The sequence below is a fragment of the Lethenteron reissneri genome, chromosome 23, assembly GCF_015708825.2.
Source record: "Lethenteron reissneri isolate LAM-NWPU_2019-01 chromosome 23, ASM1570882v1, whole genome shotgun sequence".
NCBI lineage: Eukaryota > Metazoa > Chordata > Hyperoartia > Petromyzontiformes > Petromyzontidae > Lethenteron > Lethenteron reissneri.
In genome coordinates, this window is record NC_083801.1 from 18015446 (window position 1) to 18087534 (window position 72089).

A 72089-nucleotide genomic window follows, 5' to 3' on the forward strand; every position below is an offset into this window, starting at 1 on the left:
GGGGAGTTGTGTTTCGGCTGCTGGGACTGTATTTGTGTTGCGAAGACCATACGGTTCACCTTGTTCGCGAGGCGTGTGGGGTCGGTGAGCTAGACTTTGTTGAGTGTCGCTTCAGTGAAGCTGAATGAGCATTCCATTCTCTCGTGGCGCTGCCCTGTTCAACAACGCAACTCGAGCACATCCGTGGCATGGGAAAATTACACCGGAATGGACTATATTGGGGATTTGGTGTCGACCACTGTTTAACTGTATTGCCTCTTCCAACGTCTCCCCAAAAACATCGTACATACTCATTTAAATATCCATGGACTCCCTTCTGCCCACCTCTCCATTCTAGCCCCTTCCACACGCCCTGCTCCATAGACCAATATTTCTATCGAAGGCCCCCCGGTCAGCCTTCACTCTATTTGAACTATGGCCCACTAAGCCATTTCGCTCTTTCAGACGCGACCTAACCACAAATGATAGCTCAACAAAGTGGCGTATTGTTTCTAAATGCATAGCAGCCAAATGCTCTAAACGCATGCTTCTAAATGTGGAGGGAAGACCCGGAGAAAAATCCCCTCGACCACAGGGAGAGAGACACGCACAACTCCAAATCAAAATGCGGTCAGGGTCGGGATCGAATCCACAACTTCCTGCATACCAGGTGAGGTCGTGAACATCTCGGCAGACCGTGACGCCTCGGTTGGAGGTTGCTGCTGCTTCTTTGCTGCACCATTGTCTGGAAACCCCTTTTCCCACCTTTACAAGCTGTTGACGACCTGCCCCTGTTCAAGTCCAGGCTTAAGAGCTTCTTTTATTTTCCTTTGCCCATGATCGACACTTTATATAAATACATATATATCCACTGTTTCTGTGGTATATTTTATTATGAAATAATAAAGTAATTGCTGATGAGTTGGACTCTTGTCAATGGGAAAAACGAGTTTTAGGATTCGCAAATGATGTTATTGAACGTTATTTTTTATATTCGACTTGAGCAAGAGGTAGCATGCACATTTGAGTATGGTAGATCAAATAAAGGCATGTATCTTTCAGAAATCCAGTTCGTGTGTCTATGCGCGAGCATTGTGCCTCGTCATTTTATCCTGTGCCAGTGAAAACTCCACATTTCTATGACAGGGTCCAGTCTTTCTGTAAAATAACCATTTGTGGAAATTACACATTGTATAGGGTGGTGGTGGCGGGGAGACCGGCACTGCCCATAGGATAACCACTGGTGGCTTCGCATGTGGATAATCTCAAAGCAAGTGTTCAGCCTGTGTTTATTCGTGTATATCCAGCGGTAGTTAAGTCTCGCCTCAGTGGATGTTAGTTTGATGAGACACTGGCGCCCAAGCTCGTCTCAGCAAAGCCGGCAACAACCGGCTACCGTCGCCACGTGTGACGCCGAAGGTGGTGACTGCAGACCCGTCGTGCCACGTGATGCCACGTGGTTACGCACGCAGACACGTGCAAAAACATTGGTTTGTGACTCTCGCACCCGGCTGGTTTTGGTTGTTCACGAGCAATTGCCGAGGTGAAGTCACGGGCCAAACGTCTAACCTTGAGTCGCATTATCTAACGGTCATCTGACCAGAAAAATCCGAGTTCAATATCTATTCGGCATCGTCCAACATCCGGTCGGTGGTGTCAGGATGGGTGATGTGGCCTCATTGTGTGCACTGATAAAACGAGCGCTGGGAAAGAAAAGAAAAACCGCGTGTCCGTTTCACGAAGTGTGTGTGTGTGTTGACACGGAATTGCGTGTACACACAGGTTTGTGGATGTGTTCAAATTGGCAATAATTTACATTTTGAACTGACATTTACTCAGCTAATTATTTATTTTTTGCTGAATATTAACCGAGCCGCTGGTTGACGGGAGCGGGCATGTGCCTCGTAGCCACAGCTAAAATCGATGTACTGAGGTACCGACCGACACTCGTGTTCGTGGTTATTTTAATTCTCGGCAGCACAAAAAAAGCAAACTAATTGGCATATTTGTCCAAGTGACAACGTGATTCAGATGCCTGAGGGTATAATTGAAAATTGGCACACCTACACGATCTAACCAAAAATAAACTAAACACAGTATGAATCTTTTCGATTTAAAGCTTTCGTGACTGCAGGGATTCATCTTCTTGGTTCTTTCGGTAAAGTCACGTAGAAGGGAAATAGTAAAATAATAAAAAATAAAACATAATAAAATATGATTTCCCTTCTACGTAACTTTACCGAAAGAACCAAGAAGACGGTATGAATCCGCACAAATTAAATACAGACAAAAATGTCGAATCATGTTGGGCTAGCACGTATTAAGGTAACACCCTACCTATCCATCCCATATATGTAACACCCATGACTAACGAGTGATGAAATACAGTAACTCAATATACCTGGCGAGGCAGCGCAAACATAACCTTTGTGGCACACCTCTGATTAGCAACGGTTGGCTACGTACGGTGAAGAAAGGAGTTCAACATACAAACACACACATCAAATCTCAAGATTCGTACACTGGAATGGTCCCGATGGTGAAGCGTTCATTTCAGCAACGTCATAAAAAAGACGACCTCCATCGTAAAGTTACCACGGCCATGATCAGACGGCAACTTGCTGTGGGAGTGTACATTGAAACCTCCGCTGTATTTATTTTATGAAGTCTGATTTATTGCACGTGGAAATACATTGGCAACCACGCAGTTCACACTCGGGTATTTGCATATTTACAATGCTGCAGCTAACACAAATAAGTGAGAACGTCAATGTTAGGGAGTATTTGATATTGGGCAGGCTACAAGTATGCATTATATCATTATTGTCATTATGCAGGAGGCCATGGGTTAGATCCCGATACCTGTATATTTTTAGTTTGTATGTTCTCCCCGTGGTCGCGTGGATTTTTCTCCGGGTCCTCCGGTTTTTCCCTCCACATTTAGAAACGTGCGTTTAGAGTAATTGGCTACTATACATTCCTATATGATAAGTCACTTCGTTGAACTATCATTTGTGGCAAGGTAGCTTCTGAAAAAAGAGCTATGAAGCTCAGTGGGCCTTACCTGGTAAGATATAAAAAAAAGTGTAGTTTTAATTCAAAGTTCACACGAGGTAACGTGTAAATCTGTTGCGTGTCCTCTGAGCCATCGGTCACGCCACGGCTCCTGCCTGGTATGCAGGGCTTTGTTAGCGAGGGCTCATGGGCACATATACAGCCTGTTCTTCCGTAACGCGGTAGTTGCGTTCTTGAAAAACACCACGTTATGGGAAAAAGTCGCGTTATAATGAAATTATATATATATATGGGACAAGTATGTGTGGTTAATGCAAACTTTTGATGCATTTTCAAGAGGTGTATCCATTTGGTGTTTTTTGTTTGTTTGTTGCCAGAAAGGCTAAACGCCTTTTTTTCTGTTTGGTTTTGTCCTGGGCTCGTTGTTCCTGGGGTTCGTCGGGTGCTGTTAGTGCCATGCCCCAGATGCCCAGTCCCAGGGTGTGTCGCTCCTCTCTCTCCCCCCCGTGAGTTCCTGCTCTGACCACCACAAAACCCTCCTTCGACTCTCACGTCGTTTATTTTTCATATTCGTAAAGTGTCTTTGAGATGCGATCTCTTGTCACAATGCTCTGTACATTGAAATTGTTTCGATTTAAAGCTTTCGTGACTGCAGGGATTCATCTTCTTGTTTTTTCGGTAATGTCACGTAGAATGGAAATAATAAAATAATAAAAATAAAACATAATAAAATAATTCTCACGACGTTTCGGCCACAACGCAAGCAGCCGTCCTCAGGTAGAGAACGTCTGTCGAGAAGGCCGAAACGTCGTGAGAATTATTTTATAATGTTGAATTTTTATTATTTTATTATTTCCATTCTACGTGACTTTACCGAAAGAACCAAGAAGATTGAAATTGTTGTTGTTGTGGCATATATATGCGCTGCAGGGATTGTGTATTTTTCAGACTTGTTTTTGCAAGTATCAAAAAAATTAAAAATAATAATAGGCTTAACCATTTCTGGCAATAAAACGTATGTTAAACTGTTCAAACACCAAATCGATAGCTATTGCAAGGCATCAATTCTGCATTTACCACACGTACTTGTGGCAAAACATGAACACAAACACGCTTTAATATGTCGTCTTTGAAACTGATTGACCTACACCGGATAACAGCCTTCTTTATGGCCCTTGCCTCGCCAGTGATAAACCAGAGAACACCAAAAGGCAAACACAGTATAAAGGCAATGCTTGTATAAAAAAAACATTTTAATAGCTCGGGTTGAGCAGTGAAATCTAGTGGGACCTTCTCTGGGCACATTAACACCATCTTAACGCCCGTTGTATTGCCAGAGAGGCTAAATAAAGCCCACCCTTATTGTTTTCATTGCACAAGTTACAGAGGCAATGTTAAGCAGCATCAGCAGCCATGGGATCTGTGTGCTATTTCCCGAAGAACGCCGCATTCGCTCCAGAAACACGAGCGCGTGTGTGGTGCGTGTGTGGTGCGTTCGACGCGAATGGGGCTCGTGCTCGATTAAATGGCATCTGCACCGGTTCAAACCTGTACGTTTCTTTTGCAAACATTGACGTATTCAGCAGGTGCCTGTAAAAGGTACGTTCAAGTGTCGCCTTTTGTGATTCTCATTCCGGTTTAGCTGGTTTCTGTGCCGTTAAAACCAAGTCGAGAAATTCCGAACTCATAAAATGAAAATGGCCATTTTGCTTGACGCGACCCACGATGCACACACACACTGCAATCGTCGATGCCCTGCTACTCTGAAAATATCAGCGGCGACCTTACTCCGTGCCTCTCGCAGGGCTGCAAGTGACGAGGTTAATGCTGCTTATCCACGATAAACTAGCGTATCGACTTGTCCAAGTATTTGTGCTGCTGTTCTACACTTTTGAGAACGCAACACGCAAACCGCCTCGTGCAATGGCTATTATTTGCACGCGGGCTCGCTTGTGCACCTGGTGCGGTGTGTAAACATCGCCACTGGGGAGACAAAGGCGGTCGGGCGTGGTGCTGGCCACCCACCCGTACCGTGCCGGCCTTCAGGTGCTCGCAAACAGCACTTGCCCCTACAGTCTTAAGGCTATACGGGGAATCTTTGGGGTTGTTATGCAGAGGTGCCCGGTTGTTTTTGCACAGCAAGTTGTTTGTCGCTAGGAAATACAATTATTATCTGTCTGCACCAGGTTAGTCCTGCCGAGACTGCCATGTTGCTGGCCCGTCCCTGCCGCTAGTTTCCAAAATATCGGCGTTATATTGTGCAGTGTGCAGCCCAAAACCAGACGCAAGACAATACGTCGAGAGATAGACAGATTTAATAAAGAAATACATACCACACCAGGGAATAATGTACTCCTTAAACCTGGGTAAATGCTTTGACTGTATGCAATTTTGTGTAAAAAATAAAGCAAATTAATCCGCCACTTTAGTACAAAATATATGAGCAACAAAACCTGTTAAAAAAACTATCGAAATCGAATGTTGGTAACACACGTTTTATAACTGTAAGTGTGACTTTATTGTAATGCATGGAATGACCGTACAAGAAGAAGCCTTAACCAAACATTAACATGTCTACGGCAAACTTAACACCACCGCAATAGAAAAAAAAGATTAACAATGAGAATTAAACGCAACACAAAAACGAATTAAGAGCTTTCTACATGTAGGAGGGCACAGCCAGCCAGCAAAAACCCATGTGCATTTGACCACACTGTGTTCTGTGAGCCTCTGGAGGTTGCTGCAAGGAGCATAAACCATCATCACGCGAACTCCGATCATCCTTGCAGCAGCGGCTTTTGGCTAGCCATCGAACATCGCGCGCTTTCAGACACCCTTCTGCGGCCGTCTGGAACGCTCTTCTTCTGACATAAGGAAGCCACCGGAGCAAACCACTTTTAAATCTAAATTGAAAACTCATTTAATGATAGAAGTGCATTTTTTGTGTTTAGTATGTGGTCCTTCCCCCGCAGCTCAGATTATCACGGTTGGCTACGTACGTTGAAAAAGAAGTTGAACAGACATTATGTGCACATCTTGGCATTTTGCACCAAAAGCCTCGAGTGTGTAGATTGACACTTCCCTTTCTTGCTCATCCTTGACAGACCCTCCTGGCCATGCCCCCAATAAAAGAAAAGCATGCTGTAGACTCCAGAGGAATAAAACTACTGGCACTTAAGTAGAGTTTAAAAAAATCACAGACCCAGTTGGTCCTTCACAGATGCTGATTTGTGATCAATTATAACATAAATAAAACAAAAAACGTTAAAACTTAATTGTGAACACAAATCTGTTAATCTTAGACCTTAAGTTCCAAACCATGATCCGATTGAAAGGATGAGCAAGCCAAACAAGTTTAATTTCGTTTACACTAAAGGCACAGACATTTCTTATAGAAGGCAGTTAAAATTTTAAGGACGTATACTTTGATGCTATTTATATCCAGAGTGCTCTTCAGCAGAAGTCCACACGTTGCCATTTTAGCAAATAAGCAGTGGACAAACGCTTGTGTTGACTCTCGTAACTGTGAGTGGGGCACGTTTAGCCAGAAGAACTTGATTACGAACCCTTTGCAGCCTCGACTACAAGTTGCGCAAGGATGGCAACCTGGGAGTCGCCAGCATGAACTCTTGCAACTATTGCCATCATAACACGATCAGCTGTGCAACGTGGTGTTTGTATATTGGCTTCATCCTCCTTATGGAAGATTAGTACACGCTAACCCTGTTGACCCAATCTGTACAGTGACTCGTGCGGTTGCACAGAACACCACAGGACAGGGGGGTCAAACTTGTTTTTGGTGATGTCTGAACTTGGACCTTTTTTATGTTCACACGTGATGTGATGTGATATTCTAAAGTTGACCTACACAATCTCTTCACCCGGACTGGGTTCTTATCGACACATCAGCTCGTACAAAACACACTTAACAATCACTTATCATTAAGCACTGCAGTAAAAGGAAAAACTGAACATTGTCGGTATATAGACGACGTCGGTTTGTGTGACGACAAGCAGCTACGCTTTAAGCACTCTCTTCAGCAGTATAGTTTTTGTTTTATATATATAACGGCGAGCGAGCAACTAAGAACTCTACTTCTGCACTCTGAGCGCTTCCACGGGCCGGACGACGTGGCTCGGGTGCCTAGGCACGAGGAAGATGGTGCCGTTGCTGGCGTACTCGAGGAAGTACTTGGACGGCGAGTACGGTTGCCCGGCATCGTCGCGCAGCGACTCGAACACCTGCCGCTGCATCTGCTCCAGGCCCTGGCGCACCGAGGCGAGGCCCGAGCTCAGCTGGTCCCGCTCGCGCTTGAGCCGCTCGCGCTCGCCCAGCAGGCCGTCCAGCTCGCCCTCGAGCGACGAGAGGCCCTCCATCTTGCGCTTGCGGCAGTTCTGCGCCGCCACCTTGTTCTTGCCCCGCCGGCGGATGTCGCGCACCAGGGCCAGCTGCGAGTCGTTGAGCTGGTGCCGCGACAGCAGGCCGACGAAGTCGTCCACGGGGAGGTTGACTATGTCGGCCACCGAGAAGGGGATCTTCAGGGAATGGGCCTTGCGCTCGTCGCGCGACATGCGGCCGCCGCCCTTCGAGGTTGGGTAGCAGCCGCTTTTGTCCCGTGCCACCGGGCGCTTCACGGAGCCGTCGCTGGCTGCGGGGTCGGAGCGGCTCAGCTTTGACCTCTTGCCGCTCGGATTACGCCGCTGCTTCTCGTCGTTCCCTGGCGACGAGGAGCTGTAATGTGCCTCGTCTAGAAAAGCCGACCCGTCTCCCTCCTGGCTGTACGTGTGCCTCTCTCCGTTGAGACTTTCCATTTCATCGAGATCATCTTCATCACTGAACTCGTCATCCTCGTCCCTGAATAGGGCTTGGTAGTGTGAGCCGTGAGAGCCGTGAGGGCTCGAGCCCGTGGACATCCCAGAGTCTGAGTCGTGCTCATCGAGAGCGGCCGTCGACTCAAACGCTAGGAAGCTGCTGCTGGGTCTGAAAATCTCTATTTTACCCACGTCGCTACATCCAGGGATGCTTTCCCGTGGAGGGATATTCAGCGGAAGTCTGCTGTTCCCTGCCGTTACCTTCACGATTCCATATTTACTTTCTGGCAGATCCATACCGCAATAATTAGCTTCTGAATCGATAGGGACTTCCACTGAACCAAGGCTGGTAAGGACTGTGGACCCTAGTAATTCATTTAACTCACTGTCTGCTAAATTGTTGCTGGCTTGGGTTGCGGCATTGCTGACGGGGGCATAAGTTGACGGAATGGATGGTAGGAGCATGCCAGAGTCAAACGGTGGGTAAATATGTGATGTGCTAACCTGCTCGATACTGTAAAATGCAGGGCAGGAATTTTCTGCGTTGGGCAAGTTACTGCCCATTGCGTCGTATGTGGAGTTAAAGTCCTGTGCAGGAACTGCAGTGGCAGTGCTATCACAGCAGAGTGCCGGGCAGCTCTCCAGAACATCCAAGGCTGGCTGGCTTTCTATGCCAGCGTAGAGCGAAGGTTCGAGATCAACCACGTGCATGTCCAGAACCTTAAATGAACAACACAAATACAGAAATTAAGACAGCCCTGCAAGTAATGCTATTTTCTGGTTTGCGGTATTTCTTTTAGCCATTTGCAAATGCTTTAGGTCAAACGCACGTTTGGAAAAGGGTGCAATGTGAGGGTGATCATTTCCCTAACCACAAAAATAGGCAAACACACACCTGTGAAAACGTCCTCGCTGTGGGCGGATAGAGTAAGCACGCATCACCAAACTCACCTGGAAGTCTGGGAGCGAGAGGATCTCCTGCCACCGCTGCTCCAGGTCGAGCGGTTGGCATTGGGCAGGCGGAGCGGCCACCTTGTCCGGGGCCAGCACTGGCACGCATGGCACAGGTTCGCCCATCGCGATGGGGCCCGTGACATCAGGGAGGGCAGGAACCTGTGTGTGTGTGGACATGGGGGGGGGGGGGGGGGGAGGTCACCCAGGACCGGTCAGTTACAGCGTCAACTGTAGAGACCTGACTTTAAAATCGGCACGGTTGGCTACGTACTAATGCTGAACTTCTTTCGCAACCATAGGTAGCTAACCGTGTCACTCGGAGGTGCGGGGGAAGGACAACAAACTAAGCACAAAAATCAGTTCTAAAGAAGTGTGAGTTTACGTGTGTAAAATGAGTTAGTGTATATAAACACACACATGCAAAAGACAGTCCACGATCACCATCAGCTATGCTGGACCTCCCCAAGCTATCATCGTCTCTCACGGTCTTGTAATCTAAGAATCCACCGAGCACTTTCCCACGAGGTGATTCCGCTGTTCCATCTCCTTAATGGATGGCCCGTCTCTGGGCGCTTGTCATTCTCGACAATTGTGACGTTTGGATGGTCAACGTCTCATTAGTTGTTGGAATGCGTGAGCGCCTGCGTAAATTGCGCGCTGGGTGTTGTGGAGGAGGACTTACATCTGTACAGTGTGTGACACATTCGTGGTTTCAGACATGTCCATGTCAAGTAACGGTGCACTGGAGGACACTGGCTTGATTACTCGTGGGAGGTTCTTTGTCCAAGTAAATTAGCATGTCAGGAAGGAAATTACAGTCCTGCTATTGCTGACAAACCCCTATTTGTCTTTCTGCAGGACTCAGCTTCTGTGTAAATATTGGCACAAGAGCTGTGCTCATTGCTTCATATGGCAGGGTTATTAGCATTGTTCAGTGCCGATGGCGGCGAGGTCGGCGAGCCTGTTTGAGGGATACGGGCAGAGGATGTTGTGAATGTGTGAGCTGATGCTACACTGGTGGAAGATGAACAGCAGACTCCACAGGGCGACTGTGACTATCAAAAGCCAAACCATGGAACACACACCATCCAACAATTGCCCACTTCGCTCCCTCACCTCAGGAGTGGTGTCAAAGTTGAAGTTTTCTTCCAGAATCTTCAAGCACTCGTCAAAGCTGAGTGGTGCCTGTTCTCCTCCTGGAATTGCAGAATCCTGCACAGAGGAACACAGGGGCAGAACGTATTAACTTAGATAATGTTCACTGTTAAAACAACCATCCTCAACTATTTCCTAATCTCTTTATGCGCCCTATATGAAGAAGGGCCATTACCATGAACGTCAGCCTATTATATATGGTGGTCACATTTTAAAAAGATGCATTTAGAGTATTTGACTGTTGCTACACATGTCCACGTGATAACAGTTTAGTTTTTCTTTTTAAGACAGTCCCATGGAAACATGTGCGGGAGTCTTTTATAATCACGCAAAGAGTTTACAAAATTGGTATGCTGACAGCTGTTTACTCATGGTTTTGTGCAAATATCTTCAATGTGGAAACTTTGGTCCCACCTCAGTGCATTTGAGTGCTTTGGTTTGCACTTCTGACTCACAAAGTAAATCATTCTACACTGGGTTAGCATAATGATGTTACTGCTGCTGCTGGGAGATAATTAAGATGGACCAAAACTTTTTTTTTGGTGCAGAGATAGAGCCACAGCAGACACAGAGACGTAATGTGCAGGGAGTATTGTTATTCAAAGGACGAAAATGCAAATGCACACGTTTGCGTCTTCGTCGAAACATGTTTTTTCAAAGCACCTTGACAGGTGTATGTTTATATATCATTGTAAAACTCAAGCTAAGAAAATAAGGTATTCTCTAAAGAGTCAAACTCTTTTTGTTATTATTGCACCAACGTGTAAATCTTTAAAAGCATTTTAGTTACACAATTTTCCTCCCACTGCGTAGTAAAATATAAAAAAGGGGCTTACTAAAATGGGACATGTGGATACAATTCATTTCCATACAAGGACGTCCTGCATGTGTGTATGCCCCTGACATGGTAGAATGCAGAGTCAAAGCCCATGGGATGTGGCATGAAGCACATGTGCTTACCTCCAATTAAGCATTAATTGAATCGTGCCATCAGGCTCATAAATCACACACCACGCTTATCTTAAGTGAGAGGTGTGGGGGGTAACTTATGGCCTTGAGGACCAGATACAGCCCAGCTAGCAACTTCACTTCACACAGTCTGTAGTAGTCACATGAGGCCTACCACTTTGAAACGGCCTGCAAACAATATTTATCCCTGACAGAAAGCATTTGGTTTGTTTGGAACGGCTACTAGAACGGGAATATCGTTGACCTGGCAACAGTGCGTTTATAATGTTAGAGTGCTCACTCACTTCTGTCAATGCCAGGGTGTCTTGCAGTGATATGAAGTGGCCAAGGATAATGTTAATGTGTGGCGCCGCCAAAATTATGTATTTGAAAGCCCTATTCGGCCCACGCTTGTTCCAAGTGGCAGAGTCGAAAACACACCCTGTCCCGCACCTCCCATTAGCACGGTTGGCTTTGTACGGTGGGAAAGAAGCTCAAAATGCATTTATTTATTATTTTACCAGGTAAGGCCCACTGAGCTATGTCGCTCATTTTAAAAAGCGACCTGGCCACAAATGATAGCTCGACGAAGTGGCTTATTACGCGGAAATTTATAGCAGCCAAATACTCTAAACGCAAACGCATGATTCTCAACCTGGAGGGAAAAGCTGGAGGACCCGGAGAAAAAATCCACATGACCATGGGGGAGAGTGAACACGCAGTCTCCCAAATATACAGCAGGGGTCGGGATCGAACCCACGACCTCCTGCATACCGGGCGAGCTATTTAACATCTCGCCACCGTGGGCGCCCCATACATCAAGCATACGTAGGGACGAGGGGGCCAACACATTGAGTGAGCGTCTGCAGCGTGCAGCACGCACGCACACACACACACAAGCGGGCCTCACCTTGACCCCTCGCGTCAAGGCAGACTCCTCCTCGAGCTTGGGCGGCGGGTTCCCCCCGCGCTGCACGGGCACGTACTCGCCCGTCTCCCCGTCCACCTCGAAGCAGGCGAGCCGCGCCTTCTCCTCCTCGAAGGCCACCTGCTCGAGGCGCTCGTTCTCGCGCTTCTTGAACAGCTCGTGCTCCAGCTCCTTCCGGCGGAGCGCCACGTCGAAGACCTCCCGCCCAGCGCCCAGGTCCACATCCTGCTTCCACAAGATTTCTATTTGGTCCATCTAGAGCGGGGGTGGGGAGGGGGGGACGACGACACGGAAAGCGAAAATGAACAAGGAGAGCAGTTTGTTTTAATTAAAAAAATCTCAATATTTCAAGAGCCGCATGGCATGCTACATACGAGACGGTGGCCCTTGATAAATGACGTCACAAAGCAGTCCTTAAAGAGCCGCAGGTTGCTGACCCCCTGGTCTCGAACCGGGGACACGGGCAGGTTAGCTCAGCACAGCAGGGTCTATGCTCAGAATGAGTTTGTTTTTGTATTCCGACAAAACGCGAAACCGGTACAATCGGCCGATCGACATTATAGGGAAACAGAAACTCCGTGAAAGTTCGAATTCAAACGCTCTTCCTTATGTAGTGCTCTTCCTTAGAATTATAGGAAGCCACTAGACGATGCACTTTTCAATCTAAATTGAAGACGCATTTCTTTATAAATGCTATGTTTAGTTATTATGTTTCGTTTGTCGTCCTTCCCCCGCACCTCCACTTAGCAAAGTTGGATATGTGCTGTGCGAAAGAAGTAAAAGATACATACATAGGTACTATTATATATGGCCATTACAGGATACAGAGCAGCAGTTACATCAGTTATGATGCAGAGCTATGAATATCCTTAACGCTTTCCAATGTGAGTTTAATGCTGACCAATTTGGTTGTCACTAACCGTTGAAATAGGCTTTGGCTCTGGCCAGAGTTATGTAGATACTAATATTCCCAATTAAATTCTAAGCATGCACCTCTCCATGCTTCGTTGTGCACCCTTTCAACGATTGAATTATGCACGTTGAACTTCTTTCGCACCGAACGTGGCCAACCGTGCTAATCGGAGGTGTGTGGAAGGACAGGAAATTAAACACGAAACAACGTGCCATTGTCCATCGATTAGAGAACACACACCAAGCTAGAGACGTATTGACGGTTAAGAAAGGTAAATTTGGGCTTGGACATGGCATACCACTGGAAGAGATGATGGCCAGTGGCCAAGATGAATGATGGGAGTGGCAGCCAAACGAAAAAGAACACGCCTTGAAGGGCTTCCTACGCAGAGAGAGCCATAGCGTGATGAAATCAGCGCACCTTCAAGGTGCGCGATGGAATGTTGCATTGCAAGCCTGTGAGAGTTAGCAATGGCTGACGGAGACTCTACTCTAGCAGTCGAATGAACACGGCTGATGGTAGATTTATTATTTAAATGCACATTTGCTGAACCACAGCACACAAACACAATCAACGTTCGGCTGGGTTGAAAGATTCCGATTTGAAAGCACGACCAAGCTATGGCATGATTAAGTAACCATCTTAAAGAAATAACTTCTCATACAATTGATGTAGTAACAGAATCGTCTTAAACCTATGTTTCTCGGGTTTTTTTTTCATCCAAGTACGGCACGTGCAATGTAACGACCGTAATGCCGTTTGTATCACGATGTAGTTTTATCTCAAGGATGACACGTTTCTGCTTAAAAACAGACACGTTTGTATTATACTCTTGGTTATTTCGGTAAAGTCACGTAGGTAAAAAATGAAATTAATGAAATTAAAAATAATTGTTATTCTTGACGTAGAGCTTTTGTGACTGCAGGAACTCATATTCTTTGGCTGAAAGAAAATAACAAAAAATACTGTTGTTATTTTCTTTCAACCTATTTACGTGACTTTACCGAAAGACCCAAAGAATACGTTCATTATTCTGTTCAATGTACAAATAAAGACGACGACGCCCATAGAAGAAAAAAAAGAGTGCGTTGCGTGTCGATTGCCGGCGGGGGGAACTCACGTTGACACGAGGAGGCAAGGCGAGCGTCAATCGCAGGGAAGTCACGAAACGAGCGGCCGCAAAACAGAAAAAATACCCCACGCAGCTCAAAAGGCACGGGCAGAGTTTAAAGCGCTCCCAGCCTCTTCTTGGTTCTTTCGGTAAAGTCATGTAGGAGGGAAATAATAAATAATAATACATTTTACATAATAAAATATATATTATATTATTTTATGAGGATGTATTTTTTTATTCTTTTATTATAAAAAATATATTACATTATTTTATGATGCTTTATTTTTATTATTTTATTATTTCCCTCCTACGTGACTTTACCGAAAGAACCAAGAAGATGAATCCCTGCAGTCACGAAAGCTTTAAATCGCTCCCAGCCTCTCGCTCACGAGAGCGGGCGGTCTCCCAATAACGCGTGGACGTTCACTGCGACCGGCAAACACCACCACCACCACCACTCCACCTACCCTCACTATCCAGAACTCTGCCTCCTCCGTGCCGATTAGTGCAAATAGACGACGGGCGCTTTACAGCTTTGCCGCAGAGCCATTTCGTAAATGTTGACACAAACGGGGAGTGGTCGTTGCCCACTTGTGTGTGTGTGTCCAAGCGAACGTAGCATGAACCCACACCCCCCCCCCATCCTGCTGCTACTGATGCCCGTGAACCCGCATGCAGACCGCCTGCGCTTTGCAGGGTGAAACCCGAGTCGGGCAAAAAAAACCAGCGACGTTTGTAGACTTGGGGGGGTGGAGGTGGCGACAGACAGATTTTGTTTTAGGCTCATATTTTATCACCGATGACAAACACAAAATCGGTTACAATGAATGATTGATGCTTCCGTGTAAGCAACAACGTGCACAGTCCACCGGACCAATCGCTAAGTGCTGCTCCCTGCCTGTGCACGTTGCACAACGAACACCGGCACCTTCTCGATCGCACGCTTTATTCTCGCCACGCCTGCGTTATCAACATTGCCGCAAAATCAGACTTTCGCCCCGTCAATGTAACTCAGCTCTGTACCAACAAATCCGTGTTTAACCCAAGCCATGTTTAGTAGGTTTCTACCCACCACGAAGTTTGTCCTCGCAATGCCTAGAGGCGATTTCGTAAAGACATCGCTAACAACACGGGGGGGCTGTTTTTAACCAGTATCAAAGTATGACAAAATACGATTAGGTTTTACCCATTCTGGCAATAAAACTGGCGTTAAGATTGGAGGCGAATCAGTTTCAAAGACAACGCAAAAACGACCTGAGCATATTTGTTTGGTTGTTCACCCCAAGTACGGTGTGGTTTAATGCGAACTTGATTCCTTGAAAAAGGTTTCTATTTTGGTGCTTGAACAGCTTAACACCTGCTGCTTTATTGCCAGAAAGGGTAAAACAAAAACAAAAACTATTCTTATTTTTGTCTTCGTACGCCGCTAACAATATTAATAAATGCACAATACATCGGTGACTATTTGTGCGCCAGATGCTTCCTGGGTGTGTTGCGAGGCGCGATGTGGGGGGGGACAAATATTATCCTTCGGTTAAAATTGCAATGTCTGATTTGCGAAAGAGGGCTTCTTAACAACAAAGCCTAACTCGGCCTCAATGTCCTAACCCTGGCGATGGTTGCCATGAGATGAATTGGTACAAAATAGGGCATGGTGGGTGGGTGTCAGGAGAGAGTCAAATGATTTGGTACGAAATAGGGCATGGTGGGTGGGTGGCAGGGGAGAGTCAAATGATTCCAGCACCTGCCGGCTCGGCTCGTGACCACACAGGGAGGGAAACCACAACCCCAAGAAGGTGCTGCTCGTTCAAGCAATCCATAAAAAAATATATCTTAACTATTGCCCCTTAAACACACCGAGGCACGATGGCAGTCCCTTCTGAATAGGTCTGAAGGCTGCTGTTAATAACTCTCCCGGAGAGATTCTGTTTGTTAAATATTAGTTTTTCCTAATTCTTCTCAACAATTCGACAATAGCATTATTCTACCCGGGTGCTGGAGCAGAGGACTCCATTTACAATGAGAAGATGACACGTTTGTTTTAAAGTACCGTGTTTGTCAATCCTCTACTTATGAAGGTCTCCCCCCACCATGTCGGCAAAGGGGGTTGTTTGACCATACTTCACCATAAAAGTTTATGTTAAGGTTGGCACACCAATCAGCAGACTGTGTGAGTTCAATTCACGAGTGTGAGTTAACTCAGCCCATTATCTGTCGGAGAGCAATATAATTATTACTGTACTTATTCCAAATTGTGGGATGTCAATCGTGATTGTTCTGTGAATAAACTGGCCCCCATCATAGGGATGTATAGTTTCCGGCACTGGCTCTGGCCTGTTAACAGATATGAGCTCGATAAAGCAGTGCAACATCTGGACACTGACTTACCATATGCATGCACCCTTACTACTCTTCATCGAATATAATCCGTATTAATTTTCGATTTAAAGCTTTCGTGACTGCAGGGATTCATCTTCTTGGTTCTTTCGGTAAAGTCACGTAGAAGGGAAGTAATAAAATAAAAAAATAAAAAAATAAAAAATTCTCACGACGTTTCGGCCACAACACAAGCAGCCGTCCTCAGGTGAAGACCAGGTCTGTCGAGGCGACAGCTTCTAAATGAAACACCACCACGCTTGGAGCGTCTATTTAAGCTGGGTTGGAAGGGGGGGGAATGCGCCTTGACAAAAGAATCTGCATATCAAGAGGAATTTAGCATATTTATGGGAAATGCAGGAATGCGACTAGTGCTACTTGTGAAATGCGTATGAGGTGGGCGGGGGGTTTTCAAAGTCATATTATGCCCATGCATTATGCAGGATTAGCAGCATCAAAGGGAAGGGGTAGGGGTAGCATTAATAAAGGGAAGGAAGATAACCCGTATTGTACGTATGGATGTTGAACTTCTTTGGCACCGTAGGTAGCCAACCGTGCTAATCGGAGGTATTAACAAGAGACGCAAGGTCTGCCAGAGCACGGCAATTGTAGGTAGGTGCACACGAGTAGAGATTAATATGTAGGTGTGTCTGTGTGCGATTGAACACTGTCGTTCATAACACCACCAACACATTAACAAAGTTCAATCCCGACCAGAGCTTTCTGAACTTTAACAAAAATATTGAATAGTTAACCCAAAGCATTTAACCCGCCGCATGGCCTTTGTGAATTACCTTGCCACTGGGAGGCCAGGGCGTCATGAAGCTGCCTGTAGAAATGGCCTCCCAACCGCACTGACCCATTTGTATTCCTGTGTGCACATTTTTACACGTACCCTGATTTTTCATGGTTCATATTCTTAGGTTTTTTCGGTTAAGTCATGTAGGTAAAAACATTAAAAAGTAAAATAAAATAAAAATCACGACGTTTCGGAGGCAACACAAGCTTGTTCACTTAGGAATTACTTGATACAGCTGTCGTGGCTGTGACGGTACCACCTGAAGACGGAAGCTTGTGTTGCCTCCAAAACGTCGTGATTTTTATTTTATTTTACTTTTTAATGTTTTTACCTACGTGACTTTACCGAAAAAACCTAAGAATATGAATCATTGCAGTCACGAAAGTTTCAAATCTAGAATTTTCATAGTTCATTTAGTGAAACACTGCGTGGAATATTTAACACAATTAATGTGAATTCACAATACGCAAAGTTTACCACAGACCTGCCATTATTTGTTAGAGGGTAGAATAATAAGACCATAATAATACTGAAATAATAATACTGTCATTTCAGTATCGTATATATATATTTAACAAAAGCAGTTTTTGACAAAGAATGTTCAAAATGACAATCACTTTGAATAAGCTAAACGCTGTGGAGAACATTTTTGCAATTGCGTACACTATGTTCCTGTTAAGTATGGAAAATATTCAGCGTTCCATAAATACCCCTCGCCATGAAATGGTCCCATTGCGGCTAATTAGTGTGGTTTAAGAGGTCATGTGAAGGGTTTGTGTGCATTCATCGCACTCTACAGCATATACGTTACACACTATACTGTACTGTATGCACACAGCTCGATCACCATCTCAAATAAGTGGCGTTGTCTCTCAACCTATGACCTGCTTTCTGTTGTATATTTTATATGTAAAAGAGGATATGGAACCACATCGGATTACATTTATCGAAATAACCAAGTTGATTTGTTCACTTAGGAATTAAATTACCTACCTCCATCAACATTGCTGAACTCTGATAATTGGGAGATGATTACGGGGCAATCACATAAACTACAAGAGCCAAAAGAGTAATCCGCCCTGGAAAAGACTGAACATTGTCATACTGGGTGGTTCTACCAGTGAGATGAATCCATGCAAACCTGCCAGGTTCCTGAGTGCAGGTTTTACATGAGCCAGCAGATAGGTTGATGAAGGAGTTCATTATGACTGGCAGTATGATTCACACCGTTCTAAACTGTGTAGTATCATATCTCATCAATTTTCTCGTTAATGCACACTTCATATTCTACAGCAATACAAAATGAAGTTAACGCATCTGAGTATTTCTCCTACGCCAGTGGCTCTCAGAGTGTGGTCCGCAGACGCTCATCCAGGTGGCCTGCGGGGCTGTGATGCAAATTACCTTGTTTTACTCGTGATATTAAATAAAAAAATTCAGTTAGGTAAACTACCCAGATTAAAATACCCTAAGATCTAAATGCCCCCCCCCCCCTCCTCCTAAAAAACATAGCTGCGTTACAATGTTTTATGTTCCCATAATAGTCATCGTTTTGTATTAGTGGTATTGAGAGAGGGAAGTAAATGCGTTTTGTCATTAGGGATGGGGGGCTGGGTGTTCTGCAGAAAATGTTTGCATCGGCTGAGCAGTCCACGCGGCCAAAAACGTTTTAGAAACACTGCCCTACGCATTCGGTTTGGAGAAATGAGAAATACTGCTCGTTAGAATATCCCAATTCCACCCCCCTAGCGTGCTTTCGGCAGGATCTGGCAGGTATAAACATGATGGCAGATTTAGCGCAGAACAAATAACAGCTCACGATGGCCACCTTTTCCTGCTGGTATGTCGCCTATCTGATCTTGTTGTCTAGAGGTCTCCACTGCAGCTTGTGTGGTACGGTACTATAAACATGGCGACACATATCAACAGTGTGTGTGTGTGACCCAGTCAAAATAACAAATATTACATCTTGGCATTATCTTGTTGAGTAGTATTTGCATACAATGTCCTCTTGCAAGACAAAGCATTGTTTTTTACTTGGTACGTTTTTTGTTTTATCACAGAAGCACAATCAACGTCATGAGCACCACTGTTTAGATGAATACAGTATTTTACATTATGTTTAAAAAGCCTTTGTCAAAGTCTCCTATAGTCATGGCTCATGTTTTCTATCAATTATATCTTTGAATAAAAATGTCACAATTCAATTCCCTCCCCATCGCCTCAGAAATTCAATGACTTTTCATGATTCTGGGTCACCATTCGATTCAAGAGTCAATTGTTAGTTCCATTTTCATCATCTCATTCGCTTTTCTTTTTTCTCTCTCTCGCTTCTTTGTCCAATCCGTGTTTCATTTGCGTATAATTTACACAACTCATAAGGAACATATTCTCTCACGCACAATGCAAAGCACGCGAGGCTGAGAAACGATTACGCTCTGATGAGCACCAGCCACAGAGGCCCAACAGGTCTGCCCTTGTTGTCGATGGTGGTCCAGATGTATAGTGACCCCCCCCCCCCCCCCATTAATTTATCCCTGACATTTTTTTATTTTACATATTTATTTATATTTTAAATAAACCTTACTTTTAACAAATATTTGTACGTTTTAGAGATTTAAATGGGGGGGGGGGGGAGGGCGGGGTCACAAGACATCTGGGCCACCCTGGGTACAGGCTGTACAAGTCATTGGCATCGTTTTAAGTAACTCATAAAATTCAAAGCCAAATTTGCTATCAAGTCAAACCAAAAATTGACCGATACAACAATACATGAGGGCCGGCGCATTGGTCGGCGCACCGTGCTACAAACCCGGCCATCTGAGTTCATTTCCCGGCTCCGGCTCACATCAGTGACGAGGGATATCCACCAAACATTTGTCCGGGCCAACACAGTGAAGCATGGTCAAATAACCACTGTTGCTGACACGGTGCGACGAAGCCTTCACACCTAGCAGTGGATCGGCAAACGTTTGCAAGCACACTCATACATGTCTACAAACTTGAAGCAGCACCAATAATATACGAACCAAGTCGCAACTAAAGGAAACGTGACTCATAGCGTGCGCTCTTCATTTAAGCGTACACACTTGCCGCTGCAGTTGTTTCTCACATTGACACATCTGTGATGAGATGAGAAAGGGGAGTAGGGGAAGGTGTTGGTAATATCAGGTAGCAGGCTAGCTGCATAAAACATGACACCACCCACAACACACACAGCTGTAAATCAACAGTTTTAGAGTCCGTTAAGAGTTTATAACATATATTTTTCCGAGGCAGTTTTAACAGCTAAAACTGTATCCCTTATCCTCCCCCTCTGCCCTCATTCGCTTGAGCATTCCGTGAAAAAAACATTGACGAAAAGTTGAATCGTTTACCTCATGGGGAGGGGAAACTACTAGAAAATGGAGGCTTGGCAACAGGAAAAGTGTGTTTACGATCAAGGGCGGGCGCTCAATTACACACAGAGCTCCAGAGCCGTGACCTGAAACAACCCGACCACAAGTCACTCGTGTGAACTGCGTAGGGGAACTACAGGAGGGTTTTTTTTGTTGTTTCTGCCTGTAAAACGGATATGAACTTCGTTCGCACCGTACGTAGCCAACCGTGCTAATTGGTGGTGCGGGAATTGCCAAAAAAACATTTGCCAGCGTCAAATACTGCGTGGAATACACCACGTACAATAAGATGGTTACGGTTTCTTCCATGTGTGCATATGCTTATATTTCTCCAATACATTTTCGTAAATACTTTTCTTTAATTTAACTGTGAATAACTTGTGTCTGCTGGTCAGTCTCCACTTCTAATATGCATTAAATCTCTTAACGTTACGTGTACAATCTCGGCGTGACTCTTTCATATTTGCAAATGGTTTTAGCGAACGCTTCAATCGTTTATGTATTCTCGCCTTGTTTTGTGACCGCTTGAATGACATCAAACGCCTTTCAATAATCTACAAAGGCTTGGCGTAATTGGAATTAAAATGCATTTTTTATTATTCCGGAATCTCACCGATATTTTGTGTGGTCGGTAGCACGTTAACCTCTCAATATTCAGTTTTGCTCCCAATGATCCATCTACTGATTTCCTGATGACGTGGAAATTAACTCCAAGAAATAAAATGATTGAATAAATTAATTCAGGAAGCCAGCCGCCAAAGTTGCACTATAGACAAATAAAAAAAATAGGCAATTGCATCAATCTCGCTAAACAATTCAATATTACGCTGTACGTTAAAGGGAGTGGAAAACGCACCATAGTATGTATCCCGAGGGCAGTTATTTAAAACGGACCGGGATCAAAGTGAGGCGGACGACAATAGGTTGAAGCTGTTTTGGAAAACTGAACTTGATCATGAAAAAGCAGCATACCAATGTGCCTAAAGAAAGCAACGTGGACCACTGACAGAGAACGTGAAACTCAAGCTGAAAAGCGCACAGAGATACACACGCTTAAGTTACACTGGGCGACAGAAAGATGAACACAAGTCACAGACATAACGTTGACTCTTCAGACAAGTGGGTTTGGGCAGGAAATGTCGTGAGAGGTGATGACGGCCGGTGGTTGAAACTCATGACGGAGTGGCAGCCAAAGCGGGAAAAGGCATACGAAAGGACTTGCACAGAGGAGACGGAGGGATGAGATCAGCTCGCGTGCGGGGGCTACATGGATTATTGAATAAAGTCACCGTGAGGGATAACGATGACTTGGAGTGGGGGGGGGGGGAAGGCTTCATTTAGCAGTGGATATATCATGGCTGATTATATATGTGAAGTAATCCTTATACATTTTATACCTACGGAAGGCCAGTAAACCTGTTTGCGGATTTTTTTGTAGCGTTTTCCCCTTGTCTGTGTGGGTTGTACTGGGTACGGTGTCTTCCACCCACAAGCAGAAAGCTCAACATTCAAAAACTGGACCATGCTGACAAAGCTTACGATTTAGTGGGGCATTCTTAAGTAAATTCTTTAACAGCGTGGCCAAGAGGATTAGGCTGAGTAATCAACAACAATGTTTGGCGAATTATCTGTAGAGTTGTTATCCGTCACTCAACTGTGTTGAATAAAAGAGTATGCATACAACGTACACGCAGAGACCTCTATTAATCCACTGCTGGATGAGGGCCTTACCACGCCATGTGGGTAGTGGGAGTTATTTGACCATACTTCACCTGGCTGGTCAATACGGATTGGTGAAGGTGGGAAACGTGGATGAGGGAGCGTTTTATTAAGGTACAAAAAAATATTTTGCAGCCAACCTTATAGCCCTGCTTACCTGTAACACAACCTGTTCCACAAGGTGGTCACCCATTCAAGCATTACCCAGGCTCACACCTGCTTAGCTTCTGAGATTCGATGACATCGGGGTTCATTCCGGTCCGGAGTATTTAAATCACCAGCTTGCACACTGTGCTGTCACATTAATACATAAAAGTCGACGAGAATTCAACGTGAATGACTCACTCAATGCGATTTCACATTGTGCCTGCTGAACAGCAAATAACGAGAAGAAAAACCTAAGCACTCCTCTTATCTCGACACTGTACTCTATCTACATTTCATCATCCCACCCAGGGGTGCACAGCAGCAAGAGAGAATGCGAGGAGGCGTTTTACTATGCTGGTCTACACATGCAGGCCTTCATCTGGCATTGGAGTGATCATTGGCGATGACGATAATACACACATACACAAAGACATTAGTGTTTTTGGCATATATCTCCAGAATTGTGACCACATTTTTGAGTTATGTTCATAATAATGTTCCCCACTAAACATGTTCCCATTTAAAGGAGTGGACGTCTCTGGGCAAAACAAATTATAATAATTGTAGCAATGGAAATGCTTGGAAAAATAAACGGTCCCTAAAAAAAAGTACATGGGTCGCGGTGTGTCACGTGGTTTCTCTCATACAACATGTGAACGTGTGCTGTGCACATTAACAGCAGTCGGAATGCACGCATGTGAGTTCCACAACGAGTCTGTCGCAAGATGCCTCTTCTCCTAAACGAACGCAATCTCGTGCTGCGATCACAAACTCGGCACAAACCAGCACGATCACAATCCAATAGCTCGAGGAGCTTAAATGAACTTGAACGGCATTGCCTTAAAAACAAATGGAACAGATTTGAAGTTTTCGTGACTGCAAGGGTCCATACTCTGGCAGTGGAGTGATCAAAGAGTATGGGCAAATGGAACAGTCAGGCACTAAGGGGCAATACAAGTGAAAGCTCTTAGGCAGACCTGCCACGGACTCGCGTGTGTGTACATCCCACCTAAAAAAAGAGTCGAGCATGCTTGCGGTGAGTGTGCGTGTGTGTTATCTGGATGTGCCTGTCAGCTGCGCCCTCGTTGTGACGCAACACGTGACCTTCGCCTCTGCTCACAACTATGGTGAGAGAGAGAGTCGGAGTGTAGTGTGTGCAAGAGGGAGGAGGGGTTCAACGGAGGAGTGTGTTACCAGCGATTTCACCCTCGGGTCATTCCGAGCATTAAAATGACCGCGACACTCCCAACTGTACTGCACTCATCATCATCCTCATCCTCCTCCTCGTTCCGTGAAGCTCCCACTGCTGTCTGACGAAATCGACATTCATTTCGTGCTCACCTCGTTTTTTCTACCCCCCCCCCCCCCACAACGAGAGGCCAATAAAGCACGGCTGTGTGCGCGTCTGTCCGTATACCCCCTGACGGTCCCCGCCGTGACTTGCATTTCCATTTGGACATCGTACACCGCTGGATAATACATCACGTACGATGGTGTTCACGAAAATGTAACCACGTGCAACAAACAACAGGGGCATTTGTTGTTTGTTGCAAATACAGTCGTGAGCGTGTGCATACGAGGATGGAGGAGGCGGGGAGAGACAGAGTGAGGAATAAACGCAAATGTGTGGACTGGGTGTATGGCATTATCCATCGCCTTGTTTATCCAAAAGCGAAGTTGGGCATTGTTGTTGGAAGTTGGCGAATTTCGATGCATAGATTTGACAACGATCAGTGGTGGCTGTCTCCACTCATGCACTGGGCAAAAATCAACAAGCATCGCCATGTCGGCGGCACAGACAGGTCCAAAAAAGAAATATGCGCGCACAAAGACAAAGATCACCCGTTTAGCCTTAACATGCTGTTGGGGCAAGTGCTGTTAGCGAGCACCTATGCAGGACGAACGGCACACGATGGGGATGGGTGGCCAGCACCACGCTCGGCCGCCTTTGTCCCCCTTGTAGCAATGTTTACCCATCGCACCGGGTACTCATTTGAGGCTGGGTCGACCTAGGGGAGGGCCAGCACCCGGTTCAGATATTTGTCACTGGTATTGGCCGTGAACGACAATCGAACTCTGGTCGCCGGGGATCGTACCACTACGCACATTGTTACTACTGCTGCCCCGTTACCACGCTTTCCATACCACCCACACCCCCGGTACTAGCGGATTATCAGAACCCCCAAAGGAATCGCACTCTGGCCCCGTGAATGGCTCCACAAAAGGGCGACATCACGAGACGTGCATGACGCCATTTAGAGCGAAGGCCATCTGGGGGAGAGACCGCAAAACAAGTCGCTTGCAACAGCAGCTGTACTCGTCACTATGGCTAGGAGTTTGCCACGCCAACAAGTTTGGTGACATTTCCACTTGACACTTTTCAGGAAGTTAAGAAGAAGAAAATACAGCATGTTCAATTGCCTCGGGCTGAAGAGTGGCTGTCCTATGTATATACCATTTCGTTCCGACAAGTTCCCAAATTGAACCCCCATATACTCTTCAGCAGTAGTGCTTGCCCTATCAATACACTAAGTACGTCATAGGAATGTGGATTTTCCACCACGAGCCTGGGTTTGTCAATGAGCACGATAACTAAACGCTTGTTCGAGTAGAAAAACTGATTTTTTAAAATCTATTTAAATGCGGAAATGTTGACCTCTGCCACAGTATTTCCGTAAGTACTTTGTACTGTAAATACTTTATCCCATCAATGAATACGTCTTCTAGTTAGTGCAGTACTGTGATTTCACAATTGCGATAATTTCGAGGAATGTTTTCCGAACTTCATTGGAAACCTGAGCAAATGACCTGATGTTGTTGCATGCTTTGTTTGGCACAGGCGCTTACCATGAATACAGTTCAAGCACGGCGACATATCATCAGGTTTTTAAACACGATTTGTTTTCGGTGACGAAAATAAGACAAAGCAGAAAAAGAAGGTACACTGTATACTATACACTTATTTAACCACAGGGAAGCGTACTGCTTCGTTACGTAAACCGCACGCGAAGGACACACGACTTTACATCAAACAGATGTATCACTGCTGGCTGAACCAGACACGTTAAACAGTACGTGCTCTGGGCCGCAACAGTTCAGTATAACAGCGTTCTTCACGGTCATCATTTAAACGTCGCAAACGCGTAATGGTAAAACCGCACACACATATGTTGAGCGTGGAATGGCAAAGTTCCAACTCTGTTCTGGAAAGAACAGTATGAGAAAGAAGTTTAATCGACCAAGGGTCAAGCGTTGACTTGCCCTATGACCTCTCACAACTCACTCCTACCACGGCCCGAGCAAGCACAGACCTGCACGGACAACACACACTGTGAGTCAAGTGTAGAAGCGGACGTGCAACGTTATTTCACGCAGTCCATGAGATGATGGAGCATTTGCTCCATGAGCTTCCACTGTGCACATCTATCTGCTAGGCTCACGTCTTCCAACATGTGTGGCATTACCTGAGCCGTGTCCCTGCCACCTATTGTTATCACCGCCATGCCCTGTCTACTGCCCTTTCCTGCCCGATTGTCCCTGCCTGACCCCAATCCATCCGAGATGCCCACGTCCCCTACCAGGTCCATGCCCCAGACCTGCCTCAATGCCCCTATCTGCGTACTGTACCATGTCCCAGACACCTACAAACACCTCTCTCAATGCCTCGATCAATACCTATAACCCCACACGCCACACCATTGCCCCACACCTTCAATCCCTCCCTGCCCCGTGTCCTCGCCCCCTACCCCATGCTCCCTCTGTCAGTACCTGTTGCGAGTCGCCGTGTCCCAGCGTCTCCATCATCATCATCTTTTCCACGCTGCTGCCGGCTGGTGTCCAGACGAGGTGGATGTGAGCTGGACGTCCCCGGGTTGAGACACCACCACCACCACCCCCCCTGTCTCCGGCTGAGAAGCGAACTCCACCGTCCCCTCTCTTGTGCTTCCGCTGGTCAATATCTCTCTCGCGTCGTCTCCCCAAGTCAGCCGCTCTCTCCTCTGGGGGGGGGTCTTGTCTCTCTCTCGTGTCTGTCTGTCTGTGTGTCTGTCTGTGTGTCACGCTGTCTGCTGCTGTGTCTCTCTCGACGTCGTCTCTCCGTGTCTCAACAACCCAAACCTCGCCCCCCACCACCTCCACCACCAAACTCTCTCGCCGCTGGTTCGACGCTCAGCCCCCACACCCCGCCCCTCATCCCCCGGTGTGGGGGTGGTGAGGGGCGGGGCTCGAGCGCGTGCCCACCCCCACACCCCGCCCCTCATCCTTTGGTGAGGGGTAGCAAGGGGCGGGGCTCGAGCGCGTGCCCACCCCCACAACCCGCCCCTCATCCTCCGGTGAGGGGTGGCAAGGGGAGGGGCTCGAGCGCGTTCCCCCACACCCCGCCCCTCATCCCCCGGTGAGGGGCGGGGCTCGAGCGCGTGCCCCCACACCCCGCCCCTCATCCCCCGGTGGGGGGCGAGGGGCGGGGCTCGAGCGCGTGCCCCACCCCTCCCTCCCCCGCGATCGCGTGCGAGAAGCGCGTGACGGGAAATCAGATTTACCACTGCGCATACGCGCGTGCGTTTCCCCCCCCCCCCATCAATTGTATTTCCCACTGCGTTTAAGAGTGGCCGGGTTTTGTGCTGCCGTATTTGGGACATCGCGCGGCGGTCGTGGGTTTTGTTTAATATTTCACACCGCGGCGGATAGGGATGTGATGGTTATTTCACACAAGGTGTAAGAAAGGGCGATTCTGGGTTGTTTTTATCTCACGGATGCGGACGCAACAATAATTAATCTTTGAGCTGAGCAATTGTTGCGAGAGGCGAGGTTGGAAGTGATTATAGCCCCTATGGCTTCTTCTACGAATGTTTTATTATGGGACACCATCACCGCATGGAGTTGCACGTCGGAAAGTCGTGTACATATCACGGTGGATGGATGCACAGCGAATAGTTTGTTCACCCCGCCGCCCGCAGCTGAGATTTTAGCGCGGTTGGCTACGTACGGTGCGAAAGAAGTTCAGCATACAGTGAGGCTACTCATCGGGGAAGTATTCTAATTATGACAAATGCTGGTGGTGGGTGGAGGGAAACGAGGGCCAGGGTTTCCGTGGGAAAAGCAGCTCGCAAGGGATGCCTCTGACGAGATTAATGAGCAGAGAGTTGAATAAGTTGAACAGGAGACTCGTGAAGACCCGAATAAAATGGAGTGTAACTATTACGGATGGACACAATTGGTCTTGCGTGGGTTTGTACGCAGCAGAAGCTTGAACTCTTCGACAAGGAAGACAGGAGAAGGCTGCAAAGCCTTGAGATGCGTGATTTGTGGCATCAAATTGATCAAATAAATTGGGTGATGGGGAACGAGAAATCCTGAAGATCTTGAGCAAGTTCAGGAGGAGACGAGTCTTGTTAAAGAAAAATCTAGAGAATACAAATATATGGATTTGGCCACGTTTCAGAGGTGGAAGCTTTATGGAATGGGCTCTGGAGCGAGTAGGGGATGTTTGGGAAAAGGACAAAGAGGCAGACACAAAAAATGCTGCCCGACAACTTGACGGAAGGGTTCTTTCGGTTGCCTTTTTTTTTTTGTGAAGAAAGTTCACGGTCGGAGAGGATCTAGGAGGGAGTTTGAGCGGGAGATTCTGCCATTTGGCAGAAGACACAAGACTGGATAGGCGTCCAGGTCGCTTCTGAAAAATAATCTAATAGCTCAGTGGGCTTTACCTGCTAAGATAAAAAAATGAGTTAGTTTTATTTGTAGATATTTTTTAAGTGATTGGTTTGCATTTCCTATAATTTACACTCAAATCGTGTTTTTTGTATTGTTCGTTGCGACGTTCTGGCCTGCCCCTTACTGGACATCTGTAAAAAAAGTGCTGTATAGCTCATCGGATCTCCTCTTGTAACATAAATACATATTCTGATTATGGATAGGCGGCCTCAGGTCGTTACCTTGGCTAGTGACCCATTGGGCAAATGTTGATGGCAGAGTGGTTCGCCAGGGCTCAGAGGGCACGGGTCCCGCGTACCTTGTCCACTAGTCGGGCTCCAGGGGCCGTGCCCTCTGGCGGGTTAATGTTTATTAGAGGCGCTTGTTTTCCTCCTGAAATATAATAAAAGCTGCGGCGCCCCGGTGTTGTTTACGCAGACATGTCCACATACATTAGTAGCTTTGTGCCGCAGTTTTCCGTTGGCATCTCGCACTTGTCAGTAGGGACAACTTTGGCCCAGCAACTCCAGCACAAATGAGATAAAAACGCAGATAAAGTCTCCCTGTGTCGGAGAACCTTCCCGTAACAACAACAGCACCCGGACTTCACCTACACACTGCACAGATAACAACACTGTACAAAGTGTTCCCCTGGTCAAACGGCCCTTTTGTGTATGTGTGTGTTGCATTGTCGTATTTGGGTAGGTTTTAATAGACGTCTGGAATGGTGTTTGACCATTTTTGTCTCCACGTGTGTGCGTATTCAAGCGCTCCACCATTAGTTGTGGGTCCTGAAAAGAGGTTTTAACTCGAGGGTCAATCTGTGTCCCCGCAAACCACGTGAGGGTTAGGTGGCGTCTACACCTCTGTCGGTGGTCCCAAACCAAGGGGGCATTCAAACAGGGAGGTTATTTGACCATACTTCACCACGCTGATCAGTGTGAGTTGCTATAGGCGGAGAGCATAGACACGTGACCATAGTATACTCCAACACAATTTCACTACACTGCCCTCAGCTGACCACCACTTTAACACGAACGTGTACATAGCATGTGAAATAATACAATTCGTGGATAGTTTGGTGTTTAAAGTATTACATCTGTTAAGGGACTGGGTCACCTAAAGTAGTTTCAATAGTTTTTGTCTAAGATATGTATGCCGGTTCGTCTCTGCACTGCAATATACTTTCCCTCGCATATCAGCATTGTTCCATGGGCTTTCCGTGATCCATTTTGTCGTCTCTTTCTGTCAGCTTAATCCCCGTTTGCCACACCCAAAACAAAATGTGCAATACCTACCCGCTCAAAGCATCGCATCAATGTGTGTGCAGAAGTGGCTGCTTTTTTGTATCTATCCATTTTGAGTGATTGCATACGGTGTGCATGGGCAAGTCTTCCTTCCGATAGTAGGAAGCCACTGGGAGGTGTCCACTTTTCAAGTCTAGATTGAAAACTAATTTGATGAGAACTAATTTTTGTGTTTAGTTTGTTGTTCTTCCCCGCCGCACCTCCAATTAGCACGGTTGGCTACGTACGATGTGAAAGAAGTTCACCATACATACAAACACACACACCAAATCTCAATCTAGTCGTGGCAGTGTGAGGCATGTAGAGGCTTTTACAAATAAATATTATATTGCGTAAAAGTTAACAGGTTTGAGGAAATATTTTCTTCACTGCTAGCCACAATTGACATTTTAACACAAAATGTGAAATTTGGCAAAGATGAGGTAACTAATTGACTCATGTGTTAAGATATATGCCTCTTAAAATGTTTTGAACGAAAAACTATAAAATATATTTATTTACCAGGTAAGGCCCACTGAGCTATGTAGCTCTTTTTCAGAAGCGACCTGGCCACAAATGATGGCTCACTGAAGTGGCTTGTCATTATGGAAATGTATAGCAGCCGAATACTATAAATGCTTTTTTTATACATGTGGAGGGAAAAACCAGAGGACCCGGAGAAAAATCCACACGACCACGGGGAGATCATGCAAACTCCAAATATACAGGCGTCAGAGTTCGGATCAAACCAACGACCTCCTGTATATCAGGCGAGGTATTTAACATCTCACCACCGTGAAATGGGTGTTTTCAGAGCCTAAGGTTAGAAAAGCATCAGGAAGTCGGGGTGACGATGGGATCCAAGAAGGCCGCATGTGCATTGCGTCTGGTGTTGCTCATCCAGAAGTACAAAAAACCGGGACAAACAGCAATACTATCTAAATACTGGAAGATGGGAAACTAACATACAATCTACAAAAAAACTCGACTTTTATAGTTTAATAATCCAGATATGAAAACGTACATATTTCCCAGGACAGCTATCTCGAAAAAGGGTACGATCCTCAGAAAACTAGGACAGGTGACACCCTCGTTGTGTCACATGCAGTGGTGGCATAGCACGGTTGGCATGAGCCCTGGTTCACGAAATGAAATGGGGGGGGGGGGGGCCCTCTCGACAATTTTCTCGCTTTCCGTAGCCTTTCTCCCTCCTCCAGTCCGTGAGCCCTCAGTGCATTGGTAGGCGCCTGCACACTCGATAGCCGCCACACTACTGGTCCCAGTCCGTAACCACAACCACCATTCTTCCTTTGTGCCTCCCAGAATGCTCTTAATTCTCAGAAACCTATCACGTTTTATGGTCGTAAAATAACAAAAACTTCTGTAAAGTATATATCGTTAGAATGGTTTCATTGGCAGGTTTGTGAAGTCTGAAGTTCGATGTTTTTTTTATGGTTTCGGATTTTTTTTTGTTAAATCCCACTGTCCTCACATAGGGTTAGCGAACTTAAAGGCGGCAGCAGCAGCAGCCTCTTCAACGGGAGAACGCAGCTCTCTTGACAGCGAGAGAGTGGGCAGCTGCTCACTGATGCATGTCTTGAGAATACGGTACAGTGCTCCTTTACCCGAGAAAGTTTTAAGGTGTTTCCACTGATACGCGGCGCGCAGATTTTCAGTATCGTTCGTATGTTACCCGGTCAAATAAAAAAGTTTAGTTATTGTTGAACTTCCTTCGCACCGTATGTAGCCAACCGTGCTAATCGGATGTGCCAGTATCCTTTTATCTGTATTTGTACCATTGTTAACTACAGTAACCTAGTGCCAATCTGTCAATGTTTCAGCTCGGCGTGCCATCTAAAGTTAAATTCTGCACAATACGTGACCGCATTGTGCAATACTGGACAGTGAATGGTGTTTTGTTAGCCGACGAAGGGGCACGTTACAATACTCCGTGGGAGCAAACTCCAACACTCGAGTCGCTGTGCAGCTGGTGTGTCTCCCAATGTCTCTCCATCGTTGATTGGGCAATGCGTGACCAAACTACAAACAGGAAGTTTAGTGTGTGTGTGTATGTTGCAATTGTAAAAAGTGCTACTGTGTGTAACCCAAACTATAGACCTAGTGCCTGCACAGCAACACAATGACTGATATGGCTGTCAGTCATGTGTGTTTTTTTTTTACCTGAAAATTTCGAAACACACCAAAGACAAAGATACCCCCAAATAGCCTGTAATAGACTGTTGGGTCAAGTGCTGTTAGCGAGCACCTATGAAGGCCGGCACGTCACACGAGGGGGATGGGTGGCCAGCACCACGCCCGGCCGCCTTTGTCTCAGAAAGTGGCGATGTTTACACACCGCACCAGGTACTCATTTGAGGCTGAGTCGACCTAGGGGAGGCCCATGACCGGTTGAGATAATCGTCACCGGTGTTGTCCATGAGAGGGAGTCGAACTCTGTGGGTCGCCGGGTTCGTAGGGCAGCGCGATAACCGCTGCCACGACCACTCTAAGCGACACCATCGCCACCTTCACACACATGCTCTAAACTATGCATGCTCTAAACTATGATGACATTCAAAGTGACTTTCCAACGTATATAATTTAGCTGCTGACACAGTCAGGCCACACCATGGGATGTAATAATGAGGCTATGAGGGAGTTTATGAACATTTTTTTTTCGAGTGTGAATTTATTTTCAAGACCTACCAATGTGATGTAAAACTAAAACTAAACAATTGTTTTATTGTACCAGGTAAGGTTCACTGACCTATATATAGCGACCTCGATACAAATGAGAGCCCAATGAAGTGGCTTAACCACGTCGAAATTTACAGCAGCCAAATATTCTAACCGCACGTTGATTCTAAATGTGGCGGGGAAAAAACGGAGGACTCGGAGACAATAATTGCACACGACCACGGGGAGAGAGACATGCCAAACTCCAAATATACAGCCATCAGGGTCTTAGGATCGAAACCATGACCTCCTGTATACCAGGCGAAGTAGTTAACATCTCGCCACCACCGCGAGATGGTGGTGGTGAGGTATTGGCCAGGGGGTGGGATTGGTACTTTCCGGTCGAATTAGGTGTCCCAAATAACCTTTGCATCTCCACCCCCTCTTAAAACGATGGGAAATTCCCACACCTGTGCAAAGCTCGTTCCTCGAGCTTCCAGCCCTGAGGGTAACACGGCTCAGTGCTCACTGGCACAGGGACGAGGCCACCACCACCACCACCTCCTGCCACAGAGACATGGAGCAAGAGACGTTGGTAACAGATGGTGCTTTTTTATTTCCCCCATCTTTATACACTCATAATGTAGTTGTGCATCAAACTGCATGAAATTGAAACTCCCTTGGGGAAGTCGTGGATGTTTACTGCTTCCTACCAAGGATTCGATCAATTGCTTGTGCAGCAGATTTATACTCTTTGCTTAACTCACATCTGTCCACTCTGTATATCCAGAGAGACCACTACTGGGCTGTCTCCATCCGAGAGGTCCTCTTAAATAAATACGCCAGCTACCCAAAGGACCACTCAGTTTCTGTGACTCCTCCCCCCGTAGCCTCGGCAGAACCTCCTCATTCCAACTAAAAATGCCTTCGTGCTAAAACTTAAGTTTGGTAAAAACAGTAATTTCGTGTGGCTGCTCCACTTTTCTGGAATGTTCTTGCCGCTCATAAACAGCTTGATTCCCTCCCTTCACCCTCCCTCTTTATTCCACTATTCTGCCAACACCCAGAGCTTACTTACAACCTGGTGCCTCTTACTCTCATATTACATTTTGCACTTGCTTTAAAAAAAAACAATTATCGTGTGAAATACTTAGTCTGTTAGTTGTGCAATATTCCTTAAGGACACTGCCCATAATGTTTACAAACCGCCTGATGAAGCTGGTTGTATTCACCAGCGAAACATCGTAATCAATTTGTAAATGTTGTGGGATTATTCTCCAACAAATCGGTTGTGTTGAAGCAGTAATTAATTAATTGCCACGCTTTGTTTTACGGGACAAAAGTTTACTAATTGGCTGTGTCGGGTGGTGGTGGGTTAACGACACACTTATATTTACGCGATCTAACCCACAAAAAAACCCTTTATTATGAAGATTGTTTGTTTTGTATTCCGCTTTTGTTGTTGCTGAGCTTATGCACCACAGATCTCCCATTGTAAAATATCCGGGTAACTGGCTGAACAGGATCATGCGTGTAACAAATCAAAATCAACTGTAATTATAAAATCTGCCACCCGTTTAAGAAATGTTTCTCCCCAGGAGATGGAGCGATTACATCTTTCTCGTGTGCAGGCGCGAGTTTGATTGTTAGGTCACAGGACCGTGAGAGCGGTGGCCTTGATCCAGCAGTGGATCGATCATGGCTGATGGTGATTGATGATGATGGCAGCTAATGTGCGTCAATCTTTAGCGTAGCAAATAAAAGTATAAGCACAAACATGCCAACCTCTCCAAATTGAATAACAACGAGCCGAGGACGAAAACAAATCTAAAGTGTTAATGTTTCAAACCGGTTCAGTTAAATTGGATTATGGTAAACATATACCCAGCAGTATTTGGTTTCTATACATGTCCACATACAGAGTGTATGACGTTTGTTTCGGTAGAAGAACCAAAGATTAGCTTACACCAAAAAATATATATAGCTAACCATCAGAATGCCATATGGTAGGAAATGTGTATACATAACCCGGGTTAGACATTGATTAACAATACAGCATGTAATCGTACAGTAGTTCAACGTATTGTTGTTAATTCGTATTTGAAACATAATTATGTTTCACGTGACGCTATTGCTAGTTTTGAGAGTTTTATTTATTGATTTATGTCCTCCACGATAAATAATAGAGTACAGTGCTTATGAACACAACTCCCGGAATGTGCCCGACCTCGTCCGATCTCGGCAGCTGAGCAGGCTTGAGTCTGGCCAGGGCTTCGATTGGTAACCACCGCCACGCGCAAACAGGTTGTTGTACTGCACCTCGATGCTCCCGCGCCTATGCTCCTCGCCTTACCAGCGTGGTGAAGTATGGTCAAATTATCCCCCGCAACCCGTATGATGTGGGCGAGGGGGGGCGCGCTACTCATCCAGCAGTCGTTGATTGACGTGAAGGGCTGTCAATGTGCATTTAGAAACGTGCGTTTAGAGTATTTGGATTCTATAAATGTCCACATGATGATCAGCCACTGAATTGGACTATCATTTGTGGCCAGGTCGCTTCTGAACAAGAGCTTTATACAGCTCAAGTGGGCCTCACCTGCTAAAATACAAAAACAAATAGGTCCATAGTTTAAATTGTTGAACGTGTACAGCCATTGGTTAGCTGCTCGTGATTCGTCATTGTCCACTTGGCTCAGACCTGAAGGCGTCTCTGTCTCTCTGTGTGCGCCAGGAAGGGTGAGCTGTGGGTGTCGCGGGGATTAGGTGTTACGGAGGCTGCTTATTGACAGCTCGCAATCGGGGATCAAACGGCACGAACCGTGCGATGGGGCTTGCCTCTCTGTTCCCGTGAATCTTTGCCTGTCTGGACATGGTTGCTGGTTATGCGACGGGCTGGCAACTTTTTGTTCCAAGCGTTGCATGAACACCATAGTGGGCGAGATGTTAACTACCTCGCCAGGTATACGGGAGATCGTGGGTTCAATCCCGACCACGATCCTGACGCCTGTATATTTTTAGTTTGCATGCTCTCACTCTCTCTCTCCCTCCGTGATCGCGTGTATTGTTCCCCGGGTCCTCCGGGTTTTCCCTCCACATTTATAAGCCAACGTGCGTTGAGAGTGTTTGGCTCATAGAAATGTCCATATGATAAGCCACTGTGTTGAGCTTATCATTTGTGAACAGGTCGCTTCTGAAAAAGAGTGATCTAGCTCAGCGGGCACTACCTGGTAAAATAAAAACTAGTTTCGTTCATCATGAGGCCTCCTTTGCCAGTACCAAAATATAATAATAGGTCTTTTCCCCTTTTTTTCTGGCAACAAAATTTAATTTTTTACAAAAAATAATTTTTATATTAACCACAAAACCTGCGGTCAGAATGCAAACAAAAAAACACTGTATGAGACTAGGCTCTAAGGAAAGCTGTCTCTGGTGCGGACCAATCATTTTCAAGGACAATGCATACATTATCAGTGTGTTTTTTGTTTGCATTCTGACCCCATGTATTGTGGTTAATGTAAACATGATTCCTCGTAAAAAGGTTTCAGTTTTGTTGCCAGAAACAAGGGGGAAAAACCTATTATTATAGTTTAGTTCAGTTTTAGTTTAAATAAACATCATGCTTTCCATGGCATCAGTAAGTAAATGGCAGCAACGCTTGTGTATTATCATGATGAAACTATACTTATAGCCGCATATGCAGCATCATTGTTGTCGTCAGTCAAGAGCAATCCACTGCTGGATGAAGGCCTCCCGAAGCTGTCGCCGTTTCTCACTATCCCGCAATGTGACAATCCGCACAGCAGCTGTGCACGAGCTGACGACATTGCCCCATCTCCGCGGTCGAGTATTAACGCTGCCCGTTTCGTCTGTCGTTAGTCGTATAAAGCAGTGGTATTGTAATCTAGATTTGAAGTTTTCGTGACTGCAGGGATCCATACTCTTTGGTTCTTTCGGTAAAGTCACGTCGGTATAAAATAAAATAATTTATTTTATTTATAAAGTAAAATAAATTATTTTATTTTAGTAGGTATAAAATAAAATAATTTGTTTTATAAATAAAAATATTTATTTAATTTTATACCTACGTGACTTCACCGAAAGAACCAAAGAGTAGAGTGGTATTGTTACAACAAATAATATGGATTTATTCGTTCCCCGAAGACATAATAACCGAGCCGCTTGAATATTTAGAGGCTTATTTTATTTCTGTCCATAGGAGGGATGGGAGAGAAAAAAACCGTGGGAAACAAGACCTCTTCCGCGTATTTTCTTACGGTTGGATGTTCAAATAATCACATTTATTCTGAATGTCTTATATTACAGCAGTAGTTCTTAGAGTGAAGTCCCCGATACCACCAGTGGGTATGCGACGGTCCTCCAAGTGGTCCCTTGAGGGGCTGTGATGCAGATGCAGACTGGCCCGGACAATAATGACAACGTTTATAGACATTTTGTTTCGGACATTAATTCATATTTGACTTATGATATTTAATTTAAAAATGAAGTTTGCTCAACTACCCCTTGAGTAAACTACCCTAACGCTACAAATCTAAATTCCCCTCCGCTTAAAAAAAACAACAACAACCTTATAGCTGCGTAAAAAAAAAATTAGGTTCCGGTTATTTGAATTAGTGGTATTTAGAGAGATACGCGAATGCGTTTTGTCACCAGGGTGTCGGTCAGCGGAAAGGTTTGCATCGGCTGAGCGGTCCGCGGGCCACAAAATAGTTTGATAAACACTGGGTGACACCAACGAAGATGCGACATTTCTATTTGCAGGAGCCCTTTTTCAAAGTGGTGAAAGCCCTCCTGGTGCTGGACAGCGATGGCTGCCGTCTCTATGGCAAGGTGAATCGCTAGCACGGGCCTCACAGCGGGCCTGGCTCCCTTAAATTGTGGAAGTTTTTTTGCTTTGCGTCCACTTTTATGTCTCGGTAAACTGGCTTACATTAAACACAAACAAACTGCAAGTATGTTTGACTTTCTGAAGATTCTCTGTTGTAAACATGTTGAAATATTCCCACGACGGGAAAACGTGTCCCACGTGTTTCGTTCGTTTTTTTCTTCCCAGTACTTTGATGACACCTTCTGCGGCCCAGAAAAACAGAGCGCGTTCGAAACTAAACTTTTTTCCAAAACCAAACACACAGACAGTAAGTCCTTAAGCATACAATTTGTACTCGCTTTATTTAAACAAAAAATGAATTTTAAAGATACTTGTATGTTCGTCAAATGAATGTGAATGCTTTGCGTGCAACACTCGATGGCGTGATTCAAGAGCCGAATGGCTCACAGAGCTATACCAAATAAATGAAACTGAAAACTGAAACACAAGGTACAAGCGATGCTTGAACACCGTCGTTCTTGCGTAGACACATTCGCATTGTTTACACGCAGCTGACATTCGATTAAAGGGAAAAAAATTGCTTGCCACATATGAACCACAATACCCTTGCTGGTCTGGTCAAGGAGCGTAAACCACCTTCACGCGAACTCTGGTGGTCATCCTTGCAACAGCAGCAGCTTTTGGCTTAAACCATTGAACAAAGACGGCAGCCATTGCATCGCACGCTTTCGGATGCACTTCTGCGGCCATCTGGAACGCTCTTCCTGCCGATATTAGGAAGCCACTGTAGCTGTGCACTTTTAAATCATGTAGATTGAAAACTCATTTCTGTAGAACTGCTTTTTGTGCTTCGTTTGTTGTCCTTCCCCCGCACCTTCGATGAGCACGGTTGGCTACGTACGGTCCAAACGAAATTCAACGTAACGTAACTACATGCCAATCTGCAATTGTGTTGCGGTACTATCATCGCACGCACGTGTTGCTGTTTCATCAGCAGTGTGAAGGGGGAGGGGGGCAAGGCCTGGAGTCCACCGTCGAGTTTGGGCGAGGGGGCCCACTCGTCGACAGTGTGTGCCACACGGCCAATTGCCGAGCACATCCAAAGAGTGGGTTTGTGGCCACGTTGGGCCCCCGTGTCTCGAGGTCGGTGTGCACATGGGGCCCCTGGCCGGTGCGGGACCTGTTGATGAGCAGGCGCCCGTGGCTGGCGCGGCCGATCGAGGCCACGAAAAGGCACACGGAGGGGGTTGAGGAAGTGGTTGTTAATGTCTCGGTTGAACCATTCCTCAACGCCACCTTGATGCCGTAAACAATGCATCCCATCTCATCAGATAATCAGAAGCTAAGCAGGCTGGAGCCAGGTGCTGGGATGGGCGGCCACCGTGCCTAAAACATTAGTTGTCGGCTGCTTGCGGTTCTAGATTGTCAGAAGAGGGTGGCGTGGAAAAAACATCCATTGTTGTACTGTACTATGCTCTCCAACTGGAACTGTCCAGCATGGAGGTCAAATAACATCTATGACCCAAACAGCTGTTGAGGCCATCATCCAGCAGTGGATTGGCATTAAGGGCTTCACGCCGATGGCCTGTATGTGTGTGTGGAATTCGATTCCCGCTCACGGCCAACGCCAGTGATGCTCATCTGAACCGGACCTGGGCCTCCCCTAGGTCGACTTAGCCTCAAATGAGTACCTGGTGCGCGATGTGTAAACATCGCCACTGGGGAGACAAAGGCGATCGGGTGTGGTGCTGGCCACCCACCCCCTCGTGTGCCGTGCCCGCCTTCATAGGTGCTCGCTAACAGCACTTGCCCCAACAGTCTGTTAAGGCTATATGGGGGGGCGGGGGATTATGTCTTTGTGTTTTTGTGTGTCTGAAGACGAGGTGATGATGCTGGAGGGCTGCACAGTGCTGTATCGTCCCAGCATGGACGTGTGTGTCTATGTGGTGGGAGACTCGTGCGGGAACGAGGTACGATCGTGCAGCAGCAGCGGCACACGCAACGCGCGATAGCCATGTCACACGTGAGGACATTACGGTCACATCACGTACAACTTTTACAACAACAAAAAACAATAGCACACGCACACACACATATATATGAAATGTGCATCCATGAATAATTGAAGTGTCGAAGGCAGATGAGAAAATATGTGTTTGGAAACAGAATTCATGTGTGCTGAATGTGCAATTGTCCACGTGAAATAATGTGGCCCTGCGTGTGGTCCGTGTGTCGGCCCGTTCAAGTTCAAGTTCATGTATTAGGTATAGCCCTGTGAGCCATTCGGCTCTTGAATCGGGTGCAACCGCAACAAGCAAAAAAACGTGAACAAGAAAACATCTTAAAGTGAATATGTGACTATGTGCAAACAGAAAATCCAAGAAAAGACAGCAAAATGTTGCAGAAAAAGCACCGTACACCAACGCTGTGTGCAAAAACCCCAGTGGGATGCAAGTCAAACAACAACAACCACAAGACAACTTAGATTAAGGCCATCAGTTTTACTCTGTACTACAACAAACAAACATGGCCAAACCAGTAAACTTTTCGAAATCACCAAAATAAAGCAATGAAACAGCCCGTGTGCGGAGAGCGGTAGTGCGGTGGTCAGCGCACTGCACTACGAACCCGACCACCCCGAGTTCGATTCCCGCTCACAATAAAAAAAAACCAGTGGCGCATATTGGAACCTGCCCGGGCCCCCCCTTTAGATCGACTCAGCCTTACATCGAGTGCCTGGTGCACTGTGAACACATCGGCACTGTGAACACATCGGCACTGGGGAGACAAAGTCAGCCGGGAGAGGTGTCGCTCACCCACCTCCTCGTGTGCCGTGTCGACCTTCATGTGTGCTCGCTTGCACCACTTGCCCCAACAGTTTGTTAACGGGCTTTACGGGGGGGTGTTTATCTTTTTGTGTGTGTGTGTGTGCCCTCTCCAAGCTCATGCTGCTGTCGGTGCTGGAATGCTTGCTCAAGTTGCTCAATCTCATGCTGGGGTACGGTCACCCTTCCCTCGCATCTCTCTCTTTCACAGCGCTTTGTCAATACACTGCTGGATGAAGGCCTCCCCGTGCCGTGTCGATCATGAGGGTTGTTTACTCGACCTGTGGAGAGCGGTGGCGCAGCGGTTAGCGCTATGCTGCGCTACAAACCCGGCGACCCGAGTTCGATTCCCGCTCACGGCCAACACCAGTGACGGTCATAATGCACCAGTCCTGGGTCTCCCCTAGGTCGACTCAGCCTCAATTGAGTAGCTGGTGTGGTGTATAAGCATCACCACTGGGGAGACAAAGGCGGCCGGGCGTGGTGTTGGCCCTCGTGTGCCGTACCGGCCTTCATAGATGATCGCCAACAGCACTTGTTACAACAGTCTTTTAAGGCTATACGGGGGCTCTTTGTATGCACTATACCTCACTATGCTGGTCAGCACGTATTCATAAAGGTCAGGGCAAGGGGAGAAGGGCGGATATCACTCGCCACTGATGTTAGCCATGACCAGGAATCAAACTCAGGTGTCCGGGTTGAGAGCGCAGTGCTCTAGCTGCAGCACTTACAATTCGCCCCGAAAACCATGATCATACAGGACCGTATCGCCCGAAACATGCGTGCAGCACTTTTTTAGATTGTATTTATTTAACATTGCCGCCTTGTTTACTTGCAGCTCTTAAGATCTATCGTGTGTGAAATGATGCAGGGTGTTCATCTCGGGGCTCCCGTGGAGAACGCAGTAACAACCCCCCCACCCCATCTCCAAGCGCGATTGTTTGCCTGGACAAGCCCCACAAGCTGTGTGGGTGGTGGTGGTGGTGGCGCGTGCCCGTGGAATGACCCAGTGGTGAACCGTGCGATGTTTGCGACAGGAGCGTGGAGAGGAGCGCTGTGCTGGAAAACATCGACGCCCTCCTCCTCGCTGTGGATGAGATCGTGGATAGAGGGTGAGGCAGTGCCGGGTTAAGCTGGTGCGGGGCCTGTAGCATATGGTATAAAGGGGCCGTAAATAAAAAAAAACGCGTAAATATTAAAACACAGATTTTGAAATTGCATAGTAAAGTAATTGTATTTTTTAATTTGCAATACAGCCAGATAATACGACAATTCGCTAACCTTAAACACCCAGTTGTTCATAGAAGTTGAAGGCGGTATAGTACGATAGTAACAGAGCAAGTGCAGAATTACTGAACCGGAATTGATAGCTTGAAAGCATTTAGCGCGGGGCCCTTGAAAGTGCGGGGCCCGTAGCTACTACAAATAGTAGTAGCTACTTTTGCTACTGGGATAATCCGGCACTGGGGTGAGGCCAATGCCGGTGGGATCTTTGCAGCCCGTGGCCCGCCGATGTGCGTGATGTACACTCTGCGTTAAATTCAATTTCATTTGTCTCACCCGAGGACATTCAATCCGTCGCACGAGCTCCGATCATCCTCGCGGTGGCGGCTTTTCGTCTGGCCATTGAACAAAGAAGGCCGCCACATCGCGCACTTCCAGACGCACTTCTGCGGCTATCTGGAACGTTGTTCCTTCCGATATTAGGAAGCCACTGGAGCTATGCACGTTTAAATCTCGATTGAAAACTCATTTTTGTTCGAACCACTTTTTGTGTTTAGTTTTTTGTACTTCCTCTGCACCTTCGATTAGCGCGGTTGGCTACATACGGTTGCGAAATAATTTCAACATACATACTTACTGGGTCTTCTGATATTTGCACGGGAAAGTTAATCTTCAGCATCAGCTACGCAGGCCGTAGTCTCTGAAATGTCAAAGACACACCCGCACACTGAGTCACGGAACTGGGCTCATCTCAACTGCCAATCCCCCTTTACCCAGCTGAGTTATCATATGTTGTCCTAAACCTCTTCTTGGTTCTTTCGGTAAAGTCACGTAGAAGGGAAATAATAAAATAATAAAAATAAAACATCATAAAATCATTCCCACGACGTTTCGGCCACAACGCAAGCAGTCGTCCTCAGGTGAAGAACAGGTCTGTCGGAAAGACAGCGTCATTTATTATTTTTTCATTTCCCTTCTACGTGACTTTACCGAAAGAACCAAGAAGATGAAAACCCTGCAGTCACGAAAGCTTTAAATCGAACAATTATCCTAAACCGCTGTAGTTGCGTTCCTGAATAACATTGCGTTATGGAAAATCGCGTTATGATATATAACCTTGTGGGTAAAGCACAGTCCGTGATCACGCGTGAGATGCGTACGCGGGCTGAACAAATACCGAGACGCGTGCACAGCATCTGGAAGCAACCAGCAGCATGCTAGATTTGAAGCTTCTAGATTTGAAGCTTTGACCGAGTGTTAACATCCCCAGCGTTTAACAGTACTCTCCTTTTTCGTATTTGATTGTCAGCCAACACTGGTGAAAACAACATGGGCATTTTCGTTCTCTTCTATCATGTGCACCAACAGGGGCTTGCGCACAAACACGTATACGTACACCTCGTGCTCTCTTTTAGCCCCCCCCCTCCCAATACGTTCCATTCATTGGCTACCACATTCTGATAAGCTCCACCCCCACTCCTCCCCCTTAACTTGTATTTAAGAACTTGCATTTTGGAATCCCTGCCTCACTTGATACAGCAAATCTAGCAGTGACGGTCCCACCTGATGACGGAGACTTGTGTTGCCTCCGAAACGTCGTGATTTTTATTATTTTATTTTTTATTAATTTTAATTTCATTTTTTACCTACGTGACTTTACCGAAAAAACTAAGAGTATGAATCCAGCAGCATCCCGCCTTGTGCGATGCTACGCCGGAGGCAGCCGTGCAACCGCTAATTCCTGCTCGCGCGACGTAGTTCAGTTTTACTCGATCGCGTTGTGTCCAATTCGCATCCGCGTTATAAAAATGCGTCGCCGAGTACATTCGTCGCGGTATATCCCATTCGCGTTGCGAAAACGCGCGGCGTTCTAGGAGAACGGACTGTGCCGTGGACTCATCCGATTTGTAAATCCATCGCTCGGGGAAGTGTTCGTACATCCCGACGCAGACCACTCTGCAGAGAAAGACCGAGAGACTAATAACACTGGTCAACACACTTTTCTGGTATAAGGTATTCCAACGGTTTTAATGTAATTTTGGGGTGCTGATTCCAAATCTGGCATCAGTTTTTGTTTATCACATCAGGTTTTTGAGATATCAAATATTGCATTTTCAAAGAAAAACTGCAAAAGAAAAATATTAAATAAATGTGGATAGCGACATAAAATGATATTATAAACACACTATCCTAAAAATACAGCAACATGTTTTAACACTAAAGCAGTCACTGACTCGCAACAACTTGCAATCATAAGTGACAGAGTTAATTTCGGGTAAAATCAATGAAAATGAGGTATGCCGATAGCATAAAATGAGATGTGATAGAGCAAATCTGAGATCAGATTTGGAATCAGCACCCTGAAATTAGTCTAAAACAGCTGCAAAAGTCCAGGCCAGAAAAAAATATTTTGTTGTTGTTGACCAGTGTAATCCCGGAGGCTTCGCCGAGATAAACACTTTAATAAAATGCAGTACTCTGTACTTTGTATGTGAAGTCCTTTTGTCGATCGACTGCCGGATACGGGCTTGCTCGCACTTGTGCGGATAGTGTGGGGGGGTGGATTGTTTGAACATACTCTTCACATTCGTCAGTGATGGTTGGTTGAATGCCAGCCGCACGGATGCTTCGCACACTGCAGCGATGCAATAGATTCTGCTTCACTGCCCTCTGCTGACAATGTACTTTTTGCTGTACTGTGCATCTTGCAAAAATTGTACATTGTGATGTCCGTTCGGTTTCATGCAAATGTTCATGGGCCCGATTTAACCTCCAGGCCCACAAGCACAAGTTCGACAATGTCAAGATTGATTTGTTGTTGGAGTTATCACCCACATTCTGGCTAAAGCAGAGGGAGCCACAGTCACGTCGCTGGCTTTATTAATATTTAACAATTGTACTACTGTGAGTATACTTGTGAACTATTAACCTCATTGGTACTGGACATGGACCCCCCCCCCCCCCACCGTGTGTGTGTCACGTGGCGCAGGGTGGTGCTGGAGGTGGACGCTGAGGTTGTCCTGAGTCGGCTGCAGCCCAAGGTGGTTGCTGGATCTCACCCCCCCCCCCCCACATTCAACCCCCCCCCCCCCACATCAGTGTTCTTCATTGCAAAGGTCCACGGGCAAATGGTGGCCTGCCTCCCCCACCCATCACCGTGCTGCTGTCAAAACCCCAAATGTTGTCTCAAATGCGTGGTGGCCCTCGCACACTGATGATGTCTCATTGGCGAAAGTGCTCCTACCCCCCCCCCCCCCCTTCTGAAAATGAGGGAAGAAAGCTTCTTTAACACTACTGGATTATTTAAAGAAAAATCTTCTTGGTTCTTTCGGTAAAGTCACGTAGAAGGGAAATAATAAAATAATAAAAATAAAACATAATACAATAATTCTCACGACGTTTCGGCCACAACGCAAGCAGCCGTCCTCAGATGAAGAACAGGTCTGTCAGAAAGACATTCAGACAGCGGTCTGCGCTATGAACCTCGTGTCTTGCGTTGTGGCCGAAACGTCGTGATAATTATTTGTATTATGTTTTATTTTTATTCTTTTATTATTTCCCTTCTACGTGACTTTACCGAAAGAACCAAGAAGATGAATCCCTGCAGTCACGAAAGCTTTAAATCGAAATTAAAAGAAAAATGTTAAACTTTTTTTGCAACACGTTTTATTACAATCGCTTAAGACCGGGAGCGGTGGTGCACTGGTTCGCGGTCTGCGCTATGAACCTCGTGTCCTGAGTTCAATTCCTGCCCACGGCTAACATCAGTGGGTGGCGAGCGATATCTGAAACGGCCTTTCCTTCACCAAGCTATGGACAAACACGGCTTGGTGGAGCACTCCATGCAGTGGGGAGGTCGGTGCAGTTGAACCACCTGCACACTCAACGGCTACGTCACTGTTATTATCAGCAATGTTTATATCCCTTGCTTTTGCCTAACGTCAATATTATGTGTCTGTGCCCACTATTTATCGTATGACAGGTTAACTACATACCTGTGACGGAACAGACGATGTCCCAGGTATGCATTCCACTGCTGCGTAATGCCAACGGCTGCGAAATCAATGGCTGCTCAGAGGGGTGGTGCAATGATGTTATGTTCACAGAGAGGGCAGCGAGGGTTAAAATGTTTCCAGAGAATAAACGGCCTTGTTAAAAATAAACATTGAGTAATGTTTAAACGGTACACTCACGTTCACGGAGTTGCACCGATAGGGAGGAGAGTGAAACAGTTGATACGAAATGTTGGTGCGCCGGGAGACATTTATTTGTCTCTCTATACTCAGATGTTCAATTAATACGCTCGTTTTGCACCACCTGGACGTTCAGCTAAGGCTTAGCTCGACACGTGAGCTGGCCACACTTGTACCCGATACCCGTGCTAGTATCAGCACTGTGAGTTGTAAATGTCTGTTGCTACTCTTTGGTTTTTCGGTAAAGTCACGTAGGTTTAAAGAAAACAAATACTTTAAATCACGACGTTTCGGAGGCAACACAAGCTTCCGTCTTCAGGTGAAACCGTCACAGCAAAATTGCTGTAAGCAAAATTGCTGTATGCCAGCCGAAACGTCGTGATTTAATTTATTTGTGTTCTTTTAACCTACGTGACTTTACCGAAAAAACCCCAAAGAGTATGAATCCTTGCAGTCACGAAAGCTTCAAATCTAAAATGTCTGTTGCTGTCGTTGCAAACTTAGACAAAGCCACCGCCAGTCCATCAACAGATTAGCTCAGTAACAACAGTGAATCCCGTGTCCAGTCTGCATTGCGTTGGTTGCATGCATCACAAAGTCGTAGATTTTAGATTTTAGAGAGTGCAACTCTTGATTTTGTAGCGACACTTTTTGGTAGGGCCTCATCATAGAAGCAACTGTGAGGATGCCAAAAAGTCAGAATTTGTCTTTTGGGAATGAGATATTGATTTGTTAAAGAAACTTTCCCATCAGGACAATTCTGAATAAAAACCCTGTCTCTAGATCTAAATAAAGCTCGTGTTTTATCTACCCTTTAAACACAAAGCAAATACAAATATCTGCAATTGGTCATTTTTTTCGACAGAAAAAGGCAAGTTCGTTATAACTGAATCAGTCCTTGCATCATGCCTGACATGTCACATTACCTCACCATACTGCATGTTTTATTGACGCAGCACGGCTTTAGGCCACTAAGAGACAAAACTGTGGCCACATTTGTTTACTTGCTGTTTGAAATCACCTTGTGCATGCATTGTTACTCGCATTTGTCTCCATCCTGCACTCCCCATCACATTAGTTTCTCATCATCGACAGAAAGTGTTTCGAGTTGATTTGAAGAACATTACATTTTTTTAATGTAACTTCTGCTTGTTTTTCTTTCTCCTTTGTGTTTCTCATTCTCTGCAGCTCATGCAGACTGCCAAGCAGCACATCAAGTGGCCCCTCCTGCAGTGAGCGTGGTGTCAGAGTGATGTGCGGCAAATGGGAGAGCGCGCTGGGCATTACGTTACTGAGCCTGTGGTGGCAAGGGGTTATCTCCCTCGCCTGGTATGCAGAGGGATCGTGGGTTCGATCCCGACCCTGACACCTGCTGTATTTTAGGAAGTTGCATGTTTTCTCTCCCCGTGTCCACGTGGATTTTTTTCTCCAGGTCCTCAGGTTTTTCCGCCCTCCACATTTAAAATCAAAATGCCTTACGAGTATTTGGCTGCTAGACATTTCCAGATGATAAGTCACTTCGTTGAGCTTTCATTTGTGGCCAAGTCGCTTATTAAAACGATCTATATAGCTCAGCGGATCTTACGTGGTAAAATTAAAATTAATGAAATAGTAGGAGTAATAATTATTATTTGAACACGTAACGCGCATAGTATTCCCTTGTTCCCAAAGAGAGAAAGAGAAAGGCTTGGAAGGCGTGAGGAACCAAGGGCAGCCAAGTGACGAGCCAGTTCCAAACTTCTTCTCCAAGTTCTGGAGCCCTCGATGTAATTTAAATTATGATTTACAATACATCATAATTGTAATAACTATTTAATTTAAATTAGAATAATTTTAATTATTATAGGTTGTGGTGCACAAGGAAAATATAACCAGAACAAAAACTCAACACAGTCGTCAATAAAACTGCCTTAAAAGAAAATATTATAATAGACGACGTTTCGGGCAATGGCCCCTTGGTGCAATGAAGCTCAAACCATCGCCTATTTATTTTATTTGAAGGCCACAGTGTTATTGACGGAATGTGTTCAGTTGTATTCCCCTCCATATATCCAGGGGTTATTGGCCAGTTACCGTGTTGGGTCTTCACTGTAGCGAGAAACGTCTTGACACATCAATGTTGACCCCCATATGTTTGTGAGCCAGTGGCCTGAAATGAAGCTTCGTGTGCTTTTTGTTGCACTCGGCGCGGTGGTGGTGGTTGTGGTGTGTGTGTGGTGTTCACGTGACGTGCACGAGGCACGCGGTCGCCACAATTGCGCCTTTCACCGCCGGCTCGAATTCACATGTCGCGTGTCATTACCATTGTCATTAAATATCGCACGCACAGGAGTGACGACGTCTTGGCTCAGAGAGCAGGAGGAGGAGTGGGCCAGGGGAGGGGGGGGAATGGCTTTGTCACGACGGTCCTGGGGCGCCTCCTACAGATCGATGCGTAACATTGCACGTCCCCCCGTTGTGAAGTGGGACCTCAATGTGACCCAAAATTATTATCAATTTTCATATACCGTACGTAACACACCCGATTGTTCAGGTGTGGTCTACAGAATTCGGACTAAAGAAAGAAACACGTGTACTATGTGACAAACCATAAATCGTTCCAAGAAAAGGTTAACGAAATAAAATCTGCGGTGAAGCTTTGAATATTAACCTTCAGCAACAAATTGGGCACTTTTTAACGAACCGATATAAATTTTGATTTAAATCTTTCGTGACTGCAGGGATTCATATTCTTGGTTCTTTCGGTAAAGTCACGTAGAAGGGAAAGAATATTTTTTATATTTTTATTTTATTATTTCCCTTCTACGTGACTTTACCGAAAGAACCAAGAATATGAACCCATATAACTTTCGTTTATTTGCTCACGTATAATATAAAGGGAATGCACAGCCCTTGTCAATCCACTACTTGGATGAAGGCCTCGCCGTGCCGTGCCACTGTTTGACCGCGCACACTTCACGGTGGTCACTGCGGACTGGTGAACGGGAGCCCGGGGCAGGCTCCGGAGACACTCGCCACTGGCGTTAGCCGCGTCGAGGAATCGAACTCGGGACGTCGGGTTCACAGTGCAGTGCCGCATCTACGACGCCACCGCTACATATACGGTACAGTATTAGAATACATTTATTGAAAATCTCTTAACTTGAATTGCAAGACTTTTTTTGTTGCAATGATAAAACACTTTTTTTGCTTTTATTTTCCTGTAAAAAAAAAATAGTGAGGTGGGTGGCCGGTGCAAGGGGGGGGGGGGCGGCGATGGTGAAGAGGCGAGAGAGGGGGGGGGGGTGCGCATTCTCGGAGCAAAATGCCTCCTCGTCTCCCGTGTTTCGCCCGAGTAATTCCCTTGGCATCCCACGGCGCTGGCCCGGCGCGACCTCGGCCAAGGGGGCAGGGTCGTCCCCTGCCCCCTGGCCCGGGGGCCTCGCGAGGGGGGCCCAGTGACGTTCGTAGCCGTGGCCGCGCGGGGTGCAGCCTTCCTGTCTGCACGGCTTTCCTTCCTCCAGCCGGTGGCACAAAGTGACGGCGTCTCTCGACTCGCGCCGCCGGCGAATCGGTCCCCGAGCGGCAGGTTAGGAAGGCCGGGCGCTTCCCATGCCTCTCCGAGCCCACGCGGCCGCGCGGCCCCTCTGATGAAGGAACAAGCCCCCCCCCCCCCCCCCCCCTCCGCGCTCTTGGCACACAATAATGGGACACGTGTTGCGAATGTTGAGTTGCCTTTTGGGTGGCTAAAAACGCACGTCGCGTCGGAGGTGGCGCGGTGCCGCTGCTCAGAGTTATTTTTAAGGCGGTCAAAAAGCTCACGGCATTGAACTTTTTCCAGCCTTTTGTGAGCTGCATGCTTTCCATCAATTGTTAGTTGATGTTTTGTTTTGGGTTTTTTTCTCATTAAAGGCAATGCCAAAATCCACATCGCAAAGCAGCAAGGGATCTGGGTTTTGTTCATGCAGTGTAGCAATGTCAGCTTTTGTCAAAGGGAAAAAAATAGTCCTAAATGAGCCTCGTGTACGTTTCAACAACTAGACGTGAAGTGGTCATGGGACGTTACTTTAAAACTTAGTGATTATGTAACAATTCAAATAGTATCGATTGACAGCCCTTCGAGGTGAGTTTTCATTGGACACTTGGCCACGAAAAAAAGTGTCTTCAAATCATGCTGATAGTCGGTCTTGATCTATTCACCGCTAACTGAATGCCTCTTCCAAACTATTGCGACCCCTCACGTTCAACGAGCCATCTCGCTCCCGCACACGGGGTCATCTCATGGCTCCATGTGGACGTTCTCCTGTTCGCTCGCATCTTTGGCTGCCATTCCATCGTTAGTCTCGACCACTGGCCATCGTCCCTTCTGGGCGCCACGATGGCTACGAGATGTTCACTCCCTCGCCGGGTATACAGGAGGTCGTGGGTTCGATCCCGACCCTAACGCATGTATACTTGGAGTTTGCATGTTCTCTCTCTCTCTCTCCCCGTGGTCGCGAGGATTTTTCTTCCGAGTCCTCCGGTTTTTCTGTCCACATTTAGAATCAACATTACGCGTTTAGAGTAGTTGCTTGCTGTACATTTCCACACGACGAGCCACTTCGTGGAGTTATCATTTGTGGCCGGGTCACTTCCGTAAAAGAGCTGCATAGCTCAGTGGGCCTTACCTGGTAATATTAAACATAGTTGAGTAAAATAGTTCGTGGGACGTGCCTTGCTTCAGCTCATTTTCATCAACATGTAACACGATGTCTGGTCTGCTTCGCGAATCTTCTCTGATCCACGTATTCCTCATTCTGTCTCTGATTATTGTGCTTCCAAGCGCGCCCCCCCCCTGCACGCAGCTTTGCGCAAGTTTCAGCCTTTGTTCCGCTTTCTCTATCATTGTCAATGTCGACGAATACAAACACAGTTGGTATAAAGCACATCCTTGGCATTTTTTCTTCTTTCTACAAAGCACTTCAACCGACACGCGTGTTTTCTTTAGGTGGCTATTGAATCACACCAGGACAGTATCCATCTGTCGCTAATAACACAGCCGTCACGTTACAACATCCCCTATCTCCTTCACAAAAGTTGGCCAGAAAGTAGATTCATGTTTGTGGATCAAATACGGCAGTCCTTTTATTTAAGACGCGGTCTCTACTGCCACCACGTGGAGCGTTAGGAAATCTGCACATTGGCTCTGCCCCGTGGATTTGCGGGGACAATCTAGTCAACATTGTCGTTGGAGAAAAGCAAAAAGACGATGCTCGTTCATGCTTTAACGTGGCAATATCTAACACGTGCCGGACAAGCAGATATCCCCAGCAAGACGCTGCTGGCTCTGCTCACGCGTGCAGCTGTGCATGCCGAACGCCAGACGTGACAATGTCTGTCCAGAAGCAGCAGATGGTGCGATACAAAGATGCTACCCCCCCACCTGTCAAAGACGACGACGACGCCGCTCCCTACCTGAGCAAGTTTTTCCAATCATCTTTGATTGCGCCTTAGCGGTTGACCCCGCGTGCTGTACGGGGCATGTGGCCGCTGTTGCTGACGCATAAACGGTGGCTGGAAATATCCAGTGGCATATAGCGTGGCTGGCCTCCCCTCTGCTTGGTGTAATGAATGAATGAACGAAATTGGGCATCACGTTCAATTTCATCCGCTCCCCCCCCCCTCTCTGATCCCGCTTCGTCCCTCGTCGCAGTCCGGCGCTTGGGTCCCTCCGACCTCGTGGTTCCCCCGGTGCAGTTGCACCGCCTGCACCCGCCACTCTGCAGACCTCAGCGTTGCTTCACCTTCATTCACAATGGCTTGAATATTCTGAATCTCATCGGACAACCCCGAGAATGTGCGTGGCCGTGCACCGCCCAGCATAAGTCCTCGCCACGATCCCAGCTCCGTCCACGCAGCACAGGTGATTCTTAACCTTCACTAGGTTTTCACTGGGTTATCAGAAGGCATCTCGCACCCCCAGGAGGTCGGTGCACCCCAGGTTAAGAACCACTGCCCTGGCGTGTGGCTCTGTGTCTTTGAGGCCAGCCATTGCGGTATGAAGTTTCACTCGCCGCCGAGTGAGCCAACGCACAGATTGCACACGTGTAGGTAGTGGCCTTGTTCATGCATTCGCTTGTTAAGCGTCACTCCACGCAAGATAATTTCTCCGTTAGCCGCTGACGGGTGCCGCCCCTTCGTCGGAGTTACTCTGCAAGTGTAACTGGAGAATTATCATTTTGCTAAGGCCACGCGTTCACCTGGGGGTTTCTCAGCGCAGCTGCAACACGCCAGACTGAAGGTGAATTATGTGGGCACGTGCTGGTGAACTTCTTTGGCACCGTACGTAGGCCGACCGTGCCGATCGGAGGTGCGGGGGAAGGACGGCAAAACTGAACACAAACCAAAAACAGTTGCAAATTCGTGCGTTCGATGATGCTGCGTCGGCAGCGGTGAACGAATGACACGCACAGAGCAACGCGCTCGTCAATAAGACCGTGGCCTTAAAATGGGTGACGTTTCGGGCAACCGTGCTTCTTCACAGCACACACGGCCAGACAAAGGCCTCCTGGCGCCTTGTTAGACATTGGAGTCCGTTTGACCATAATTCACCACGCTGGTCAATGCAGGTTGGGTGAAATAGGAACCAATGTTAAGGACGTATGTTGAACGTCTTTCGCATCGTACGAAGCCAACCGTGCTTGATCGGAGGTGCACTGCCCTCTGGCAGAAACATCTCTGACTCCGTTATGTTCTAGATAGACTCGAAAGATTTATTTTTGGGGGGGGAACTGCCATAAAATATAAATGCTCAGATAAAACCCGCAACTAATGTTAGCCGGGAATCAATGTCTCGTGGCCAGGTTCATAGCACAATGCGCTAGACCACTGCGCCACCGTTCCACTTTCACTACATGATGTACATTTGGCATAAACGCCTAAAGCCCGTCCACAACTTGTGATACATGAGACTGACATTTGCGTTTCACAATGAGGATTTGTGAGCATCAGGCACACAACCACCACTCAGGATGGTGTGTATGTGTGTGTGTCATCCCTAACCCTTGGAGCAGAGCAAACCCAACCTGTTCTGTCAGTGCATTCTTACGGGACCTGAAAGATCGCTTTCAGGTGAACTCAGGACACACGTCGAGAGTAAACCGTAATTAGAGGCTCCGACATGGGAAGTGCATTTTAGTTTTTTTTTGGGGCGGGGGGGCAATTCTTGTGTTGTTTTAACCTTCATGATTTGGCAGACAGTCTTCGTGACCGCCGTGGATGTGAGTGGTTCGTGTCCTGCAGCCACTCGTTAGAGAAACCGCAGGGATTCGCAGGAGTGTATTTATTTTACTAAACAGTCCACAGTTGTTGTGCATGCGGGGTCATTGTTAATGCTGTGTGCGCAGAGCTTTGAGCCATTGCTTTGTTAATTAGCAAGCACGTACTGAATTTCCATTGGGATGCAGGAGAAATTACTCAGTGGGGGTGTTTTTTTTAACCTCGTGTGCTGCGGTTTTTCGCGTTGTTATTACAGTCGTGTGTTGATTATAATCGCCGGAGATTTGGATGTAATCCTTCACGTGTAGATTATCTTGACTTCAAGAGAATTCGCGACGACCTGAAGGTAGGCTGTTCCACAAAGTTTCGAGGATACGTACGATTGGGCCTGTCCGCGAGGAAGCATTTTTTCTAGTAACAGCGTCTGCGTCCAACTGATTTTCCCAAACAATTTTTATATCAAACTAAAACACGCTATGTGCCGTACGAAATAGTTGGAAGGGAACTCCAGCAAAAGCCATTGGAATTATCGCGGTCACAAGCAACACGAGTTGCCAGCTGCGTCTCTCGTGCAATCGGCAGAGGGCAGCAGAGCCTTTGCGTTCCAGAGAGCTGTGATTGGCAACACAACGTGTTCTTTGCAATTAACCTCAAATGTTCAAGATCGATGCCAACACAAATTCAGAGGAACTCCCGCAGTTTGCATTTAACGGAAACGAATTCAAAGTGTGCTACCCAGTTTAATGACAGGTGCAGTAACTACACTACAGCCTCTGTTTATATATATATATATGGGGCCGTCCATAAATGACGTCACGCGATTTTGGACGATTTTTGACCCCCCCCACCCTCGTCACACGCCGTCACAAAAAGTCAGACCCCCCCCCTAAAATATGACGTTACAAAGCTCTGCGCCCCCCCCCCCCCAAATAAAACATGCTTCAAAGCGCTTTAAACTATTGTATTGTTATTCTAGTGCGTATTTAATGTGGCGCTGCACTCTGATGTTGTGGGAAAAAATATTTATTATAACGTCTATTTAATTAAGTAGAACGTGTTGTCTATATTTATTTAAAGTTGCGCATTTTGATGTGACGTCACATTTCTCACCCCCCCCCCCCCCTCGTCACACATCGTCACAAATGTCTGACCCCCCCCCCTCCACCAGGTGCGTGACGTCATTTATGGACGGCCCCAATGGTATCTTTCTCCAATAGTGCTTATAATCCATAATAAAGGGTTTTTTGGGGGGTTAGATCTCGTAAATAGAAATGTGTCGTTAAACCAGCCACCACCCGACACAGCCAATTAGTAAGGTTTGCCACGGAAACAAAACGTACTAATTAGTTACAAGTTCAATACACAACCGGCGTGCTGTCGAGTAAACCCACAACATTTTACAATTCGAGTACGACGTTTCGCTGGCGATTACAACCAGCTTCGTCGGACGATTCGCCAGGATTGTGTGGATGATACCGGTCGCGAAAGCCCACGCGTTCAACTCCAACATCGTTTCCCTGCAGATCAAATCCCCGAATTGGGGTGAATTTAATTCATCGACGCAATATCCCCAAGTGGGGTGCCCTTCCGTACGCCAGGGTCGGTAGGAACTGGACAGGATGTTTTTAACTTCCTCCCATGCAGCTAATTCATCCACGTATTCTACTTTCTCGCCCACGTCAACAAAGGTGCGTCACGCGTCGGCGGAAAGGGGTCCGTCCATAAATGACGTCACGCACCTAGGGTTGTGTGGGGGGGTCAGACATTTGTGACGATGTGTGACGAGGGGGGGAGGGGGGTTGAGAAATGTGACGTCACATCAAAATGCGCAACTTTAAATAAATATAAACAACGTGTTGTTAATTAAATAGACTTTTTAATGTTTTCTCCTACGACATCAGAGTGCAGCGCCACATTAAATACGCACTACAATGACAATAGTTTAAAGCGATTTGAAGCATGTTTTATTTTGAGGGGGAGGGGGAGCAGAGCTTTGTGACGTCATATTTGAGGGGGGTTCTGACTTTTTGTGACGCCGTGTGACAAGGGGGGGGGGTGAAAAATCGTCCAAAATCGCGTGACGTCATTTATTGACGGCCCCAAAGTGTACGTGCGCAGCCCTCGTCACTCCGCCACTGGACGAGGGCCTCGACACGCCGCGCTGGTCGTGGGGTCAGTGGCGAGTGCGTCTTGGTAAAAGGTGGGGACATAGACGTGAGAGCCATAGAAACGCAGTACTGTACAATACAGCGATGCTTTTTTTACTGGTAGGAACCTGCTGGTTACACCAGCCCACAGGGGATTATTGTGTCCGTCCGTCGTGCAGGGAGGGGTTGGGTGGGAGGGTGGGGAGGGGCTGGGTAGGGAGGGGAGGGTGGGGAGGGGCTGGGTGGGGAGGGGAGGGTGGGGAGGGGCTGGGTGGGGAGGGGCTGGGTGGGGTGGGGCTGGGTGGGGAGGGGCTGGTCACCCCGTGGTGCCCTTATAAAACTCAACGTTTCACCTACTCACGCCGGCTTGTGCCCGCCCTCACAGTCGGCCATATTTGCGGAATACACCACGCCGCCGTTGACCCTGGCCATTGACCGAACAACCCAACGTTCCTACCAGCTAGCTCCCTCCGCATGAATGCGTTTTTAATGCTGCACTGCCCTCTGCTGCCCACCACTTGTGTTTATCAGCGGAAATTTGTAAAGAACATTGGGCGTGTGTGATTCGTGTAGAGTCCAAGGGAGGTGGCTGGACAAGCTCAAGGGTCAGAATCCAGGCAGTGGCCTCTGATTCACTTGGGTTCTCAAGTGCAGTGAGTTGATGAACTAAAATGACAGCTGTAATAAGCACAATTATCATCATTTTATTGTTTCGTGACGAACACTTCCCTGCAGCACGGCCGCTGAGGAGGCGCTGCCCCCCCCCCCCCCCCCCCCAGTGTGGTGAAGAGGTCCCAGATGAAGTTCTGTGGCATCAACTTCCGTGGACCGTTCTGTAACGGGCGTGGGTTGCGTGGGAGTGTTGTGGGTTGCACTGCTCGGCACGAGTTCCGACTGGATTATTATTCATCCCATGACGTGACGCTTGACAGCGCGAGTGAGATAAAATTGGATTAAAAAAAACGACAAAATATATTTCTTAAAAGCCGGAGGAGGTGGTGCATGAGAGAGAGAGAGAAAAAAAAAAATGCCCCTGTTTCTGAAGAGAGGCCTCAGAGCTCTGTTCTCCGTCCAATGCAGCTCCGAGGCACGGGCAATTTTAAATTATGCGGGGAAAGAAAATTGGTCAAGATTTTGGCAAATAGATCTTCATCGTGCTTAGTATAGAGCTGTCAGCCAAAATCTTGATAAATTGTATTTTTCTTTCTATATTATTTTCAGTCTCTTGATTTTCTTATCCCCCTAATGCAGTATTTAAAGTAGCGCTCGCAATGCCTTTGAAGGGCGCACAAAGGCATTTCGGAATGATTGCAAAACCTGTCTTTAATTAAAATCTCATTTTGAGACCTATTAAGAATGCAAGGCCCCCTTAAAGTGTGCGCTGGCAGGCAAGAGATGACTACATCTGCCGAGGGTTTGGTGTGGAACCTTGCAGTGCTGTTTTGCTCTTGGCAAGGCGCACATTCGAGGGTTTTTTTTTAATCGGCGTTCCTTGAGGTTGAGGAGCCTAATGTGGGGGAGGGATGGCAAAATAATTGGATCGTGGGACCGAAAATGACGCGCGGAGAAACGCGTATCGCACTTGAGTAAACACACGAAACGGGGATATCGCGTCTCAATATTATCCGTCACAGTTTAATTAGCGGCTTCTACATTTGCAAGTGACCGCGGTGTCTTTGGCCGCTCGGTGTGGTCTGCAAATTGAGAGCGCAGATATTCAATGACCTCTCCTCATCCGCCCGCGTTGCCCGCCCGCCCGCCCGGCCGCCCGCTCGCACCACCCGTCCTGTAAATCTCTCTGGGACGGCCCTCCCTGGGACGCGTCCCACCTTAGCGTCACCGCACACTGACTGATGGCCGTCCCTGATGGCGACAGCTTTCATAAAAAACATTCTTTTTTGGAAATAAATCGTGCGGAAATCCCAGCTCTGCTCTTTTTTTGGGGGGGGAGGGGGGAGGGGAGGGGGCGGGGGTCACGTTCGCAGGATGCCTGAAGGGACCAGGGTGGGTCCTGATGTCTCGGGAGAACGGTGTGCTTTTGCGTCAGGATTTGTGGGATTATGATTTACACTATTGTGATTTAGAGCTCTTAGGATTTGCGGTATTGTGACGGTAAATCTTGAGCACTTGTCTTTGCTGAGATCCTTGTTTGAAGGAGGGTGCTATGTTTTACTGACAATTGTATAAATATAAAATAATAATAATGTGTATGTCTTCTTTTTTACTTGTGTAAGGTAAGATAGATGTGTTTGACTTGCCCTGGCAACCGCGTATGAAGTGGAATGTGTTTGTTTTATTGTCAGTATTTGATCTCATTCTTAAAACAATGGGATTAAAAGCAGAATTTTTTTTATCACAGCCATAAATTAAACATCAGTCATTAAACGTTATCTGCAATCTATTTAGTAGAATTATTGGTATAAAATAAGACGTACAATTGGCTCAAAATTCAGTACTGCATTAGTTTCATGTATTTATTTGGTACCACAAATACAAATATTCCCTATCTGAGAAACACCTCGCAATGTGATGCTGTGAATTTCTATTAACTGCGGTCTCTGTAACATTATCCATTATAACGAAATCCGAGTTACAATTATTTTCTAGCTTTAGTTTAATGTGCATCTTTAAACAAAAAAAACGAACCCTCTCCGTATAAATGTTGTGGAAAAATTTCCTTTTCGCAAAAAAAAATAATAATGCAGGAAGCTGGAGGCAGGAGATAGGAAATGCATTTGTGTGACCCAGAGGGAACGGCACCGCGTTACGTATGGGCCGATCCCGACACACAATCTCAGCGAGGACAAATGTGCGCTGCGACGAAGCTTGGAGTCTCGTTGTCTATCGTGACTTTGACCTGGGAACGACCCCGGCGAGGGACACGACCCCGTGGCCCCATTTGCCTCGCCCCCCTCTTTGTTTTTGGAGCCCTGGTGTCAGATTGGGGGGACTTCCAGATAAAAGTGGGACTAAATGACCGAGGTGGAGCATTCCGTCTTTCAGTGTCGCCAAACAAACTCACTGTGAGATTCCGCAGAATTAAACCCCGATAAGACCGCCCGCCACTATTGATTCTGGACATAGAATACTTGGCTGATGTTTGTGTTGTTGTTACTCTTTGCAATATGCAGTAACACTGTTTGGCTGCGCACGTTGGAGTATTATTCTAGCATGTACATGTGCGGTCTTTTTTTTTGGGCACGTTGGCTTGAAATAGCCTGGATCTTTAAAATTAATTTGGGGAATGCATTTGTTGTTTACAAATAAAATTACGCATTTATCTTGGTCGCGACAGAACAAAGACTCGAAGTTAAAATGTATTGTCCAGTCGGCTCAAGACTATCATATGACAGTTCCAACAAACCGTGTTCAACATTACATAATGTTTACAAAGCAACGTTCTTGGATGTTTCGAACCAAAAAAAATATTTGTGCAAATGTCTTACGCGAGATAACAAACAAAAATAGCAGTGACGATATCGATTGCTCGTCGCTGTACATTATTTATTCGCATTTAGTAAATACTGTATGTACAACACGCAGACACCCACCACCACACCACTGCACTTGACTTATATATAGACCGCGAGCGCAAGCATTGTTAGGGAGCATCGACTCATTTGGATTACAGCAGCAGCAGCAGTTATCGCATCCAGAATCAGAATCTAATAAAAAATATATATTTATCTTACGAGATAAGGGCCACTGAGCTATTAACTTATTTTTCAGAAGCGACCTGGTCACAAACGATTGCTCAACAAAGTGGCTTATCACGTGGACAATTATAGCAGAAAATTCATTTAAATAATCCACCCCACCCCCCCTTACTGGCCAGCTATAACCAATTTGCAGGCCAGATTCTAAGTCACCTTGTGCCTACAATGTATGTGTATATGTTCAACTTCTTTCGCACCGTACGTAGACCACCTTGCTAATCAGAGGTGTGGGGGAAGGACAATAAACAAAACACAAAAGGCAGATTTAATTAAAACAAAAAGCCCACGACAAAAGTTTTTTTTTGGATAATATTGCGTAAATATAAATGCGTCGTTAAACCCGCTACCATCCGACACCACCAATTAGTAAGGTTTGTCACGTAAACAAAACGTGGCAATTAGTTACTACTTCGGCACACCGGGTGTGTTGGAGATTAAACCCACAACATTTACAAAACAAAAAGCAGTTCTAAAGAAAAGCGGTTCTACCAGGTGACACCTGCCACTGAGGAGGGAGTGGCAGGGGGTGCCCTTTCGATTGTTTGAGATGAGATGCGATGACGGCAAACGCAGGAAGACATCTTCACATTTCTGGGACATGCCTGATGATGCTGCTGTTGTTGTAATCACCAGCGAAATGTCGTTCTCAAGTGTAAATGTTGTGATTTTGCTCTCGAACACGCCGGTGTGCTGAAGTAGTTACTAAACGACACGTTCTGTTCACGTGACAACCTTATTAATTGGCCGCGTAGGGTGAAGGTAGGTGTACGATACATTTACAGTGATGCGATCCAACTCCAAACACGAAATCACTCTCGTTCGTGCATACCATACAAGAGACGTTTAATACGCAATACAAGCCTGTGCGTAGATATAAAAGCCAGCTTAATTGCCCAAATAAACACGTATGTGCCTAATTCTAGATTTGAAGCTTTCGTGACTGCAAGGATTCATACTCCTAGTTTTGTCAGTAAAGTCACGTAGGTAAAAAATTAAATAAAAATTAATACAAATAAAATAATAAAAAATCACGACGTTTCAGAGGCAAAAACGTCGTGATTTTATTATTATTTAATTTTTTTCAATTTTTATTTCATTTTTTACCTACGTGACTTTACCGAAAAAACTAACAGTACGTATGTGCCTGCCACGTGTGTGCTTGCAAAGGTGTGTGCCTACCACGTGTGTTCCTGCCACGTGTGTGCCTGCCAACGTGCACCTATCACGGCATTGTCCAACAACAACAACAACTCCATTCGTCCACAGCACGCGGCCCATCCGCGCGCCCACCGACGTTTGTGCACGGGACATATCCGCAGGGCCCCGGGGTACATGGCTCAAGAAAGCAGCGCTGGGGCTGTTCTGGCACGTGGACATAAATCCACGCGTGCGCCGAGTGTGTGGAGCACAGGGGGGAAGTTTCTCCTCTGCACCAAAGCTCTGGGAAAACTCACGAAAGATGTATTACGATAGAAACACGCGCACCCCATGTGCCCTCTTGTGGACTCGCTGCTGGACGTGGGCATCCCGACGCCGCGCGGGTACTGGCGGTTACTTGACCATACACTGGTCGGTGCGGTATGCGTGTTAAACTTCTTTCGCACCGCACGTAGCCAACCGGGCTCGTCGGAGGTGCGGGGGAAGGACAACAAACTGAACACAAAAAGCACTTTTAAAGAAATGAGTTTTTTTATTCGAGATTTAAAAGTGCATAGCTCCAGTGGCTTTCTAATATCGGGCGGAAGATCGTTCCAGACGGCCGCAGAAGCGCATCTGAAAGCGCGCGATGCGGTGGCGAAGGCGGGGAGCACGCAAGTAGAGAACAACAATAGATTTGTCTCCACCGCCCACTGCTGACAAGGTAGTTCTGCAAAACGTGCAGGGACCTTGTTACTCTATCTCCGTGGCGGGCGTCTTTCTGAGCGCGTGTCATCCTTTGCTTGATATTCGGCCACCAGTCTCGTTTTCCTTCAATCTCCCACTTACCTTTTTTCCACGTTATTTCTTATCAACGCTCTTCCCTTTGTCTTCGAGAATGCAATCGCAAGCATGTGTGTCTTGAACTTTCAAATGGTATTCACCTAAAGAATAGTTTGATTTCTCGTAAAGCACGTCACTGGGTCATTACAAAAAAGCATCTCCAAACAGGTTTCTGGAGGCAGTGCAAACTGTGTTTAAATTATGCACCATCAATAAATACTAACACGTGGCATAACCAGAACAACACGTGGCACAACCAGAACAACACACGGCACAACCAGAACAACACGTGGTACAACCAGAACACCACGTGGTTACAACGAGAAGACCCACAGGTGAACTACAATGATCACAATCAGAATCTTTATCGCGGAAAATTTTCCACCGATGTTCAGTAAGGGCGAGTGATGATGATGACGACGACGCCGATTGTGATATGTTCATCTTGTGTATTAAGAGCGCATTATTTACAGTTTTGTGGTTCACTTTGCTTGCCACAAATGAACCGCAACACTTTACTGATCTCCTCAAGGGGCATCAACCACCATCACGCGAACTGTGTTCGTCCTCGCCTCCGGCTTTTGGCTGCTGGCCATCGAACAAAGACGGCCACTGCATCGCGCGCTTGCAGATACCCTTCTGCGGCCGTCTGGAACGCTCTTCCTTCCCCTATTCGGAAGCCACTGGAGCGACGCACTTTAACATCGTCGAGATTGAAAACTAATTTATTTTTAGAACTCATTTTTGCGCTCCGTTTGTTGTCCCCCCCCCCTCGCACTTCCGATGAGCACGGTTGGCTACGTAGGGTGCGAAAGAAGTTTAACGCAAAAAAGGTATATACATTATTTACGGTCACAGGCGAGTAGAATTCTCTCTCTCGCTCTCTGATCGGCGGTGGCGCTGCGATGTTTACTGCTGCTGCTGTGTGTGGGTTCGATTCCCGCTCACGGCCAACATCAGTGATTATTATCTGAACCGGCCCCGGGCCTCCCCTAGGTCGACTCAGCTTCAAATGAGTGCCTGGTGCGGTGTGTAAACATCGCCACTAGGGAGACAAAGGCGGTCGGGCGTGGTGCTGGCCACCCACCCACTCGTGTACCGTTCCGGCCTTCATAGGTGCTCGCTAACAGCACTTGCCCCTACAGTCTGTTAAGGCTATATGGGGGATCTTTATCTTTGTGGTCGGGGGCTATCCCCGAGGCGTGTTATCATGCGCGCCTGAGTGATTCTTACAGTCGTCCATTTCCAGCCACCCTAAGGCACATGTCGGCCGCACTCCCTGACCTCCCCACCCCCCACCCCTCCCAGAAATTTAAAGCACATTTCTCGCGACTTACTTTCTCCAGGACAGGCGTGAAGCCAGGGGGAAAATCACGGCCCTCGGTCACGAGATGGCTGGCAGCAGTTTCGCTGCAAAGGAGCCGTCGTCTGTACGAGAGAAGAACAAGAATGCTTTTGGTAGAAATTTCATCCAAGGGTACACGCATAGCAAGTGCCTGGAATAGTTCGTAAAAAAATGTGTTTATTTGTTTTTGTTTCGTTCTTTCTTTTTGTGGGTTTTCTTTCCTCTTGAAATAAAGCACCGCTTTATTTTTTAAAGAAAAAAAATCACCAAAGTGAGGAATCTGAACATTTCTTAATATTATTTGGTATATACACAGAAATCCAGGTCACTCGGCGAAGGGAAATTTTATTGAGGAAAAGTTAGCTATTGGGAAAAAAAATTTCACTTGAATATATCGTTCTTTAAACATTTAACAATGTCTAGGTTCATGTAGATTTCTTTCAACAAAAACAACCAACCCAATACCCGGAAGGCTATGAGTCTGGTCGTGTGTTTGTGAACCTCGTGACCTCAAGCGGCCTGAAAGAGGGCTTCTTTAGGTGAATCAATCCAAGGATCCGAAATTGCCCTAAATGTTGTAAATAATGGGAGAAAAAGTGAGTGCGAACTAGTCTTGAGCTGATGTTGAGGCTATACGGGGGATCTTTGTCTTTGTGTCTTAGTGTGCGCGCCTGTGGGGAGCGGTAGTGTAGTAGCGGTTAGCGCTTCGCTGCGCTACGAACCCGGCGACCCGAGTTCGATGCCAGCTCATGGCCAACACCAGTGACGATTATCTGAACCGGTCCTAGGCCTCCCCTAGGTCGACTCAGCCTCAAACGAGTATCTTGGTGCGGTGTGTAAAAAAAACATCGCCACTGGGGAGACAAAGGCGATCTGGCGTGATGCTGGCCACCCATCCCCGTCGTGTGCCGTTCCGGCCTTCATAGGTGCTCGCAAACAGCACTCGCCCCGAAAATTATGTTGAGGCTATACGGGTGGGGGGGCATTTGTCTTTGCATTGTGTGTGAGTGCGTGAGTGCCGCGCCATTTGCGTCTGCCACGCCGTGCGTTCCTGCTCCAGAGAGAGAAACGCCCCCCCCCCCCACCAGGTCTCACCCCTACGAGACCATTCCGTGCACACCTGCGGCGAGAGGCGAGAGAGACGAGAGAGCCTCGCTGCTGCTGCTGCTGCTGCCTCCCCTACCCCCACCCTGGGGCGGGCGCCCGCCACGTCAGGAGCCGTCCCGACGGCTGCCGGCCGAGTCGGTGGGTCCGGTGCGTGCCGCAGCTGAGAAAATAGGTGGCGCCGCGAAAGCCTCCACCACCACCCCACCCCAACCACCACCACCACCACCCCAACCCAACCACCACCACCCCACCCCAACCACCACCACCCCCACCCCAACCACCCCCACCCCAACCACCACCACCACCACCCCAACCACCATCACCACCCCACCCCAACCACCACCCCCACCCCAACCACCACCACCACCACCCCACCCAACCACCACCACCCCACCCAACCACCACCACCACCCCCACCCCAGCCACCACCACCACCACCCCAGCCACCACCCCCACCCCAACCACCACCCCCACCCCAACCACCACCCAACCCCATCCACCAACACCACCCCCCCACCACAACCACCACCACCACTCCGCTGCGTCAGCTCCACCTGCTGGGGGCCCCTCCGTGTGGTGGCGCTTTGGCCGCGTGCGCGTTCGGCGTGGATTCACGGAGTTTGTTCGTGTTCCAGCGCGCGTGCGCTGGACCGCGATCAAATGAATCCGCCACAGGATGAATGGGAAATTATGTTAATGTCGAAGGCCCGTATGGCCGTGACTTTGCCCATATAAGAAATAGTGGAACGGGAAACGTAGTGTTTTTAACGATACAAAGCTTGATCCATGCTTGATCCATGCTTGAACACGCACACACATGTATTCAAAATTATAATGTGCCTATGTGTTCGAGCATGGATCAAGCATGGATCAAGCATGGATATGATATTTTTAATACACATTTTTTAAATCGTTAAAGTGATTCCTGTCACGTGATTTCTAGAATCTAAAGAGACGATTTGTGGATCGAAAAAAAACGAATATTCGGCCACCCCTTGACGCCGATTGGCTTCGTTCCACATCAACATAATTTATCATCCATTCTGTCGCGGATTCATTCGTGCTGCGGTCGTGCGACGCCGCGACCCATCGACCAATAATATATCGGCTTTCCAGACGGGCAAACCCTTCGCGTCTTATTGGAGAGCCCGTTGAACGACCGCCACACTTCCCGACAATGCAATCCGCATTTGTTCAACAGACCTCGCCGCTGAAGAGCCCCCAGAGGGTTCAAAAGCCAGTCCATATTTTGCTTGCCGAGGCAAATGCCGTTGTGATGATATTGGTCTGGAAAGCCAATCGGTTTCATGGACTTGAAACACATTCCTCACGTGTGGAGACATCGTAGTGTCCTGGCGTATATATATACATACACTCTCAACAACACGTCGTATTTGGGGGGCCCTCATATTTTGGGGGCCCCAAATATGAGGGCCCCCATACAGCCATTGACTAATAATTATCAGTCCATGGCTGGATGAGCCCCCCCCCCCCAACGCCTTCAGGGTCACGGGGGGTTAATTAACCATATGTCACCAAGCTGATCAAGTGTGGGTTGGTGAAGGTGGCGAGCGTAGACGTATGTGTCTATGTGTGGGAGGGGGGGGGGGCACAGCAGTGCAGTACAACAATTGATAATGTTGCTCCACCGATCACAAATGTAGCCCCGTAGCAGCCTATTAGGTGCTGGTCACCTCATGCGCTCGCTACGCAGGCTTAACCCCTTACTTGTTTTGAGCTGCACGGTCTCACGGGGGGGGGGAGGGGGACCTCGCCCCCCCACCGCGTGTCACGCTGCTTGTGGGTCTCGTGGTGAGCGCGTGCGGGTGACGTCGTGCGCGCGATGGTGGCTGAGGCTGCAGGGCGCGTTCACTGATTGGTTGTTGGAGGCACGGGCACGTGCAGTGACGTCGCGTGGTTGGCGTGGGCTCCTCGAGGTCCTGGGCCTCGGTGCAGTTGCACCGCCTGCACACTTGGTAGCCACGACGTTCGTCGTACGTTTAGAGACATGCGTTGAGATTGTTTGGCTGCTGAAGAATGTCCAAGCGATGAGCAACTTCGTCGAGTTATCATTTGTGGCCAGGTAGCTTCTGGTAAAATAAAAAATTGTTTAGTTTTTTTGTATATATTTTTTCTTTTGTGATTTTCGTACCTTTCCTATACTTTGCACTCCTATCGTGTTTGTTGTTTTGTTTGTTGTTGTAAAGTTGTGAAAAAGAGCTTTATAGCGCATTGGATTCCTCCAGTGTAAAAAATAATTGAAATCTGATTCTGTGATAGATTTGCAAAATGCGTTCCGTAAATAAATACACTTAACCCCTCCCCCCCCCCCACGTTGAATAGACACATGTAAGTGAAAGAGGCTTTTTCCATCTTAGCAACGTTCACTTCAACTGGTTGCCATTAAGATGAATGGCCGAAGCTCAATGTATTTTTAATCGTTACCTTAAAACGAAGACAAATTGCAAAGCATTATTATCACAGGCCCCTCGGCATGTGTTAGAACGCGCCCCTGAACAAGGGTACACGGTAACAAAACGACGTCCTCTGTACGGGGGGGATGAGAGAGAGAGAGAGAGTGCTTATCGAGAACCACGTGTTGGGAGTTTCTGCTGGCTGTTGTGAAAATAAATCTTGTCTGCGTGACACGACGGAGGCCTTGTTAGAACGCATCTGGCGGCCAGGAGGCTGTGTTGTTTGAGGGTGGTGCCTCGTGTGGAGGCGAGTGTTTGTCTCCGTTGGCTCTCCTCCGCCCCACTACGAGTCGCTTTAAAACAAAGTCGCTCCCAGTCCCTCGAACTGGGGACGTGGTGGGGACCCAGAAACAAATCCAATCGTTTCTAGATTTGAAGCTTTCGTGACTGCAAGGAGTCATACTCTTAGGGTTTTTTTCGGTAAAGTCATGTAGGAAGAAAATAAATAAATAAATAATAGAAATATTAAAAAACTCTAGTAATATATATTTCATTATTTATTTGTATTTTTACCTACGTGACTTTACCGAAAAAACCTAAGAGTACAAATCCAATCGGTTGCTTAACCCGGTTCGCCACGCTCAGCTAAAGACGTCAGCGCAATGCTCTTGTTGAGAGTGTTTTATTCCTCAAGACACGTTCGTATTTCTCCGCACGCGACGAAAAATATTTAGACTTCATCAACCTCTCGGCTCTCCAGGGCCGATGTCACCAAACGAGCATTTGCTCTCAGCGAGCACTCTCTGGGCTGGTTTTTGACCGTCTGGGGCTCATCAGCACTGCGGTCTGTCAAACAATCGCCGCGGCATTGTTTGGGGTTGTAGGCCAGTCACAGGCTGCCCCCCCAATGAGAATGACGAGGTCACTGCTCGGCTCGTACACTGTGTTCGCACGCGTTCAATGCGACAGCGACGCTGCTGCTCCGGCAACGGCCACCGCTCGCGCCGTGCGCTCGAACGGACGGCGGTTCGAGAAATTGTGCCGGGAAACCACCATCACCCACGTGGGTCTATGGCATCAATTTTCTCCTCTTTCTCTTCATCTTATCGATGACCGCACAATTACTCAATTGGAATATTGCATGGCAATCATCGCCCCGCCCCCCCCACCCACCTCATCCCGTCTCCCTCCTGCTGAGAAATATTGGCAGGACCCTCCTTAAAAATAGCCCTTGAGACTCGGCGATTCGTCTCTCCCGCGTCGAAAACAAACACGACATTCAGTTTAGCACGTAGACAATCGGCTTTCGCGACCAATATACATAGTCTATTCATAATCAACGTTTTTGGGTTTAGATCGCGATATTTATAAATGTGTCGTAACCCTCCACCACCCGACACGGCCAATCAGTAAAAAAGTGTCACGTTGACAAAAAACAAATAGTTCACTGCTTTAGCCCACCGGTGTGTTGAAGCGTGAAACCACAACATTTACAATTTGAGTACGACGTTTCGCTGGTAATTGCATCCAGCATCATCGGGCGGTGGAGGGTTACGACACATTTATAAATAACGCGATCTAAACCCAAAAACGTTTGATTATGAATAATATTGGTCGCGAAAGCCCACGTGTTATACATAGTATATTTTTTTGGGGGGTACAATCGCGTGAATATAAATGTGTCGGTAAACCCGCCGCCAATGAGTAAATTTTGCCACGTCAACAACACGTGCCAGTTAATTACTACTTCAGCACACAAATCGTAGATGTTGTGGATTTACTCTCCAACGCACAGGTGTGCCGAAGCAATAACTAATCGACACGTTTTATCTACGTGACTTAACTAACTAATTGATTGCGTTGGGTGGTGGCGGGTTCAACGACGCATTTATACTCTTTGGTTCTTTCGGTAAAGTCACGTGGGTAAAAAATAAAATAAATGAAATCACGACGTTTCGATTGCAACCATCATCACAGCAAGACATTTTTTAGCAAAAAATGTCTTGCTGTGGGTTTCCCACCTGATGATGATTGCTTGTGTTGCAATCGAAACGTCGTGATTTAATTTATTTTATTTTATACCCACGTGACTTTTCCGAAATAACCAAAGAGTATGGATCCCTGCAGTCACGAAAACTTCAAATCTAGACGCATTTATATTTACGCGATCTAACCCAAAACACGTGGACAAGCATAATCATAATAATAATCATGTGGGCCACAGCTCGTAGCCACCAGGGGGAGACATTCTTTGGCACCTGGAGATTCCGCGCAATGTCACGCATATGCAGCACGGTATAAATAAACGACGAAAATGATCTAATCTAAGACTGTACATTTCTAATGGTTTACAGTAACACTGCATTTGCTTGAGCCACAGAACTCGAGTACTGCACGAGTTTGATGCGCTCCCGCGGGATCCACTTTGCCACGTGTTTTTTTTTAGGTCAACTCGAGTTTGCTGTCAACTCCGATTGGCACGGTTGGCAAAGGTACGGTGCGAAAGAAGTTCAACATACGTACATTTCGGGGCGGAGGTCTTCGTGCTTCGTGGGCCTACTTTGCTTCACCGATTGGCCCGAGTTCTCCACGGAGGATTTCGGGGCCGGTTGAAAAAGGCATCGACCACACGGGTTACAATCAAAATATCGTAGGCGAATGGGGATTATTTAACGCTTTACTTAATTTACTCTTTAACATTTAATTTTGTCAGCAGCGTGGTGTTGACCTTCTACAAGCGCTTTCTGGGAAAGCCTCGCTCGAATGTATTTCTGGGAAAGAGCTGCCCAACTCACACGACAACTCGAGTCACTCGAAAAGTCACGGAAACAACACTTGTATTAATTAAACAGACTCAGCTTGTTGTCCCTCGACTCAAGCACAGGCCAACTGGAGTTCACTCAAGTCAACCGGAGTTCGCTGCCGATCGAAATTAGACATTAGCGTTTCTCGGCCATGGTTATCGCGTGCCGAGCGTTGCCTTTATTTATATTTGGGGGGGAAGAGAAAAGCGTGGTTTTAGAAACGTTTTGTTTGCGCCGTTCCCGTTACCCTCGTTGCGTGGATCCCGATGTAAGTGGCACACGCCTGTGTCGCCAGGCGGGTGCATCGGCGCCTTTGCGAGCCGAGCGACGCTCACCCAGATTTCCTTTTTCGCAGCGAAGCAAAACAAAACAAAGAAAACTCGGCCAAGTACTAAATTTGGTTTCTGCTGATCTGGACCTCACCTTTATTCGGAACAAAGGTGAGGTCAAGAGGTCAAAGTGCTCAAATTAGCGTTGGGCAGTGACCGTCTCTGTCGCTAGCGATGAGCCAGTGATGTAAATTCCACGTAAAGATTTTGACAACTGCTGTTGTCATCCCGTGAAGTTGTACTCATTTTTATTTCTCATGCGCCCGATCCTGTCAGTTTAGGGCTTGGATGGGCGTTCGCAGCGCCCAGAACAGGTGCCGCGGACTGCTGCCCATCTGGATTGCCACGAGCAGAGGCAGCAACATCCATTGTTGTGCTCGACTTCGACGCGACAAATTTTTTCTCCCAATCGGCACTGACCAGCGTTTATGGTCAAACAACCCCCACGACTCGCGCGGCGTATGGTGGTGGTGGGGGGAGGGGGGCAGTGGCCCTCATCCTGCAGCGGAATGACACGAGGAGCTGTGTTTCCTAAACCTGAAGACGCGTTCAGGGAGCCAAGGTTTTACCGGCCACTGAGCCACCGGCGCGCACACCGCCGCCCTCTGTGCTCGCCCACACAGCACGTGGGGGGCCTGGTGGCAGCCGGCTTTACTCTGGGGGGCGGTTTGCGCATTGAGGGTGCGAAAAGACGAACAAGCACTCCGAGAGTGGGCGTAGAACGGCCGCGTTCATATCACTGCTCAAGGTCACGCTTCGAACTCTTCCGCTTCGCGAGCGTTGAGCGGGGATGCCGCTTGACGTTGCGTGCGTGGTCTCCAATGCACTGGCTTGAGCCTGCTCGGTACTTGGATATTTGTGAAAAAGAGCTTCATAGCTCATCGGATTCCTCCAGCATGAATAATATTCAGATTCTGAATTATCGGAGGAAACGCATTCGACCACCAGGTGCGTCGTAGAGGCTTGGGCTGTTAAGATGTCTGGAAACATGTCATTACAGGAATGGATGTGAAGCAATCTGTGCGGAACGCTGAGTGTTACCCCCCCCCCCCTTCTCTCCCCCCCTTGAGACACGTGGTGGGTTTTCTTCAAGCATCACTCCGGTTTCGTTCAACCAGCAACCGCACTCGTTCGTTGAATCGCGCAAACATCCCCTGTGCAAGACCCTCCTTAAAAAGAAAGTCTTGAGCATCGCTGAAATGTTTTACCAGGTAAGTGAAGGACATGAATCATCATCATCGTCGTTATCATCGGCCATGATCAATCCACTGCTGATTAAAGCCCCCCTCCTCAATCAGTTGGCTCCTGCGATGCACAACACTCCACATATGCCAGTGCCGAATTCAACATCAGATCTTGAATCCGCTCGTCTCCGATCAGATCGGCGAGCGTTACCGTACCAAGTGAGTCTCCTTGACGAGCAAAAGAGTCAATGGAATGAGAATCGCTTTGAGTAGCGCTAACAAGACAAGTCTGTCGGGAGACGTGGGAGCAAACTTGAGCTGGCGTGGGGGGGGGGGTGTACATGGGGCTGGCACTCACAGGGTCCCGTGTAAGGGTGGGTAGGGGGCAGGGGGGGGCGGTGGTGATGGGGGGTGGGAGATGTTCTCCCCTGGCAGGGCCCTACCCCCCCTCCCCCATGGCTGGCGTGTGACCCCACATCAGTGAGGTCAGCTATGGCATGAGAAGGGGCCCCGGCAAGGGAGGATGCCCTGGGGGGGGAGGGGGGTGGGAGAGGGGGTTGCACGAGGGGGGGGGGTGGTGGTGGTTGTGGGTCCAGAGGTCTGGGGGGCTGCAGGGTGATGGCAGAATGCAGTCCCTTCTCTTTCTTCATGTGACCGGAGGAATCCTTGGCAATTACAAGGAAGGGGGTGGGGTGGGGGGGGTGGGGTGGGGGGGCGTAGGAATATAAAATTGCTTTAAGGTTTTTCCTTGTGGAGCTCGTGGTTGTTATGTGCAATCAGCCCCCTTTTGTGTTGCGGCAGCTGCAAGTAGTTAGCTCATCCCTCTGGCCAAACAGGGGGCTGCTCTTGAAATGTAAAATGTCAATGAGACTTGTACATGCTCTGCCTTTTATTGCTGCCGCTCTTTGGGAGAATGCTTTGCGTCGCTGACATGGGGTCGCATCCTAACCGCTTCATGAAGCCGGTTGTGCATTGTATTCAGACAACAACGAATTAAACAGCGATGTTGAATGTATTCGTTCACCTCTAAAGCACGTTTCACCGCATACTGTATCCGTTGTATGGATTGTAAACAGAAGTACATGTTTTTTTCTCCAATTAAAATAAAATTAGAAAAAGCAGTATTGTAAAGGTTACACCCGCTTGCATCGTTTTCTAATCGATAGTTATGGACAGCTGTATCACCTTATCTATGATCACGTACGAGTCCATTTAAATCAAGAGCTTCTTCCGTGGGAGACCTGGGTTCGATAGACGCGACCTCTTGCGTGATTCTACTCGAAGCAAGCATTTGTAAAGGAACCCTTAATAATCACAAGGGTGCTTTAATGTGTCTCGATGAGCCTGGGGCAATTACTGTGAATGACCCTTAGCGAGTCACATTGGTGGCTTTGTTGGGCTCTATAAAGCCTCGGGAACTAACACTGAACTTCCTGAAATCATGCCGGAGCAATAGCCCAACACTTGCAGCTCAGCACACGGCAGATGCCTGCGCAGCGCGACTCACGACCTCCTCTTGATACCAAGATCCAGGATGGTCATCGTGTCTATGCGCCGCTTCTCGGTGGCAGCCCCAACAGTCTGGAACGATATCCCTCTGCACATTCGCAGCATCACCTCAATCGCCTCCTTCAAAAGAGACTTAGAAACTCACCTCTACAATCATGCTTTTGAGCGACTCTGAGCTTGGCTCCGCGCCTCTGAGTTGCGGCCACTACGTCTGCAAATTTGCGCGTGTTATAAATTGAACTATTATTATTATAAGCCTCGGGAAGGAAGGCTGAATGTTGGTATTGGTGTTGCGCTATTACGGTATGCTGTTAACATCACAGCACTTGTGCTATTTTCAGTTGACAAACACACATTTGAATGAAACAAAGGACGGGATGTGATTCACGCTTGCAGGAGGTGTCCCGGACGCCCGGCACACCACGTCCAGTATATGCCTCGCTACCATAGTCCCGCACCTGCGATGAGCACGGTTAGCTACGCACGCTGCGGAAGAAGTTGAACACACGTGCGTTCGTACATGCGTCGTCACGCGCCTTACTCCCAGTGTGCCAGCGACCCAGAGAACATTCAGTGACAATTCTAGATTTGAAGCTTTCGTGACTGCAAGGATTCATATTCTTGGGTTTTTTCGGTAAAGTCACGTAGGTAAAAAATAATAATAAATCACGACGTTTCGGAGGAAACACAAGCCTCCGTCTTCAGGTGGAACCGTCACAGCACGCTCGCTGTATCAAGTGCTTGATCAAGTGCTTGATACAGCGAGCGTGCTGTGACGGTTCCACCTGAAGACGGAGGCTTGTGTTGCCTCCGAAACGTCGTGATTTTTTTTATTTTATTCTAATTTTAATTAAAAAAATTTACCTACGTGACTTTACCGAAAAAAACCCAAGAATATTCAGTGACGAATTAAACCGTGGCGAACATTCGCAGCAAACGTGCGTTCCGAAACCAGGAGCGCAGCGGGGACACGTCACGGGACTCTTCCTCTTTTCGGCCCGAAACATCCACTACCGGAGTTTCAAGGACAGTGCATATCATTACCATTATCAGAGTTGTTTCTTTTTGTTTGCATTTTGACTGCTTGTGTTGCGGTTATTGCAAACATGATGCCTTGTATTAAGGTGTCAGTTTTGTACCAGTTTAAAGGGTAAAAACCTACTACTACTACGGAGTTTGCGTCTCACCGCGGAGGTCTGACGGCTCGCGCCGTCGGCTACCTTCCGATGCGAAGGGAGTTCAACGTACGCACACATACCGCGCTCGCACCCGTGTTGCCACGCTTTCACGAGGTGTCACGTTGGATGTCTTGCTTTATTA

At 47.1% G+C, this 72089-nt stretch overlaps 2 protein-coding genes across 3 annotated transcripts; one reads left to right on the top strand and one right to left on the bottom strand.

Annotated features, from left to right (window-relative positions):
• Positions 1-5291: 5291 nt before the first annotated feature.
• Positions 5292-26405, bottom strand: LOC133346146 (nuclear factor erythroid 2-related factor 2-like). Of its 2 annotated transcripts, none has more exons than XM_061557585.1 (5): positions 26026-26405; positions 11774-12046; positions 9877-9972; positions 8758-8919; positions 5292-8526 (listed from the first exon to the last, which is right to left on the bottom strand). In XM_061557585.1, the coding sequence occupies exons 1-5, from the start codon at positions 26065-26067 to the stop codon at positions 7087-7089; spliced, it is 2013 nt and encodes a 670-aa protein (XP_061413569.1). In that variant the 5' UTR covers positions 26068-26405; the 3' UTR covers positions 5292-7086. The 2 variants fall into 2 exon arrangements, with proteins under 2 accessions (XP_061413569.1, XP_061413571.1); XM_061557587.1 differs by lacking the exon at positions 26026-26405 and adding an exon at positions 13825-13944.
• Positions 26406-32403: 5998 nt separating this feature from the next.
• Positions 32404-48193, top strand: LOC133345780 (coatomer subunit zeta-1-like). Its single transcript, XM_061556753.1, has 9 exons — positions 32404-32505; positions 36690-36758; positions 36982-37063; positions 38635-38726; positions 39699-39754; positions 40619-40693; positions 43795-43846; positions 44788-44826; positions 46187-48193. The coding sequence occupies exons 1-9, from the start codon at positions 32488-32490 to the stop codon at positions 46232-46234; spliced, it is 531 nt and encodes a 176-aa protein (XP_061412737.1). The 5' UTR covers positions 32404-32487; the 3' UTR covers positions 46235-48193.
• The last annotated feature ends 23896 nt before the right edge of the window (positions 48194-72089 follow it).

Coding starts and splice junctions, on each gene's coding strand:
- LOC133346146 (XM_061557585.1), bottom strand. CDS start 26,067: ATGATGATGATGGAGACGCTGGGACACGGCGACTCGCAACAG. Junction 12,047..26,025: donor GACACGGCGACTCGCAACAG/GTACTGACAGAG, acceptor CCCCCGCTCTAG/ATGGACCAAATAGAAATCTT. Junction 8,527..8,757: donor TCTCGCTCCCAGACTTCCAG/GTGAGTTTGGTG, acceptor TGTTCATTTAAG/GTTCTGGACATGCACGTGGT.
- LOC133345780 (XM_061556753.1), top strand. Junction 36,759..36,981: donor GCTGCCGTCTCTATGGCAAG/GTGAATCGCTAG, acceptor TTTTCTTCCCAG/TACTTTGATGACACCTTCTG. Junction 43,847..44,787: donor TGAGTCGGCTGCAGCCCAAG/GTGGTTGCTGGA, acceptor ATCGTATGACAG/GTTAACTACATACCTGTGAC.